The sequence below is a fragment of the Pinus tabuliformis genome, chromosome 2_2 (genome assembly GCF_031772625.1).
Source record: "Pinus tabuliformis cultivar Carrire ecotype Pingquan chromosome 2_2, CPIR1, whole genome shotgun sequence".
In the NCBI taxonomy this organism is placed as follows: domain Eukaryota; kingdom Viridiplantae; phylum Streptophyta; class Pinopsida; order Pinales; family Pinaceae; genus Pinus; species Pinus tabuliformis.
Genome location: NC_142300.1, coordinates 252,167,254 through 252,239,342, shown reverse-complemented (window position 1 = coordinate 252,239,342; position 72,089 = coordinate 252,167,254). Strand labels below are relative to the sequence as shown.

At 35.6% G+C, this 72,089-nt stretch overlaps 1 protein-coding gene and 1 pseudogene across 1 annotated transcript; both read left to right on the top strand.

Moving 5' to 3' along the window:
* Positions 1–13,163: 13,163 nt before the first annotated feature.
* Positions 13,164–14,347, top strand: LOC149192241 (uncharacterized; annotated as a pseudogene).
* A 37,833-nt stretch (positions 14,348–52,180) lies between these two features.
* Positions 52,181–53,273, top strand: LOC149192240 (uncharacterized). The gene is made up of 2 exons (XM_089406343.1): positions 52,181–52,602; positions 52,700–53,273. Exons 1-2 carry the CDS (start codon positions 52,424–52,426, stop codon positions 53,070–53,072), a joined length of 552 nt encoding a protein of 183 aa, XP_089262469.1. The 5' UTR covers positions 52,181–52,423; the 3' UTR covers positions 53,073–53,273.
* Positions 53,274–72,089: the final 18,816 nt, after the last annotated feature.

Below are 72,089 nucleotides of genomic sequence, written 5' to 3'. Positions count from 1 at the left end.
CCTTTTAGAATATAGTAAAATATTATTCTTATTTTATGTTTTCTTGGAAAAGAATTATTGATATTTGGAAAGGGAAATAAGCCCTAGGTAGCTAAGCGAAGAGAAAAATGGTCTATGTACTAGGTTCCTGCGCATTCATCGTAGGAGACCTATTGGCATGAGACCGACAATCCTTTTATGCAATTACACTTTTTCAAGGCGGAGCTGAGTTTGCTGACTTGGGAAGAACACTGACAGCTGATCATAATGCTAAGGAGATTATAATGTTGGTTTCAAAAACAGGATTGTGAAAATTGTTTGCACTAGTTCTTCTTTTGGTCATATTTACTACCAAATTTGTGTATTGCTGATTTTTTACATTTGTAATGACCTTGTGCAGAGATGGTTTGAAGAGCCCGATGTTAGAGTGTGAAGACTCTCTACAAACCACAAGGACTACATTTTCTTGGAGGGCACTCGATGTTCTTGGTGTTGCTGAGTCTCTTCGCTCGAAGCGTAAATGGATACAATGGTATGGCCATAACATCACTTAATTTGATCCTCTTTACTAATCTCCTAATATCATTTCAATACATCAAATTGCTTTGTTTTCATGGAATCCAAAGATACATCAGTAATGTTATTTTGTCTTGGAAATACTAAATTATTTTGTTTTGGTATCACCCAGTTTGAGTTGTTCTTTGCAACTAGCACTTGATCATTTAACAAGCATTTGAAATTCAAAGTGAAATAAAGATCTTTTAGTTTTTTTCCAGAAGAAGATTAGATGTTGATTGATTTCATTTTCCAACAAATGTGGTATTTAAGTTACTTTCTTCTTGCAAGTCGATTTTACCGTTATTAGTACACTGCTAGTAGATTTGTTTGACATGATCATTTTCTTCAATTTCAGGGTCGACTAGCTTAATGATAGTGTCCTTTTTCTTCAGCTCATGTTCATTCATCAGTTCTCAATTGATTCTCTCTGTGTTCAAAATGGATTCAAGTAGCTTAGGAATTACATCGATTTCCATGTTCATTCATCAGTTCTCAACTGATTCTCTCTGTGTTCAATGGATTCAAGTAGCTTGGAAATCACATCAATTTCCTTTTATATTGTATTAAAATGTACAGGAATGTCATAGTGGAATTGCTTTCCACAACAATACTTCTTTGTAACTATGGACTTTATCTCAACTCAACTGGATTTCATTTCTAACAAGAGATTTCCTTAATAAATTCCTCTTGACAAATTTTTCTGTTATAAAACTTTGCAAAAGCATACCCTTGGTATAGCTCACTACACAAGAAAATTCATTTTTAGAGCATAATTCTTATACTTGCAACTTTCATTTCTCTGTATAGACTTTCTAGAAAATAAATTGCGTGTAAAGAGTCTATATTCCACTCTTGGATTCATTTTGTTCGAGAGTTATGTGAAGGACTAACGAACCTAGTAGTCACAGGACGAAACAAACCCTGAGGCAGTAAAAATTTGTACATGGGTCCACATTTTCTCCCGTTATGGTCCTTACAGAGAGTGCATTGAAGGTAGGTATGTTGCAGTTGGTAGAATATGACGAATGTGCTCCCTTCATGTTCTCTAAGACGAGAACTTACAATTATTTGACAATTTCCTCATCCAAATGATTTTGAATGAGTAATTTCATCTAAATTTAACTGATTTTCAAACTGGGATTTAGTCTTCTTAATTTAACTGATTTTCAAACTGAGATTTAGTCAGTGTTATTGAGGAGTGAAATAGAAACTGATTTTCTCTTGCAGAGAATAACAAGGATTGGTGTGAGCTTATACTCTGCCTTATAGACCTTCAAATACAAATAAACTCTTGTATCCCTATTTCAATCACATAATTTAAATGAATATAATGTCATTTTATTAGAAAAATGCAATGAGTATGAAATAGATCATCAGAATGGCCACTATAGCCCAGGCTGGTGAGAACTTGAGTATTTTATATCTGACTAAACACATGCACGTGAAAAGAAACATCACCTGACACAGACATGAACAAGATAGAATCTAGATATTAGAATTTTGGGGAAAAACAATTGTGCCTTAACAGAGAGCTTCTTATCCTACACCACACATTTCACTCTTTCAAGGTGGAGTTACAAACTGAACATGCAATGACTGAGCTGCATGGTCACCAAAGTTGTAACACACCCAAAAAAACAATGCTTCATATCGGCTTCTCAATTATGTGTGTTTAGAATTAGTGATATAGTCTCTTCTGAACTTTTATTTCAAGTACAAATTTGATTAAATTTCAAAAGTGCAAGAAATCACAGAAAACCCTCCGGCAGTAAATTGATAGGATAAATCTTCAAAAAAACCTGGAAGCTGTCCTGTTCATATTGTCCTGGACTTTTTAGCCAAGTTAATATGTCTGTAAAGAATACTATTTTATCCTAAGAAAAGATTGACACTTTGTTTATCACCAGATGAAAATAAATTAGAAGCAAAACATCAGGTTGGTGACAAATCCAAAACAAGTTGCAAGACTGTAACCCAATCTACAAAACATCAAAAAACTGATTGTCCCAGAGTGGGATGCACTATGGGAAGCTGTGCTGTCCCATCTTTTACTAGTGTCAGCTTCATAGCACCTGCTTCCATTTCCAGCAGCTCTGTCTTTAAGAGAGCATCGACCTCTATCTTGATAGTGTTGTCATCAAGAGATTTGTAGCTGATTTCCATTTTTAATCTTTATGGCAGCTGTTTATAGTCCTGTAGGACTGAACGTATGGATGTTTCAAAGCTTCATTAGCTGTTATTCTTTTGTTTCCATCCACTTGTAACATTTGTTTCAGCAAATCCACACCTTCTAGACACCCAACATTTTTAACAAATCTTGTGAGGGATGGGAAAGGCTTTCCCGGATTTGGAAATATGATATCCAACTACTCCTTTACAGATTGCCCACGAAATAGCGGCTCACCGATGAACAATTCTGCCGACATGTTATTTGTTGCTTTTTTCTAGACTAGCTCTCACAAAGCATTTGAGTTGTTCCTGTTCCTGGTTGGTTTTTTTATAATTTTATAGACAAGTTCCATGTCGTGGAAATGTGAAAAAAGATAGTGATATTGCCACCATGTGGCTCTTATCATATATGGTTTTATACTTCTTCAAAAAATTCTCTAAGAGTTCACAATGCTAAAATTCACTAGGACTTTACAAAGTTTTATTATTTAGTGAAAGACTTGCCAAGTTCTTACAAGATTTTATAATTGAGTAAAATATTCGCCATGCCTGGTGAGAGATTCGCCAGAAAATTATATATACATATTATATTATTGATAAAATCGCCTTCCATTTTTCCTATATACCATGGAGACTCGCCCAATTATTATATTTATAAATTTGGGGGGGGGTTCTTAAAATTTTCCCTGATCTTCTCTTTAGGAGTTTCGCCTGCGTCAGATCTTGTCATGGTCGCTTTATGAGTGACTTTTTTCTTTCCAATCTCTAGATCAAACTCCTCAAGTGTTCCCTCACCACGTCATGACTTAGACCTAGTTAACATTCACTGTTAAAAATTCTACCAAACACAACCTGCTCCGATACCAAATTTTATGATCTAAAATCGATCATAAAATAAAACTGAAGTAGAATTGATTAATTGCCAACAGTGAATTGATTGTTAACCTTAAGTGTTGAATGTGGAAGATTGAAGGAAAGCAGTTGATTTAAGATTGAATCAATAACTTAAGAAACATAATTAATCTTAAATTTTCAGTGAAAATATAGATAGAAGACAACAAACATTGATTATGGAGTTCGTCCTTGATGGACTACATCTCTCGGTCCGCTTTTAAGAAGGGCATCCGCTTTATTAGGATTGATCGAAAGAGGTCTTTTACACAGAGTAAACACAAGACTGAATGTGCACACAGGCACTTCTAGTCTCTGTCAAAAGAAATATCTCTCTCTTAGCTTTTCAACGCATGTCTCAGTTAACAATTCTGCCTCCGGATGGCCAAGATACAATGAAATCAATAATTGCCTCTCTGGCTCAGCATCTTCTTACAAGACTTAAAAACACTCTAATGCCTTTTACATGAGAAAAATGATGTATTTATAATGTTGCAGGTTCATTCAAGGCTTCTCAAGCTAATCTTGGCATGAGTGGGTTGCATTAAAGGTTGAATATGCTTGGTCTTGTCATAGAAGGACACCTTAGGCAAGTGCTTACATAAAAAATAACTCAAACAACTTTATAAAACACAAAATAAGACTTATGATAACCCCCAACCCGCTGGCGGTTAACTAACGATGCAGAGAAGTGGTCGAACAGCATGTGAATGCCACAGGCCATCACCTCTGTGGTCACCCTCCTGTGGTTATGGCTAACGGTGCGACCTTTCCAACCATGTGATAATTGTCTTCCTCCTGGTAGTTCCACTGTGGTTAGTGCTTCAAGCTTGCAGCTTACAAACTGCAGTTAAGCTATTGTCACATGTGTAATCTCCATTCTCGTTATTACATTGGTTAAGCTATTGTCACTCTCATTGCTATAGTTACCCTTCACTCTACATTGACATGCTACTAGTTCCGCTGCAGTTTTGAGCCTATGGTTAGGACTATTTGTTGTATTAAATTTTAATGTATAGTCTGAAGTGGGTTTTACAATGGTTTATGTGTATAGGTTTAGCATTGTTAGGTTGTGTTATATTCTTTCCACAACTAGCACCCCTGTCCATGGGGTTTGAGGGGGGCGAGTAGCCCCCCTCTACGGGGTCTGGGGAAGTGGCTATGGGAAAAAATTTTGGACCCTATATTACGTGGGGCAGACCTACCTATGGTTTTATGCAAGGTTTTCACACATGGTTTTTGGCGCGATGGTTTTCGTTCCATGGTATTGGATGCTTCGGCATGTATATATATGTATTGTAACTTTGAAAGGAACATAATGAAAAATCAAACTTGTAGTCTCGACTTTGGGATCCAGGGGAAAATCTCTGTGTATATGTGTTTTATGTGTTACGCTCTGGAATTATTTATTTTCTGTGTTTTAGAATTCGTATGCAGGTAATTTCTATAGGAGGTTAAAACCTACATTTGGTATCGGATTTGGTTTGGCTTCAAGGGGACACATTTTTTGCTGAGGGTTTCGCTCGAGCCTGTGGTAGACCCTGTTCAGTGGGAGATTTGTAGGATCGATTCTAGTGGTGAAAGAAGATGCGAGCAGTGGAAAGAAAGAGATCGAGAAATTTAATGGTTAGAGTTTTGAGTTATGGAAACTCAATATGGAGGATCTATTGGTAGATAAAGATCATTGGATCATGGTAGATCCGGGTACTAAACCAATGGGAGTGTCCGATGAAGAATGGAAGAAGTTGGATCAGAAGGCAAAGAGCACAATATGATTATGTGTCTCAGATTTAGTATTGATGAATGTATCAGGGGAAGCTATAGTTAAGACTTTCTGGGCCAAGTTAGGAACTTTGTACCAATCTAACTCTCTGTTGAATAAATTGTTCCTATGGAAAAAGTTGTATAACTTGAGGATGAAAGATGGAGACTCGATGACAGAGCATCTGAACGCATTCAATACTGTGGTAAGTGAGTTATTATATGTTAATATTAAAATTTCATATGAAGATAAGTGCATCAACTTGTTGTGTTCTCTACCAGATTCGTGGGATAGCCTGGTTATTGCAATAGGTAGCAATGTAACTGCCTTGCAATTTGATGAAATAGTCTCATCCTTGCTGATGGAGGAGATGAGATGGAAAAATATGGAGAGCCAGAAAGGTGGTGCCTTGTTTGTACAAGGACGGTCTGACAACAGAAATAAAAATAAGTCATTGAGTGGGAGATCTAAATCTAAGGGGAGATCAAAATATCCAGGAAAACCTATAAAGGTGTGCTGGAAATGTGGAAAGGAAGGGCACTACAAAAGGGAATGTAAATCTAAAGATTCTTAACAAAGGAAAGGGATCTGATGATGCTCCTTCTTTAGATGAGAAAACCACCTCAGATGAAGGCAGGGATGTATACCTTACTTCTTCAAGTACACATGTATATCATGAGGCATGGTTGATGACTCAGATGCATCCTTTCACATCACTCCACATAGAGAGTGGTTCTGCGAGTATGAGAAATATGATGGTGGTGATGTCTTCTTAGGGGGTGATAAGAAGGCTAGAATCATTGGTTGCAGAAAAGTAAAGTTGAAGTTGCAAGGTGGAAGGATTAGAACATTTTCGAGTGTTCTCCATATTCCTGTATTTGCCGAGAATCTGATTTCTGTAAGCAAGCTCGATGATGCAAGTGTAAAAATAGTGTTCGAGAAATATACCTGGAAGATGGTTAAGGGAGCACTGGTATGTATGTAGGGAGTTCGGGTTAGAACTCTGTACAAGCTGCAACCTAGCATTGTTATTAATGGGTACAACAGTTTTGTGGTTCCTGAAAGTGGAGCAGAAAATCTAGTGGTCTCTGGAGGAAAGACCATGCTATGGCATCAAAGGCCTGGACATATTGGAGATAAGGGCCTTCAAACACTTCATGGTAAAGGTATGGTAGAGGTATGACTAATAGCTCTCTGAATCTTCATTTCTGTGAGAATTGTGTATATGGGAAGCAAAATCGAGTGAGTTTCCCTTCTAGTGGCAAGAGGGCAAAACATATATTAGTGCTTGTGCACAGTGATGTGTTTGGACCTGTGAAGGTTCCATCATTGGGTAAGTCTGTGTACTATGTATCATTTATAGATGACTTCTCAAGGAATACATGGATATATTTACTCAATAAGAAATATGAAGTCTTTGACAGGTTTAAAGAATTTAAGGCTCTGGTGGAAAACCAAACAGGGAAGAAGATAAAGGTGCCAAGGACAGATAATGGTGGAGAGTTGTGTAGCAACGAATTTGAAGAATTATGTAAGAAGTGTGGTATAGCACGACATAAGACTACTCCATACACACCTGAGAAAAATGGTGTTGCAGAAAGAATGAACAAGACGTTGAAGGAAAGGGCAAGGAGCATGCTCAGTGGTGTCAGCTTAGGACAGGAATTCTGGGTAGAGGCGGTGGAGACAGCATGTTACCTGGTCAACAAATCACCTTCATCAGCATTGGAAGATAAGACTCCACAAGAGGTATGGACTGGTAAGAAACCCTCTCTTTAGCATCTGAGGGTATTTGTATGTGATGCATATGTACATGTTCCAAAGGAGAAAAGAACAAAGTTGGATAGTAAATCTAAAAAGTGCATCTTTATTGGATATAAGGATGGTTTAAAGGGTTATAAGCCTTGCAACCTAGTAACAAGGAAGGTTGTGTACAACTAAGATGTGGTGTTTAGAGAGATTAGAAATGTTATTAAACATGTAGTCCCATCAATGGAACCTGAGAAGATAGAGTTTGAGCTAGAGGAGGAAGAATCAGACTCTAAAGCATAAGAGGAATCAGAAGATTAAGAGCCACAAACTCTAGTTGTGAGAAGATCAGTTTGAGAAAGAAGGCAGTCAGAAAGGTATAATCCATCTACTTTCTGTTCAAAATTTTCTTTATCTATTACTAATGATGATCCCAAAACTATGAAGGAAGCAGTCGATTCAGAGGATAGAAAACTATGGAAAGAGGTTGTGGTTGATGAAATGGCATCTTTGCACAAAGGTGAGGCTTGGGATCTAGTTTTCCGACTGGAAGGAAACCCATCAGCAACAAATGGGTGTTCAAGAATAAAACAAATACAAAAGGAAAGGTGGAGAAATATAAAGCTCAGTTGGTACCAAGAGGTTATTCCCAAGTGTCGGGAGTTGATTACAGTGATATTTTTCTCCTATTTCCAAGGTAGCTTTTATTAGATTACTTTTATATGTTGTTGTTTCTTTTGATTTTGAGGTAGAATAGATGGATGTGAAGACAACATTTCTCTATGGAGATCTGGAAGAGGAGATCTACATGAAGAAACCTGAAGGCTTTTCGGTGAAGGGTAAGAAAGAACTAGTATGCAAGTTGAAGAAGTCTCTGTCTAGGCTAAAACAGTCACCAAGGATGTGGTATCAGAAATTTGATACATTTATAAGGGGACTTGGCTTCACCAGAAGCAATGAAAACCACTGTGTGTATTTTAAATTAATTGTTGACCATGTTATTTATCTGGTCTTATATGTGGATGACATGTTGCTGGTTGGAAATGACAAAGAAATTATCTAGGATTTGAAGACCCAATTATCCTCCAAATTAGACATGAAAGATTTTGGTGTTGCAAACTATATTTTGGGCATGGAAATTAAAAGAGAATGGCAAAGAGGAAGCTCTGGTTAAACCAGAGGATGTACGTCAAGACACTATTGTAGAGGTTTAATATGCAGGACAGTAAACCGATGAAGGTTCCTATTCCTATAGGTGTAAAGTTATCTACTGAACAGTGTCCCAAGACATAAGAAGATGAAGAGGACATGTCCCATGTTCCATATGAAAGTGTAGTTAGTAGCTTGATGTATGCGATGGTCTGTACTAGACCAAACATTGCACATGCAATGGGAGTATTGAGTAGGTTTATGTCAAAACCAGGGAAAGAGCATTGGACAACAGTGAAGCGAGTTTTAATGTATTTGCATGGCACTAGTGATTATGGTTTGTGCTACCAAGGAAGACCAGGATTAGACAAATTTTTGGATATTCTTGGCTTTGTTAATGCTGATTGGGCTGGAGATATGGATCAGAGAAGATCTACAAGTGGGTATGTGTTTAACCTATTTGGAGGTGCACTCAGTTGGATGAGTAAGAAAAAATCTATATTGTCACTATCAATTACAGAGGTAGAATACATGGCAGCCACTCATGCAAGCAAGGAGGTATTTTGGTTGCAAATATTGTGTTCAAATATGGAGTTAGTACAGGGAGCTATAAGGATAGACTATGACATGCAAAGTGAAATTTTCTTGGCAAAGAACCCTACTTATCATTCAAAGACAAAGCATATTGATGTTCAGTATCACTTTGTGAGGGATATGATAGAAGACACAAAAGGTGTTGTTGGTAAAGGTGGACACTTTGAAGAATATTGTAGATGCATTGACAAAATCTGTTAGCTCTGCAAAGTTCTCTTGGTGTAGAGAAACAATGGGTGTTGCAGGGCTGGATAAATGATTAAGCTCTCCTGTGGCCCCCTGTGGAAAGAAAACAATAAGTGGGAGAATGTTGGGTTGTGTTATATTCTTTCCATGAGAATGTTGGGCTGAACCTACCTATGGTTTTGTGCATGGTTTTCGCACATGCTTTTTGGGCACGATGGTTTTCAGTCCATGGTATTGGATGCTTCAGCATGTATATATATGTATTGTAATAATGAAAGGAACATAATGAAAAATCAAACTAGTAGTCCCAATTTCGGGATCCAAAGGAAAATATCTGTATATATGTGTTTTATGTGTTATGCTCTCGCATTGATTATTTTATGTGTTTTAGAATTCGTATGCAAGTAATTTATGTACGAGGTTAAAACCTACAAGCATTAAGGTTTTGACACCATAGATTTAGTGCTTAGGACTTTAGCATAGATTTTAGTGCTAGGTTCATTACATTAGATTTAGCCCTTATATGCTAGGGTTTAGCACATAGGTGTTAACCTTATTAAATTAACCCATTACAACCAATTGTCATTTTGTGAAAAAACACCATATTGCTAATTTGGACAACATCTACCATGACGAAGTAACCAACACCAAAAGAACTGAAGAAAACACCAGACACTAAAGAAAACTGGTGAAGCTCATGAAGCTAAAGACAACCTAAACTCTCTCGATACATTGGACTGACAAGATCCTCCTACATCAGTTTACTTCCAATAGCATGGGAAACAAAACCATAATGAAAAAGGGACCCCATAACGGGCAGGAAAATAGAAATACGAATAGAAATCAACCCATATTTAAACTTCCAAACTAGACCACAACTAATGAACAATCAGGAAGAACTAAAGTGGAGATAGCAGAAAGACCACCAGTACAATGCTAGGAATGTGGAGGACCACATTACGTCAAAAATTGTCCCAATAGCAAGGGAACCGATTAGGTTGCACAGATTCAAGAAGAATCAACTATGGGAGAAGTGGAAAAAAACATTCCAAAAATCAATGTTTCCCTTGAAGACCATTAGGCAGAGTACCAGCCAACTAGGGTAGAATTTGAAGGTAAAATCTTCAACCAAACTATATCTATTTTAATCGATTCAGGAGCTACTTTCAGTTATATTAGCCCTAATATAATAGAACAATGTTGTTTGCAAGCTGTTAAATTTAAGAGTCCTTGGTTAGTATAGCTAGCCATGGGGAAAAGAGAAGGTTTTTGGCCAAGGTCAACAGCTGCCCCTTAAAGTTAGCAGGTCAGTCTCTTGTAGCAAACCTGAATGTATTGCCCCTAGGATCATATGATATCCTAATAGGCATAGACTGGTTGGAAAAGCATTGGTCCCTAATTAATTGTAAAACCAAAACTATTAGCTATATGGATGAAACATCTATTTCTTTAGAAAATATACCTATAATGCAGAATTTTTCGGATGTATTTCCTGAGGAAATTTCAGGACTTCCTCCAAAAAGAGATACAGATTTCACCATTGAGTTGATTCCAAGAGTTGCTCCAGTATCCTAAGCTCCTTGTCGCATGAGAATACTAGAGTTGACAGAATTAAAAATGCACTTCCAAGAACTGTTTGATAAAATGTATATATGCTTAAGCATATCACCTTCGGGAGCCCCAACGCTTTTTGTTAAGAAGAACGATCGAACCCTATGAATGTACATGGATTACCACTAGTTAAGTAAATTGAACATCAAAAATAAATACCCCATTACCTCATATAGACGAGTTGTTTGATTAGGTGCAGGGTGCAACCATGTTTTCAAAAATCGACCTTCATTCAGGTTACCTTCATATCAGAATTAAGGAAGAATATATAGATAAAAAAAACTTTAGGATTTGTTATGGATATTACGAGTTCGTTGTGTTGCCCTTCGGCCTAGCAAATGCCCTCGCAACCTTCATGCATCTCATGAATAATATATTCCATCAATATTGAATAAATTTGTGTTGATTTTTATCAATGGCATATTAATTTATTCTTGGAACATAGAATAACATAAAGAACATCTATGCATTGTTTTGCAAACTTTAAGAGAACATCAACTATATGCTAAGTACAACAAATGTGATTTCTTTAAAGAGAAAATCCAGTATCTAGAGCATGTCATTACAAGGGATGGGATTGTTGTGGACCTAGAAAAGATAAAAACTATAATGGAGTGGCTAGTACCAAAATACGTGGCGGATATAAGGTCATTCATGGGCCTAGCTGGATATTATAAGCGATTTGTCAAAGGATTTTCCAGGGTGGCATATCCCATTACCTCTTTGCAAAAGAAAGGAAACACTTTTAAGTGGACCACGATGTGTCAAAAGATTTTTTATGAGCTTAAGCATTTACTTACGATTGTGCCTATTTGAGCATTGCAGACCCAAATAAAGATGATATAGTTTGTACAGATGCCAGCAAGGAAGGTGTCGGTGGTGTGCTAATGCAGGAGGGCAGAGTGATTTCTTATGAGTCTAGGAAACTTAAAGAACATGACCAAAAGTATTCAGCTTATGACTTAGAGCTAGATGCAGTCATTCATGCATTAAAGATGTGGCGACATTAATTGATGGGTAAGAAATTTCTTTTAATGACTGATCATCACAGTTTAACTAACTATTTTAAGCAACCCACTCTTAATGCTAGGTAAGCTCGTTGGGTCAGCTTTCTAAGTGGATTTGATTTTGAAATCAAGAACTTAAAGGTAAGGAAACATGAGTCGTGGATACCTTAAGTCGGATGCTACACTGTATATACAAGATCTCTTTCAGTGAAGCATGAAATACCTTTAATGAGATGATTAAAGAGGCAGCCAAACTTTATCCAGAGTACAAATTTTTATTGCAGTAAGCTAAAATTTCAAACAACAATGAACAATAGATAGGATATGAGATAAATCACGAAGGTATGTTGATTTATAAAGGGAGAATATATGTACCTAACTAGAAAAATGTTAAAGACTCAATTCTCGATGAATATCATAAAATTCCGTATGGAGGCCACCCCAGATATCAGAAGCTAATTACCGCACTAAGGAAGGAATATTTGTGGATTGGTATGCAAGAAGAAGTGACTAAATATTTGGCTCGATGTCTGGAATTTCAGCAAGTGAAAGCAGAGCACCTCCACCCAGCCTGTTTACTCCACCCATTGCCTATTCCAAAATGGAATTGGGAAACCATTTCCATCAATTTTATTATAGGACTCCCTAGTCTAAAAAGCAGAGACTACAAAGGAAAATGCATAAGCGAACGCTTGTTGCAACATGGGTAAAAACCCCAATTGTGTAATAAATTGAATGCATAATGAACTTGAGTAAATATCAAAATCCCAAATTAAGACTTACAGTTTAATGCCCTCAAAATTACTATAAAATGACGCGACAATTTAAAATGTAAACCCTCTAAAAAAGACTGGGTAAGCTAAAGACCTGTGAGGAGTAGAAATTCATCATGCTTCTGGATACATATAAACTGATGATAAATAAACATAGAAGACATAGAGAATTTGGCACAATAGAGTTCTCCTGAACCGAGAATATCGGAATACAAACGGTCACCCTTCCATGCCTGTCGAAGTTAACTAACAAAATACTTTCAAGGGAAATACTAGCAACCATTCTCATGATGTTACCAAAAACTTATAATTGAACAAAAACGATGGCTTCATAAGTAGAGCCAAATATTACAAGTTCTCTGGCATCTATACATCAGCTTTAGGAAGCAATTAGACCGCAAAAAATCAATTCCATGTATAGCTCAAAGAATCAAAACTGGCATAGCCGAGACATTGAAACACTTAAAACTTGAGTTCTTCATCCAAGAAATACCAAAGAGATATTTCACTTTACTTGGAGTTTTCTTAGAGAACTACATTTGCAAACCCGTGGACTGTTTTAGGGAGGTATTGTCACAACCCAGAATGTCCATTCTCTGGAAGATGGAAGCCCTTCACGAAGCCTAGCCAAAACCATAAACACTATTAGTTAAGGAACAATGAAGATAGGACAATAGGAAATGAAAATAAAAATTCCATAAGAGGGGATATATACATCCCATTCCCTGTGATGATATGTCAGAGCCGAAGCACTGGAGCTGTCTCAGAAAACTAGTCACCAAACAGGAAGCGGCGGCACGACTACGACAGAGCAAGGTATGCAACATCAACAGCGAGAAGAAGTAGAGATGAACCAGATTGAAACCTTGAAGCTGGAAGTCGGAGTCGGGCAGTTCTATCAAACAAAGTGAAAAATGCCAAATTCGCCCAAGGTCGCACCAGACAAAGGAGATAAGGTGATCACCCTCAGTCGTTCGATGGAGTTGGGCTTGATCAGACCGTCAATGGGGCAACCATACCAAGATGGTGTTGGATAGCGGGTGAGCAACTGAGAGTGTCCAATAATCCACTCCCGCCAACACTTAGGGTGGGAATCCAAGGAATTATACATTAGGACTTGAAGTCATTAAATTCGAATCAATTGTAGTATGTATACCATGATGGAAATAAATCCATCTGTGTTTTATTACTTGTATTATGTACTAGTTTTCAAACAATGAATCTCATGAACCATATAGTAACATGTCAATAATGCTTTAAGGCTAAATTAAGTTTAAAATTGTCTATGTTGTCATTAGGCTATGGTAATTACATTTCTTTTAGAGTTGTGACAGGAAGTAAGTAAAACCCTAAATTACAACTCCAGAGAGAATACTAAGAAAGGGAAAGGAAGAGAACACTTCATGTGTGGTGACGTTGGATTTCAGGAAAGTTTGTTCAGATGCTACCTATGCCACTACAGATTCCAGCGCATGTGAGACTCTGTTCTTGCGTCTATTGTTCCATGTTCTTTTGGGTATCAAATTAGTTATTTCGGTTCTAATATGTGAAATCCGAAGCCAATGTTGCAGATATTTCAGCATGTTGTATTACGATCAATTGGCACTAAACGGCGTAAATGTATATGATTGGTGCCTAGACTTGGAGAAAAAACAGAAAATTCAGAGCCACAAAAGGAAAGTTCAATTATGTGAACCAGAAAGTAGGAAGATCAAGGTGGTAGCTACGATTGAGAAGCCCAAGAAGATTAATGTTATGCCTACCCTTAAAGTCCCTGTCAAATTCGAAGGGAGCAAGAAGAACCAGGCATCGAGTCTCCTAGTTGCTAAAGCTTGCATGTTACTGATCCTCCTCAGAGTAGCCCTACCAAAAGTAGACTCGGTCATCGGTAAAATCTTCTCTCTGACGTGCTATTCTGATTTTTCTTTGGGGTATGTAAGGGATAGAGTACATAGTTGATAGATGGTTCTGTCAAGTTTACATTTTCTGTAAACAAAACCTTTTTTTAGGCATACATATGTAAATAACTCAAATTCACCAATGAAAGTAATTCCGTTGCAATATATGATTATAAAATTTTCATTTCCATTTATTTCCGTCTAACAAAATTCATTCGAAGACAAACTGTCAGTCATTTTTTTCACAGAAAGAGTTCATCTACTCTATATCGTGCATATTTTAAAGTAGCGTAAAATCCGAGGGTGATGAAAACCATGGCGAAGAAATCACTCTACTGGGTGCTCCCACGTTCTTTTTTATTAGAATGAATCGCATTACACATGTGTTCAAGTTTTCGTTATTTGAAGAGTGGGCGGAGATTCAACCAATATAAATAGTTTGGAAGTCCCAATTACCCTACTAAAACGTATGCTGGGAGGTATAAAATCCCTCCAAGAGCCATTGATAATAATTTGGGCTGCATATTGGGAGAACAAGAAGGATATATATAAAAAAATGCTAGAGTTTGCGTTTTCTGTAGCTATCATGATGCCACTTTAGAAATTGTAATCGTTTGGTTTCAGTCATATTAAATAAGAGGAAACAAAGACGATAACTCTATGGTCACAAAATATGGGAATTGCATCAGGGTTCTTCTGATATGTTTGCGACGGGCTATTTCAGTGTGAAACATGAAAGAATGTTAATTCCCTATCTCTAGCGTGATGGTAAGCGTTATTCGTCTCATGCATCATTGGTTTCTTATCCATATCATAATGTCTCTCGATGTGTAATTTTAATTAATCTTTTCTTTCTCACTCATATCATTAAGAACAAGTAAAACTATCTTTAATTTTTGCTATGAATATGAACAGGTAAAACAATTTGTGTAATTTTAACTAATTTTTATCATGAATAAGTAAAACCATTTATCAGGGCAGTGATGTGATAAATTATATATATAGATATATATATATATCTTAAATATTGTTATTGATATTCACCATAAAATAATCAATATAAAAGTTAAATCTATATATTTAAAAAAATATGTAACATGGTTTTTAATTATGGTGATTTATTCTTATTTTATTTAAGATATTTTTAATTTGTAAACAGATTTTTTATAATATTATGGGTGAATATCATGGCTTAACAATATCATATGTCTAAAAAAATCATAAATCAACATGATTTTTAATTATGGTGATTTATTCTTATTTTATTTAAGATATTTTTTTATTTGTAAACAGATTTTTTATAATATTATGTGCAAATATCATGGCATAACAATATCATATGTCTAAAAAACCATAAATCATTTCATGTTACACTTTTTCATATAACTTTTTTTTAATTAATGAATTTAATTAAAAAAATATAGCTACTTTGAAAATAAATATCAATCATAATTTGTGGATACTACTAAAAATATTTTAGAATTTTCTATTTAAATTAAATCTCTATTATTCATTTAATAATTATTAATATTAAATTAAAATTTTGAAAGTCCTACATACCTATATATCTATTAATACATTTAAAATAATATATATATATATATATATATATAAACTACTATTATCAAAATTATATATCTATTAATACATTTAAAATAATATATATATATATATATATATAAACTACTATTATCAAAATTATATTTAATAGTAATAGTGTGGTTTATAATAATATGTAAATTTTAATATAACATAATTTTGATATTAATAAAGGGAGTGATTTTGTATAATGGTTGATTGGTTAGCAAGTAAACATTTTTGTTATTCTAGTTTTATTTTCCACATATATATATATATACATATATATATGGTTGGAATTACGATTTTAGAGTACAATTTTATTTTAATAATTTAAATTAAATTCAAAGTATGTAGGTTTTAGGTGTTTGTGTGTGATAATATTTAATTGTTAGGGTTATTGGTCATGGTTAAGTTCTTTATGGAGAGTTTGTTTCCTAATATTTATGAGATTATTAAGTCTACTTAGATTTGATCGATTATCTCCAACTAGATAGTTCCTAGATTACTGTGTGGTTGTAAATATGGTTATTGGTCATGATTAAGTTCTTTATACAGAGTTTGTTTCCTAATATTTAAGAGATTATTAAGAATACTTAGATTTGACTGATGCTCTACAACTAGATAGTTCCTATATTAGTGTGTGGTTGAGTGAACTGTATGTTCAAGATAGTTTGTCTATATTCAAAGAAATCTTCTTGTATTTATATGTATTGTTACAATTTATTACTATAAAATGTTCAATCCATTTTGGGTGTAATAAGTGTCTACGCTCACATATATTCACATGGTATAACATGACATCAAAGAAGGTTTGGACATGACTTGCTCAAGGGAGGCCAAGAACATGTCGAGAGTAGATTGATTTGTTGTGAATCCTATCAATTTTAGCTTGAATTTGTGTGTATCCCAATTTGTCTATGTGATATTTTTCCATAAGATCTATAGTGTGAAGAGAGAATATACTATTTTTTAGGGAGGGTCATTGTATCATTATGAAGAAAAGCCATTATTTTGAAGTAGCTAAAAAGAGATAGTTGTGCTATATAAATGACCAAGTTGGTCTATGTTGTGAAAGAAATAATGCATAGGAGAGTTGAGTGATTTCCTCTATATGAGTCATTTTCTATAGAACATTCATCGATTTATTGACCTAAAAAAATGTAGGAGTTGTGAAAAACCATGCACTATGAGGAGGACCCATTATAGATGGTTATCAACACCCTTGAGAGAAGTCAGATACCGCATAAAGAGAGAGGACCTACTATGTAGATCTATTGGAATTCCATTTGTAGAAAAATTAATTACCTATAGCAAGGATTAGATGGAGTAACTTCCAGATGGTAAGTTGGCCCAAGGTAGAGAGTAGGTCTAATATTGTTACCTTTACAAGTTTGTAGGATGCTAGGGGAGATATCAATATTTTCATGTTGTTGTATTACTTGTCATGTCTCCGTGTACAAGATAATATGATCCAGACATGAAGAAATATTTTCAAGGGTTTGTGTCACAAGAGGCTACAACTTGTGAACATTGATTAGGGGCCATAATGATCTAGGTGGATGTTGGTGGCCACCCACCTATCCCACTTGGACACCCACAACTTTCCCTTTCAATTTTTTTAGTTTCCATAATTGTAGCACAATTTACTATTTTTAGCAGTTTTTCGGATCCTGAAATTCCAGAGCCGTTTTGAGGCCCTAAATGACGTTTTTTGGGAAATATGGGAGCAACATGGGTTCATGGACTGATGTTGCTCTTCCAAAATTTGTGGTGCTCAGATAGATCTTTATAATGAGCTATTGTACACGCATCAAATGAAGAACGGGCGCCAAAGTTACGACCTCGGGAAGTTGATGTACCAACTTACCCAAAACGGGGCCCACAATTTGGTGTTTCATCTTCTAGGGTTAGGTTTTGGGATGTTAAGGCTTTTCCGTTGTTTCTCAACAATAAATAGGCTTTCGAGCCTCATTGTAACACAGTTCAGAGGCATGTAGCTACCACATCTCTTCTCAGAGATAAGCTACCATCACCCTAGCTGGTTTATTTCCATTTTTGTTTGTAAGCATATTTTAGTATTTTACATTAATGAAATGAAGTATTATTTCCACTGCATCTCTGTGTTTATGGTTATCTCTGTAATTTGTTGTGTTCCTGTTTAAATCTGTATCGGTGGTATCAGAGCAGTATGATTTTTCTGTGTTTTTCTTTGCATGTCCCCAACGAGGTCAGGATATAAGGAGTTAGGGCTTGAACTGGTCGAACCTTTGCAAGACCAGCCTCGCAAACCCCGACAACCTCCCATGACAGATGAGAAGAAAGATGATGGGGCAAGAGATCCTATCAAAATCTTGCTCGAAGAAGCCCTCGAGTGACAAAGGAACACAATGATGGACAACTTTGCGCAGATCCTTCAACAGCTACCCAGAGGCGACACATCGGCTTCTAACAGCTACTCTAGAAATGTCACGCCCTTTAAGGTACAAGTCAATTTTGAAATCCCTATCTTGGAGGGTAGAATAGATGCAGATGCGGTAAATAAATGGTTAAATTTGCTAGAAGGGTATTTTTCTATTCATTAATTTTCGAGTTGGGAAAATATTGTTTTCGCTCTTCTCAAAGCAGCCCCACATGTCAAGGACTGGTTGGAAACCTTCTGCGAGTAGAAGAATGAAAGTACAGGCTCACTATCTTTAGCCGCACTCACTTGGGATTCATTTCGGGATGCCATCAAGGAGCAGTACTACCTTGTCAAAAGCTATGAGGATAAATACATAAAGTGGACCATGCTGCAGCAGAGACGGGACCAAGATGTGCTAGAATTCACAAACATTTTTCATACCCTTCGCACACAGTTGGGTATCAAATATTCTGAGCTGCATTTGGTACTCAAATACCGCGGCTACCTAAACAAGTACATCCAGGAAGAGATGGAGTTCTTGAACATCTCCTCGGTCGGCACAGTGTACCAATACGCTGTCAAAATCGAGCAAAAGTTGAAAGAGAAGAAGCAATACTTTGGATCTGCAAATCCAAATACCAAAGGACAAAGCCAAGGCAGGGTGACCCAAGACAACCCGTCAAAGCCACAAGAAAACAACAACACCATGAAGTCGAAGAAGGACACAAGAAAGTGGTGTGAGTTCCACAAGAGTCCCACTCATAGCACAAGTGAGATTCGGACCAACCAGTCATTGGTGGTTGAGTTGAAGGCTTCAGAATCAGATGCATGTTCCAACCCTCAGTCATAAACCAATAAGGGGAATGGCAAAGGGAGGTAGATAATTGATGCGGAGCCTATTGTCATTGTTGCCACCACCAAGATCTAGAAGATAGAGCTCGAAGACCCAGAGGAGGGGCAGCGTCTTTTCCACTCACAAATGTGGGTGAAGGGTTCACCACTACAATTCATTGTTGACAGTGGGAGCTAGAAGAACCTTATTTCAGCAGAGGTCATGAAGTTGTTGGGCCTACCGACTACACCACACCCACAGCCATACAGTATCGGGTGGCTTCACCAAGGATGAGATCTTCGATTTCGCCAGCATTGTCGCCTTCCTTATAGCATCAAACCCTTCACAGACAAGGTATTGTGTGATGTTACACCTCTGAACGTTTGTGATGTATTATTAGGCTAGCCATACTTATGGAGGCAACATGCTATGTATGAGTCAAGGCCTCATGTTGTCATTATTTCTTTGGGTAATTCATTATACAGGATACCGGAGGTAGCCCCACCTACTGCCACTTCTATGATCACTACCAAGAAAGGCAACAAGCTCATCTCACAGACTAGGAAATTTATTTTCTGTTTGTTTCGCTTCCAAAGTAAGGGGAAGGTCGTTGCCACATCCATGACACCTGCGAAGGATTCCTCCATGCAGCAGTAGTAGCAGCAGCAAAGAGATACGGTCATGACAGAACACAGAAACAACTTCTCCTGACACACATGGGTACCACACAAGCTTCAGGTGGACAACAAAGTCTGGTTGCATCTGGAGAAACAACGCCTTACAAGAGCCCATCAAAAGCTCTGACCACTCTGACATGGTCCTTACAGCATTACCAAGGCTATGGGAAACAATGATTTGGAGCACAACATTCCTCCATTCCTTCACTTGCACCGATTGTTCAATGTGGACCATCATCGACCATGCTTCCCACCATTACTGGACACATTAGAGATTGCAAAACAGCTCACCCAGGAACAAGTTCAGCAGATGGAGGAACTCAACGCAATGGGGACCATTGCTTCCTAAGGGGGGAGGAATGATCCAGGTGGATTTTGGTGGCCACCCACCTATCCCACTTGGAGCCCCACAACTATCCCTTTCATTTTTTTAGTTTCCGTAATTGTAGCACAATTTACTGTTTTTAGTAGTTTTTTGGGTCCTAAACTTCCAGAGTCGTTTTAAGGCCCTAAACGACGTTTCTTGGGAAATCTCGGAGCAACATGGGTACATGGACCGATGTTTCTCTTCCAAAAGTTGTAGTTCTTGGATAGATCTTAATAATGAGCTATTGTATGCATCAAACGAAGATCAGGTGCCAAAGTTACAACCCTGAGAAGTTGATGTACCAACTTACCCAAAACGGGGCCCACAATTTGGCGTTTCATCTTCTAGGGTTAGGTTTTGGGATGTTAATGGTTTTCCATTGTTTCTAAACAATAGATAGGCCTTCAAGCCTCATTGTAACATAGTTCCAAGGCATGTAGCTACAACATCTCTTCTCAGAGATAAGCTACCATCCCCTTGCTAGTTTATTTCCATTTATGTTTGTAAGCATATTTCAGTATTTTACGTTAATGAAATGAAGTATTATTTCCACTTCATCTCTGTGTTTATGGTTATCTCTGTAATTTTTTGCATTCCTTTTTAAATCCAGATCACATAAATGAATTTATGCTTGGAGGTAGATGGAATACAATGGTGGATTGGAATAAAATTAAGCGGGAGTTTGATCCTGATATGATAGGTAGGTTGTGGGGCACAATTGATTCAAAGTGTGAGAATAAGTGAAAGGTAGATCATGTCATATTTTTGGTGGATGAAATTCTATAGGGAAACACCTTTCAAAACTATGTCTTGTTACTTCACTGTAGCCTCCGCATCATGGACTGCATTCAATTATTCATCAATTATTGCTTGATAGTGTGCCTGATGTTTGGAAGGAATAGATCAAAGAGATGGTTTAGTTGAATGGGACCTACTACATAAAAGGATTTTGATGTAGTGGTAGCTACAATATGTGTGAGAATATGTAATACCTCCATTGCAAAGAATGTCGTAGAAAGATTCTAGGTGTTGGAAATTTATAGAGGTGTTTCTACATTTTTTATTTTGAAGGATGGTCATGAATCATCTATGTAAGAGCTATGAAAAATATTGTTATAAGAGTGAAACAAATCCCATGTTTTAGAATGAAAGATCCAAAAATCTTCTAAGAAATAGATAAGGAATATTAAAAATTGAAGAAAATACTTCATTGCTTGAGGAAAAATGTTGTACATTGACCTAATTGATAGGAGAAATGGAAGATTCTAGTGATAGCTAGAATATGATACTTACAACACAACAAATAAGGATGCTATGTAAGCTTACGAGTTATAAGGATTCTTTATTGAAACTCCAATACCCCCATATAAATGAAATATAGGTAGGAAATAAAGGAAAACGAAGGATTGGCCCCCACAATGAGGCCTACTTAGGTACTTATGTACAACCTCTCATAAGTGGAGAAAAGGAGAAAGACCCAAAGGAAAAAACTACCCCCCTAAAATAAAGTACAAATTAAAATAAAGAAAGAAAAAAATGAGTAGGTGGAGGAAGGAGGACTCAATATGACCTCCCAAGGACAACTTCCTTCACTCCAACGATTATTTGTAACTAAAGAGCCTTGGTGATGCCAAGGAATCTGTGAAACTATCTACCACTTGTTCTTCAGTAGGTACATACTGTATGTTAAGAGCGTCATCTTGAATAAGTTGGTGAGTGAAGTGTATATAGATCTCAATATGTTTGATCCTTTAATGCTACATAGGATTTCTAGAAATATGTATTGCACTTTGATCACAACACTAGAGAAGAGTCACTGAGTGCCAAACTCAAAAAATAATTGAGAAAGCCAAATTACTTCTTGATTTGTCAGAATTGCAGCTCGATGCATAATTTTTTTCGTAGATAATGAAATTTTTGATTTTTTTTTGCAAGACCAGGAAATATGAGCATAAATGAGACAAAAAAAATATGGAGGTGGAATTTTGATCATCCGTTGATAGATCCTACTCATAATATTTGAAACCCAAAATATTAGGAGAACCAATAGTATAATGAATGAAAAAATTGGAATATATCTCATAATATATCTCACTTCTTTCTAGTGACTCTGATGAGGCCCTTGAGAGAATATAGAAACTAGTTTTACTACATAAGAATTGTCAAGTCAGGCGTGTTTCAAATAAAGTAGACTACCAACTAGTTGACGATACAATGTAGGATCCACCTATGGTGAGGTGCAACTAGTGGTAAGAGTAACATCATATTGAAAAGGAGTAGGAACATGCTTGTAATTATCCATGCCAAATCGTTGAAGTAAATCAAGGTCATATTTTTGTTGGAAGATGGAGATAACCTTTTAAGGCTGGTGAACTTGCAAGCTAAGAAAGTATTGTAGTAAACCAAGATCCTTCACAGAAAATTGTCCCATTAATTCTTCCTTAATATTCTGAACCGATGAATAAATCCCTGTGACGATCAAATCACCCACATACAAATATAGAATCAATAAATCAAAGCCCTGTCTTTCAGTGTAAATTGTAGGGTTAGATTGACAATCGCTAAATCCATAAGCAACAAAACAATTATCCATATTCTCATACCAAGCTATAGGAGCTTGTTTGATACCATGCAAGGAACATCAAAGACTACAATCAAGTGAAGTATCCTACACAAAATCAAGTGGTTACTCAATGTAAATATCCTCATGTAGACCACCAACCAGAGAAAGAACAAGACATATAGAATACATCTTGGAAATAGGAGAAAAAGTATTAGCATAATCAATTCCTTCAACCTGTGAAAATACCTTGGCCATATGACATACCTTATGTTTGTCAATAAGGTCATCCACAATATATTTCTTTTTGTAAAACCACTAGCAACAGAGCAACTTACATCCCTTTAGAAGAGGAACAAGATATCAAGTATGATTTTCCATTAAAGAATAATACTCATCTATTATGGTAGCTTCCCACTCATGTATTGCAACAACATCGAAAAATTGTTGCAGATCTTCCAAAATGGAATTACCCACGAGGGAGATTTCTTTTGAATGTGACCGTTGTCTATCAGGCTACTTTCTCTTGTGAAGGCTCCTCCTCAAATATTTCTCTAGAACACATGGATCTTGATTTGACTGCACATATTTAGTAGATCATTTTTGTTTTTCTAGATATATAAAATCATCACAATGATTATAACCATCAACAAGAGTTAAATATGATAAAGGAGGAGAAGAGGATCCAAGATTTTTGTTCTAATCAAAATGAACATCCTTTTAGAAAAAAAAAATCCTTAGAGGTAGTATCAAAGAGCCAATAAACCTTCATGTCCTCACAACAACGAGGAAATATTAGTTGTTGACTCTTCTTTTCCATGGATTTTCGTTTTCCATCTATAATTAATTTCCAAGAAAAACTTCCAAATACCATGAAGGAAGAAACATTAGGCTTCTCATGTGTCCAAGCTTCCACTAGAATCATATGTTAAACCATCTTATGAGGCATCATGTTTGGAATATAATTAGAATAATTAATATCTTTGAACCAAAAGGTAGGTGCCAAGTTTTTCAATTGAATCATGATATCTTCCATCTCTTTGAGCATTTGATACTTCCTTTCAACAACACCATTTTTTTGAGGTGTGTACAGAATAGAGTGGTGATGAACAATGTCATTGAATGCCTTACTGGCATATTCGCCAATCCCCACCCCCCCCCATTATCAGTGTGTAGTTTCTTAATGGAGCTTGATGATTATTTATTAACAAAACATTTAAAGGCATTTATGGTTTCAAAGAATTTACTCTTATACTTGACGAAGTACACCCAAGAGTTCCATGAGAAAAAATCAATAAAGGTTAATGGATATATGGCCCCTGAAAGGGAGGAGTTGAAAAAGTCACTAAATCACTATGCACCAACTCAAGAGATGTTATTTCCCTTTATGAAATGAATCTTGGTGTTATTTCTAGGAGCTCAACCTACACACACCTCATCAATACAAGAAAATTTTGGAATACTTGAAACCAATACTTGATTGAACATATGCTACAAATATTTATAATTAGATGGTCAAATCTTTCATGCCAAATCCTACTCAAGGAATCAGCATGAGCTATAAAAGAAGAAGCTAAGGAAAACTAAAACTCAACAATATATATATATATATATATATATATATATATATATATATATATATATATATATATATATATATATATATATATAGAGGTATGATCAACCTGTCAATTAGCAAAACCAACTATTGAATCATGTAGTTCTCTAATAGCTATCTAATTTTGAGAAAACTCCACTATTTTCCCATCACCAAAATGATAAATCTTATAGAAGGATAATAATTTTGTAGAGATCTTAGGGGCTAGGGGCACATTGTTACTGTATCCATTTCTCTACTACATATTACACGACCCCAAAAACTCAAGTTGGGTAGAGTTTCCAACTCTAATTTGTCAAATGCCACTATGGGATGTAAAGGGAAGAAAATATTGACAAGGACTCATATTGATGTTATTGTAGGAAGTTTGAGTGGGTCAAAAAAGGTTATTGTTGTAGTAAATGCTTTGCCACATGTCTTGGTAGGTGTATTAACTCTAAATTATACTTCCTTGATTCCTCATGGCATAAAGACCATGCACCTTCATGTGCAACAAATTGTCATTTCTTAATGAACAAGATTTGTTGCATAATATCTACACATTTTTCATTATGTGCTTGGGTTAAGAATGAGATCTCTGTTCCTGATGTGATCGCTTTTGGCTACTTCTCTTTAAATACATTTGTTAACTTGGTGTTTAGACCAACTTTTCCAAGATGGGAAAATATTATAGGAACTTCATGAGAATATGTTTGCTGATCAACTTCATAGAGAGATCTACTATAAATGGTCAGGTATAACTCATTTTCAAGTGAAGAATGCAACAATTAATAATTGGCTCCAAACTATAATAGCTGAAAAATTAGGAAGGTTGATAATCTTGAGTCAACCATGGGAAAGAGTTTCTAATATATTGTAGATGGGTTTTAGGAAAACATTGACCTTCTTGATGGTCTAAAGGAGGAATTTGAGTCCCTGTCTATTTTAGAAAATTTGGTTTTGAAGAGGACACTTTACAAGTTGGAGGAGAAAATTAATTAACAAGTTATGAAGCTTTTCTATTCTTAGCCTATGATTTTTGGTTTAATACAATAACTCAATATGGGCCAGCTATATCATACCATTTAAGAGTGCAAAAACTTCCATAGATCATACTATATTATCTAAAATCCTTTTACGAAAGAGATCAAGAAAATTCAAGAATGAAGAAAATATTTCATTGCTTGAGGAAAAATGTTATACATCAACCTAATTTATGGGATCAATGGAAGCTTCTAGCAATAGTTAGAAGATAATACATGCAATTTAACATATAAGGGTGCTACATAAAATCACAAGTTCCAAGGAATCATATGTTAAGTATGAATCAAGATGATTTGTTATCAATGGCCTTAGAAATTTATAAACTATCATTTACAAAGTATAAATCAATTTGATTTGCTATCAATGTCTTCGAAACAAGTATGAATAATCATATGCAAGTTAATTTGCTATCAATGTCACAAGGAAATATACTTTAAGTGTGATATATAGTGAGAGAAAAAAACATTTGTGCCATGTGAAAATAAATTTTTGGTTTGTGCAAAAAATGGTTTAGTTATAAAACATCACATTGCAAAAAATTTCCTTTTGTTTGAGACATCATGTTAGTTCAACGTTCTTATTTTGTGACAAAGTAAAAATTTTGCTACAATTTTTTATCAAAAAAATTGTCTAGAACTTCCTTTCAACAATGTGTCAAACATAAGTAACATTTTTAATGTGACAACATAGCCTAGCATTCCATATTATATAATCCCGAAAACTTGATATCACAATGTGACAAATACTACTCAATTTCAAAATTTGATTAACATTTAAATTGTTGTAACAATGTGACAAACATATTCAACGTTATAATGTGTTGAAAGAAATTGATGCTAATGAGAAAAACATAACATGATGCCGCACTGTCACAAACATAACCTAATTTCACAATGTGTTCTACATAACCTAATGTTGTGATTTAAAAAAAATAATGCATTTTAGTACAATGAACATAAATTAACATTACAATGTAATGAACTTAAAATAAAATTGCAATGTGTCAAATTGATCTTGACATCACAATGTGATGAACATAACCTAAGGTCACATTTGAACATAACCATTCACTAACATCGCATTGTGATGCAATCAAGCATAACCTAATGTCATTATGTGACTTACATATCCTGATGTTGGAATCTAATGAGCATAACCTAAAATCAAAATTTCACAAGCATAGCCCAACATCACAATAAAATGAGCATAAATCAACATCACAATATGTCAACCATAACCCATCATCATAATGTGATGAACATATCATAACCTCACAATGTGAAAAACACAACTTAACATCATACTATGAAAAAAAAAACCGATACCACAATGCGATGAACAAAAACAATCTTTTCAAGTTGATAACCAAAGCTCAACATCTAAATGTGTCAAACAAAACCTAATTTCACAATCTGATGACGATAACTTGATGCTGAAATGTGATGAACATATATATGTGACAATATGTTAAACAAAACCTAATATTACAATTTTATAATTTGATGTCATAGTGTGATGAACATATCATGATATCAAATTTGAAATTAAACCTTTACCGACTTCACATTGGGATGTAATCCAAACATAGTAAATTATAGTCAACCATTTCTATCCACACTTTAACACATTCAACCATGGTTAAAAGAACCAAAATCTTCAACCATACTCCACCATTACCAACTTGGGAAACATGGTCACCATTCTCAAACATTATCAACCATAATCAACCATACTCAATGATGGTAACTATTGGTAAAATTTTTTAGCGATGGTTAACCATAGTTTATAATTGTAACCTTTTATGGGTAACCATAGGCAATGATAGGAAACCATGATCAAATGTGGTGATCCATAGCTAACATGCTCAGCCATTGGTAAGAACACTGAAATGTAATATATCCTTTTTCATCCCTCTTGATATAGATATTTGAATCTCCTTTACTTTTAGTAAAACCTTTTTGAGAGGAGAATGTATCAATATTCACATAACAAGAATTTTGTGCTTGTTTTAGTCCATATGACACTTTCTTTAATCTACAAACAAAATGTTCTTATCCCTACGTTACAAAACCTTTTGACTAAACAAGAAAAACTTCCTCCTTTAATTCACCATTCAAAAATACTGACTTGACATCTAACTGATTTAACTTCCAATTATGCTTAGTTTCCAATACAATATTCATTCTAATAGTGTTCATTTTAGATATAAGTGAAAAGGTTTATTCATAATATATCCCTTTCTTTTGTGAATATCCATTTGCTACTAGTTTAGCTTTATATTTATTAATAGTTCTAGTGATGATAAATGTAGTTTTGAACAACCATTTGAAGCATATGGAAACATTATCCTTGCGAAATTCTATCAATTTCCATGTATCAGTTTTAATAATAGAATCATATTCCTATTTCATGGCATCTATATATTCCTTATGATCTTTGGACTGTTCATAATTTTAAGGCTTAACATCATTCATAACTTGAGTCATTAATGCATAATATTTATATTTGATTGGTGTACTAATTTTCCTTGTTGAAATTCAGAAAGGCTGATTTCTTTTTGGTGTTGTGTCGCTTCCTCTCAGTGTGCTACTAGATTCAACACTACCCTGCTCTTCCTCAACCTATTGTTCTTCAACTTCTTCTGCTCTGTTGTATTCTAGTAGTTTCAAAACATTGTGCTCTACCTCTTTTGCAATATTGTCCATACATTCATGAAATATGACATCTATTCTTGTAAAACCTTTTGTGATTGATTGGATAAAACATTTTATAATATGTATAATCATAACAATAACCAATAAAGATGAAATTGATTACCTTAGCATCAATCTTTCTCCTATCTTATTTAGGAACATGAGAAGATCTTGATCTTCCAAATATTTTCAAATGAATTGCTATCGTTTATAGGACTCTCATTTTCAAATATACAATATTGTTAATTGCTTCAACAAAAAAACCATTATTCGAATTTTTATCTTTTACTCAAGCATATTCAACCAGTGTTCTATTTTTCCTTTTTGCTACACCATTATGTTGAGGAGTATGTAGAATTATAAAATGTTATTGAATTCCATGAATTTTGCTATAGTTGATGAATTCCCCTAATGTGTATTCTAATCCTTGATCTGACGTGAGGATCTTGATGTATTTTCTTGTTTAATTTTCAAGAATATTTTTAAATTCTTTGAAGTATTCAAAAACACCACTTTTTATTTTGATAAAGTAGACCCATGTATTTCTATTCTTATCATCAATACAAATAACAAAATATGAAGCTCTAGCCAATTCATTAGTTTACATGGGAACATATATATCAACAAGAAGTGGCTCAAGGATTTCCCTTTTTGTCTTTTATGTTATTACACGAAACTGTTCCCTATGTTATATTCTTAATGCACACCCTTGAAATTTAGTAAATTTATTCTTAAATTTTGGAAGACCTTTGACCATACCTTTCTTTTGAATTAAAACAATATCATTGTGATTAAAATGGTCATACCTTTAATTTCATAGTGCCTCCATTGACATGGTAGTAGATGTCATTTCTTTATGATCTTTCCTATTAACATCAGGATTTTGCAGTACAACTTGCACTCCTCTTGCTACAATGTTGTAGTTATCCTCTATACCCTTTACAATACAACGTGAATTAAAAAATTCAACTTTGAGATTTTGATCTGCAATGTTGAACATAAAGATTACATTATTATTGATTCTCGAAACATATATCACCTTTTATATTTGTTTCGCATGTCCATTTAGAAAAGGTACACATACATCAACTCATAAAGTTATACATACATCACCACAACCTTTGATTTCATGAGATAGATAGATGTGAGTATAATTTTTATTTTCATGATAGGTATCAAACCATTCCATTTTCATGTCATATGAATTGAAGCGCCAAAGTTAATAAAACATGCATTAATATCATAGTTTCTATTGATAAAGGAATATTTGAAATGAATAATTTGATATTTTTTAGGTTATCACTAACTGATGCTTCTTTATCAACACAACTTCCTAAATGTATTTTATGCTTGGGCTCATCAAATTTCTTTTTTTCTCAATCTTTAGCAATGTGTCCAAGCTTACTACAATAGAAGCATCCATCCTTCCTCTTCGTATAGGTATTTATCCCTAGTGGTGGTGTGCCTTTCTAGCGTTTTGAGAGTAAATTACCACTTGTATTCTTCTCCCATGACTTTCCTTTATATGGCTACTTCCTTTTGGTTACCAACACCAAATCCGAACTTTGAGATGTGCCATCGATATTCTTCCATATTTCCTTTTCTCATATGAAACTACCTATTAATTCATCAAAGATAGGATCCTTTTCCCTAACTTTGAACTCAATCATGAACATATGATAATCATCTAGCATCCCATTTAATGTAATTGTTACTATATTATTATTGGAAATATTTTCACCAATAGCACCAAGCTTATCATAAGCTTATTTTATTATAGAAATAAAATCACTAGTGTTTTCATTTACATACATCTTAATTAGGTTTAGCATATTTTTTTAAAATAATACTCGATTGTCATTAGCTTGTTTCATACATCCTTTTAAGTGTTTCCCAGTTGTCTTGAGATGCATCGCAATCACTGATGTGTGAAATAATGTTTTCCTTTATGGATGTTCATAAGAGAACCTTGGCCTTGGTCTCTCTACACTTCGAGTTTCAACTTTTGATACTATTGACCAAATGTTGTAGCCTTCCCTTAACAATTGCAGCTTAAATTTCAAATTTATGTAATTCTCTCCATGTAGCTTAGTGGATTCATTTAGATATGAATTCGCTAATATATTTGAAATTTTTAAATACAAAAAAAAGAATATCCCAGCCTAAAAAAAATAGATGAGTACATAATCTCCACAATACTTAAAAAAAATACAAAAAATCAGGTCATTTCTTAAGTGATGCAACAAAAATAACTTTATATGGTTCCTCATATTTGCATTGTCCCTATTAACTTTTATGGTTACTATATTATTCCCTCAATGTGAAAAATGATGACGACGAATTCCTTATTCCATAGATGAAACTAGAACCCATCTTTATATCATCCCTTTCTTTTATTTCATGCCTCCTATATTCCTCACAAACTCCAACCGCACTAAAAAAACCTTTTGGTCACTCCTTTTAGTCTCGCTCTGCAATGGCTTGTACATAAAATTTCTCTGTTAAGGTAAAGCACTTTTCATAAACCATAACCCCAATAAAAAAATGAACATAATCCAACGTACAATATAGCATGGATTAAATTAAAGCTTTGTAGGGTTGATCAGGCTATTTATATTGAGTTCTCTCCACACTAAAGAAATAGACAATCGTCGAAGTATGCCAACCGATGGATGGGCCCAACTACTTGATTATAGCCCATTGAATAGCCCACCTGCATTGACTAGCTCACACAAGTCTGGATTGATATTGGTCAAGGGGTTGAACCATGGCGCTCCCATTACAATTTCTCCCACACAATTGACTTTCCTAAACCCAGTCGAACCTTTGTTCCAGCTAAGACTTGCTACAAAAATTTTCAATTTTATAGGTACATCGACAAATATTAGGTGATTATTTCTTATGTACATTGACCAATATTTCAATTTCATTAAAATATTTTCTTATGGACACCTCTTCTTCAACCTACCATTCCTTGTGTCCTACTATTTGTAATGAATTAACTTGTGATCAAGACATTCCATGCTCTTTGAATTTGCAATTCGATGAATTGAGTTTTGAATCGACACCAAACAACGAGATCATTCAAGATGAAGAAGAGAACAATAAAATCATTGAGAATCCATCTTATTCCTTGCAATCTCCTATTTTGCATGAGGAAAACACTTCAAATAAGGTTTCTCATTTGATTTCTTCAATTTTTACATCTCTAGATTTGCAATTTGAAGAATATTATGGCTTGAGTAATCTATTTGTTGAGGTAATAAAATTTGATCAAACTAGTGATGTAGATGGTTTCCATACAGATAATAGTGATCTTGTTGATTTAATTGATAATAGTTGTCCAAATGCAATTGCAATCTAATTCAATTTTCAAAATGTAGTTTCCAACTTTTCAATGTTCTCAAACTTGTCAAGTAGTAGAGGCACTTCGAATTTTGTTGATGGTTATGTCAGGTTCTCGCAATACTTATGAGATCCGTGAGCTATGGAAAACCTAGATTTCCTTGCAAATCTCTTTCCTCCATATTATTTCACTCGATGCAAACTCATTATTGATGGATTTTGTGTTTGTTCTAGACAAATTTTCTAATACTCAAGATTGGGTTTATGACTAGATAAAGGATTCCACTTTAGTTAATTCATGTTTATGTAAACCTATTACATTGAATTCACGATTGGAATGTATGTCTTTCTTGGATGAATGAATTTCTGAAGCCTATCATTCTCAATGTTCTTTTTTGAAAAATCAACTCCTAATATTCATTGTGAATTTTATGAAACTAATAAATTTTGTTCTAGCCCAATCAATCCTTTTGAGCAACATTTAGTTCTTGAATAATTCAACGAATCAAAACCCCCATGTTGATATGGATACTAGATTTGATTTGACATTTCCTTCTAACCTTTGTTGAACATGTTGTTTTAATCAATTTCCCATATTTACAAGGCCAACAATTACTTTTAGTTCCCCTGGATTTTATATTACTGCTCTAGTATCGAATTGGATACAAAGGGAATCGATCAAGAATCAAGAATGTTGTATGTCAAGCCACCAACTTGATTATAACACTATGTCTAATGCCTTCCATTCCAATAATCATTTTCTCACTAATATATCAGATTATTAATTGATCTTGTTGAACCCATTAATTTTTGTTATTTATCATTTCACTATTCTGATACTTGTCAAAGAGTTAAGGAACTTCAACCCTTGTTGATGGTTATACTAGGTTCTCACTATCCTGAAAATGTTTTTGAACGATATCAGACTATCTTTTCCTTAAAAGATTCTCCATGTGATTCGACTGTGATAATTGGAATTTAATTCTCCCAAGAGTTTTAGTGATTTCAAAAGGATTATTTTTTATTTCATGATCAAATCGATGATTGGCAAGAAACATCCTCCTTAGCAAACTCTATCGCTAATAATAAGTTTTTATATTTCATGTTGTTTTCTAAGAATGAAAACACAAACAGAGGTACATTCACAAGAATTTTTTGAAGTTTGTATGATTGTTGTTTTAATATAAATGGTAAGGTTGCATGTTGGATAAGGTTATTTCTAATGGCACATCTTTCTTCCTTCAGAAAAGACCTCCAATCTTTCATGCAAGTTATTCAAGTTTTTATTCTCTACTTTGAACATTGTTTTATATCGGTTTTAATCACTTATATATTTTTGTTTCCAGGTTGGGAAAACTTACGATGGCTACACTGGAAGTTTCATTACACTTATCCCTAATCTTCTAGCTAGTAAGGTTAATAGTGGGTCTAGTTGCATTTTAGTTTTCCTCTTACACTCATCGTACACTTTCTCTCCTTTATTATTTTCTTTGTTTTATTACTTTTGTCTTGCATGTTGCTTTTATATAAGTTCTTCATTTGCTTTGTTCTCTTGATCCGATTTTGTGGTTTCGTCTTGTCTTTTATTTAATGGTTTTTTTAGTAACACTCTACATGAAAGGTGTTCCTTTCAGATCGAAATACAATGTGGAAATGATTAAAAATTTAAATTGTGATGAAGAACAATACTTGGATAAATTTTTGACCTCTTCTCTATTTAGGTTTATATATTTTTAAAGTTAAGGATGTCTGGATAGAAAATACAATTCATTCTAAATGGAAATCCTTTGGCCAAACTCTAAATTTTATGTCTTTATTAGGATATTCATTGTTGACTCAATCTTCTATTGGATAGTGTTTCGACCTATAACCTCAACCAAGTAGAGAAGGGAAAGGAGAAAACTTTAAACAAGCATATCAATTTCAAATATCTTTCAATTCCCTTAAACAATGAACAACCTCTCTTGCTCGTAAAATAAGTCAGGATCCATCTTCCACTCTTGTACTTTTAATGTTTAATAAATTCTTGAAGCATGTCATTAGAAAATAAAATAAAAGGGTGGAGAAGAAAAAGGCTTCCTGCTTAGAGAGGCGAAGAAAGAAACTTCGTCATGGTACAAAACAAACCTGCTATCAGTGAAGAAATGCTTATGATTCCCTAATGTGACTCCACTGGGGTACTAAACAGGCTAGCTAGTAGTGGAGCAACACCAGAGAATGTCCTTAACTCTGAATATCAAAATCTCTATATACTTATTATCCTTCTCCCCTATTGAAACAATTGAGTTGTGAACTGTCTTATGTTGATGTGTTTCAAGCTAAGGAAGGAATATAAGAGGCTATATTGTCATCCCAAATAAGTGGAAAAGCCAAGAAAATCTACATGGAAAATCAATACTTCCAAAAAGACTGAGATCTTGCACTTATAGATAAGGCCTAAACAATGAAGTTGGATCTCTACCACTGTGTATCCAAGTGTTGTCGCTACAACGAACACTTGAAAATTTTTTACCTACACTTGAATTTTGGACCCTACTGAGGATATCATGATTTTTCATTCAAAGCCACTTGCTCACGCATGCTCAATCATTAATGAATTCACAAATTCACTTCTTCCTATGCAAGCTTATCTAACCATTGTGCAGTTCCTGAAAGTGAGGCTTACATAATATCCAGAATTAGTTCTTGCATAATATTTAGTTACAGTGCTTACACAATCACTTTTTACATTGACTACACAATCCATGAGGACATTGCACTACACAACCTACGTCAAAATTTAGTGTGCACTCTCCATTAACAATCTCACTCACACTTTGATTACAATTGTATTACTATTCTCGTGAATCTTCTCAAGTGTTGCTTTTGCGCACCTTTGTATGCATAAGTGTTGATTTCACTCTTGCAACTGTCGTTTTCTATTGATTTAACTTTAAAAACTGTCATTTTCACTTTATATTCACTCTATCATGTGTTATTTTCACTTTCTTAAGCCCTTGCAAGTGTTGTTTTCACGTTTCTTAGTGTCACAAGTGTCGTTCTAACTATTTTCACTATTCCATGTGTTGCACTTTGGAAGAATACCATAGGAAACTGTAGCACACTCTTATGCATTAGTTGATCTTATATATCATAATAATATGCGCTAGACATAATCCTACAACTTAGCAAACTTTCTAGTCACAGTTGACACTTGTGTCGCAACTAGTGTTCTCAGTGTCACAATGTTATGTTTTAATTGTCGCACCTAGAAATAAGTGTCACTTTATTGTTGTGTCAAGGTATGCATGATGATTTCAAGTCCTATGCATCCTATTAGATTTTTATTGATGGTTATCATGTTTGTGATCCTATTTTGGAACTTGTTTGTATTTTCTCTCCTCTCTTGTTCCACTGGTCCCACACTTAGCCATTTTCTAGCTTCCCCCTATTCTCACTCCTTTCCTAGTTAGTGGATGAGTGCATGTTGCATTCCTAGTCAATAGCGGTGCATCCATTACCCTCTGTAAATCCACATTGTGCCATCTTGAGGGCCTCCTCCTTCACAAGTGATTTCAAAATCTTGAAACACGGTCTCTTAGTATCTTCTTACTTACCTTTGAAAACTGAACAAAGGACTTTCCTTGCCTTGCCTCTGATTGTGTAGTACGCCTTCACAGTGGGTAGTGGAGCCACTCCTTGACCTATGCAATGGGAAATTTTGCACAAACTGAGCCTTTGCCCTTAAGAAATGCACATTGTAGAATACAAGTGAGAAAGAATGCCACCCTTAACTCTTACACTTTCTCACTATGCCAGGATTAATATTTGTATGTCTCCTTAGCATATGGCATAGTTCTAATGGATAGTGAAACCTCTCATAGATCACTGTTGAAGAAAATTGTTCTCTTCTTAATACTGCCTCTCAGTCACAATGCATGGCACAATTTTAATCAGCAAGCAATCAACCCTCGTTCACTAAACTTCCCTACTGTAAATAACACTTGCTCATGGCCCTCCCTCCTAGCTCTTGGCATAGTTCTAGTCATTAGTGTAGCCTCTTGCACATTTTCAAAATAAAATTTTGTTATTCCTTCTCTTTATCTCCCTTGGGTAGCTGGAAACCCTAGCTGCCTGGTCATTGTCATTTTGACTTCACACACATGATCCTCTCTTTTTCTTTCCCTACCACAATGCACATCCATATTGCACAATCACTCATACCTAGATTCCTATACCAGGGAAGTACACCTGAGAAGATATCTCCCTCTTAACGTCTACACATCCCCACCATAATCAACGTCTTCCATGACCAAAGCAGAGGTAGAATAGAAGTGTTTTGGACTGATCTTGCCTTGTCATGAGTGAAATCCATCTGCAATTGTTCCATCTCAACATGGCAAGCTGATCCTCACTGAAGATGTCAAGGAGAGAAACAAAGAGGAACTTCTAGAGATGAAGCATAAGGAAGAACCTTCATGAAGACATGAAGAGATCTTGGACCATGATAGAGTGATGGCATCTCATGTTTCCTTGGAAGGTTTAGCTCTAATCCAAACCCTTTAGAGGGTGAAGATGGGTAAAATGAGAAGATACATCATGAAGAAGTTAAAGTCATAGAAATAAAGAGAAGAGCTTGGCATTGCCACATCATCATGAAGTTCCATGTCATCATTGTTAAGTCTTGCCTTCTACAAGTGTCATCACAATGTCATATGTGTCAATGTGTCATGCCACATCATTTATGGATGTAATGATGTAAATTCTAAAATGAGAAAATGTAAATGTGTGGATGTCCAATAGTCACTTGTGGAATATGAAAAGTCATTTTTGGACCGAAGAGTCAATAGAAGTTTAAAGGTCACATAGGAGTCCAAGGGTCATGAGGGAAGCTAAGGAGTCATGGGGATATGAAAGGGAATTCCTCTTGTTATAATTACACCCTCATAACTCAAGAAAATGGATTTTGGGAGCTTAGACTTTGGAGAACGAGCCTTGGATTCTCTATCTTGGCATACATCAGGAGAATATAGTTCCTTGGAGAAACAAAAAGTGACTTAATGTTCCACTATTAGAGCTAGTGTCTCTTCATTGTAACTATGTACTTAGATCTTTCACTTAATAAGCAGAATTTCATTAAGAGAACACACTTTCATGCATGTATATTTAATGTTGTAAGACTATTATTTAGATGTTTGTGATATATGTTATGTTCATATGTACTAGAGAATTAAACTACTTCATCACCTTTTGTGCTTAACTTGTTGAATGTGTTGTATTTGCTTTATTGATCATTATGCCTGTGTGAGCTTAACTATATAATAAATGAATATTTCCTTGCTCTCATGTGCCTCTCTTAGGATAGTACAATCACTTTCCTTCCAGACACCCAATCTTTACTCCCCTCTCGTGAAAGATTCCTTTTACGCATTGTAATTTGTGTTTCACAGTGTCAACTTACTTGTTGATTTCAATGGTTATGTGCATACTATCTTATGTTATTCATTGAAGGAAAGACAAATGTTCAGTTATGGTGTCCAGGACAATACTCCAGATAGGGCTCCTACTCCAAACTATATGAGGTCTAATTGGGACTTCATACTAGGGAGACCTCCTTAGTTGATTGATTTCTATCACCGTCAACAACTAGGTAGACATCCCCTCTATCATATTCATTATACTTGTGGAACAACTCCCAATGGGTATCACATGATAGTAATATGCTTATTTAATCAACCTTACCTTGTGATTTAACTTTGTACTTTACAATTCTATATACACATTTCTTGCTCCATCTAAAGAATTTCTCCATTTGGTTAGATACTCATTGGATCCCTTACATTGCTCATGAATATTTGAATTTTGATATCTGTTATATTGCCCTACTTTACCACATTCCTATCATCTTCTTATTAACTTAGTTGGAGACTTACATCTTCCTTTTGATCTAGATCTTCCTTTGGAAAATTTAAGTTTAGCTTTGTCTACCAATCAACCTCTTATTGATAAATCATATTTAGTCCATATTTTCATTTTCCTTCCTTTCATTTGCTTTGATAATAGGGATTTCTCCACATCATCAAGAGTTAGTGGGGTAGTATTACTAATGATAGCCACAACTAGGCTATCCCATGACTCTAGAAAAGAACTCAACAAAAAACACATTTTTCTTCTTTCCCAATAGAGATATGCACAGTAAATAATTGATTGATCATAATATTAAATGTATGAAGATTTTTTGTGACCAAATCACCCTTTCTCATTCTCAAAATATAAAGTTTCTTTTGAAAAAATATCTTCTTTACCAATGATTTTGATTTTTATAGGTTTCCCAACTTATCCCGCAATCTCTTATTAGTTCCTAAGTTCCCCCAAGACATTCATGAAAGCCAAATCTGCAAAAAAATTTCGATTATACTCTTTGTTTTTCTTTCAGGTTTATCCAAATCCTTTGTGGATATGGAATTTAATTATGCATACAATGGGTATCTACACTTTATTTTTGAGTAAACCTATAAGGAGACAACTTGAAAATATAGTTTTTTTCCTTTCAGAACTCATAATTTATTTATTTATTATCTTAACTATTTATTTATTATTTTTCTTAATATGCGGATTTTAGACCTTAACATTCCTTCCAATCATCATGCTATATTTATAGGCACAAAAAACCATAATTTGAAACATCTTGATTCAATACAAGGAACAACCTCTCTTTCTCCTAAAATAAGTCAAGATACCTCTTCCACCCCTATACTTTTAATGTTTAATAAATTCTTGAAGCATGTCATTAGAAAATAAAATAAAAGGGTGGAGAAGAAAAAGGCTTCCTGCTTAGAGAGGTAAAGAAAGAAACTTCATCAGGGTACAAAACAAGCCTACTATTAGTGAGCGAATGCTTATAATTCCCTAATGTGACTCTACCGGGGTACTAAACAGGCTCGCTAGCAGTGGAGCAACACCATAGAATGTGCTTAACTCTGAATATTAAAATCTCGATATACTTATTATCCTTCTCCCCTATCGAAACAATTGAGTTATGAATTGTCTTATGTTGATGTGTTTGAAGCTAGGGAAGGAAAATAAGAGGCTATATGTTCATCCAAGATAAGTGGAAAGGCCAAGAAAATCGACATGGAAAATCAATACTTCCTAAAACACTGAGATCATGCACTTATATATAAGGCCTAAACAATGAAGTTGGATCTCTACCACTATGTGTCCAGTTGTTGTCGCTACAACAAACACTCAGAAAAACTTTACATACACTTGAATTTTGGAGCCTACTAAGGATATCGCGATTTTTCATTCAGAGCCACTTGCTCACGCATGCTCAATCCTTAATGAATTCAAAAATCACTTCTTCCTATGCAAGCTTATCTAAGCATTGCGCAGTTCTTGAAAGTGAGGCTTACACAATATCCAGAATTAGTTATTGCGTAATGTTTAGTTATAGTGGTTGCACAATCACTTTTTACAGTGACTACATAGTCCATGAGGACATTGCACTACACAACCTATGACAAAATTTAGTGTGCACTCTCCATTAACAGTCTCACTCACACTTTGGTTACAATTGTATTACTATTCAAGTGAGTTTTCTCAAGTGTCCCTTTTGTGCACCTTTGTCTGCATAAGTGTTGATTTCACTTTTGCAACTGTCATTTTTTTATTGATTTAAATTTAAAAATTGTCATTTTCACTTTATATTCACTCTATCATGTGTTACATTCACTTTCTTAAGCTTTTCCAAGTGTTGTTTTCACGTTTCTTAGTGTCGCAAGTGTCGTTCTGACTATTTTCACTATTCCATGTGTTGCACTTTGGCAGACTACCATAGGAAATGGTAGCACACTCTTTTGCACTAGACATAATCCTATAGCTCAGGTAACTTTCTAGTCGCAATCGACACCTGTGTTGCAACTAGTGTTCTAAGTGTCACAATGTTATGTTTTATTTGTCACACCTAGAAATAAGTCTCACTTTATTGTTGTGTCAAGGTCTGCCTGATGATTTCAGGTCCTGTGCATCCTCTTAGATTTTTATTGATGGTAATCATGTGTGTGATCCTATTTTGGAACTTGTTTGTATGCTCTCATCTCTCTTGTTCCACTGGTCCCACACTTAGCCATTTTCTAGCTCCCCCTATTCTCGCACCTTTCCTAGTTAGTGGATGAGTGCATGTTACATTCCTAGTCAATAACGGTGCATCCATTACCCTCTGTAAATCGACATTGTGCCATCTTGAGGGCCTCCTCCTTCATAAGTGATTTCACAATCTTGAAACAAGGTCTCTTAGTATCTTCTTACTTACCTTTGAAAACTAAACCAAGGAATTTCCTTGCGTTGCCTCCGATTGTGCAGTACACATTCACAGTGGGTAGTCGAGCCACTCCTTGACCTATGCAATGGGAAATTGTGCACAACCTGAGCCTTCCCCTTAAGCAATGCGCTTTGCATAGTACAAGTGAGAAAACATGCCGCCCTTACCTCTTACACTTTCTCACTATGCCAGGATTAATCTTTTTATGTCTCCTTAGCATATGGCACAGTTCTAATGGAGAGTGAAACCTCTCCTAGATCACTGCCGAAGAAAGTTGTTCTCTTTCTTAATACTTCCTCTCAGTCACAATGCATGGCACAATTTTAATCAGCAAACAATCAACCCTCCTTCACTAAACATCCCTACTATAAATAACACTTGCTCATGGCCCTCCCTCATAGCTCTTGGCATTGTTCCAGTCATTAGTGTAGCCTCTTGCACATTTTCAAAATAATTTTTTTTTATTCCTTATATTTATCTCCCTTGGGTAGTTGGAAACCCTAGGTGCCTAGTCGTTGTCATTTTTACTTCACACACATGATCCTGTCTTTTCTTTCCCTACCACAATGCACATTTATATTGTACAAGCACTCATATTTAGATTCCTATACCTGGGAAGTACACCTGAGAAGATAAATCCCTCTCAACATCTACACATGCCAACCATAATAAATGTCTTCCATGACCAAAGTAGAGGTAGAATAGAAGTGTTTTGGACTGATCTTACCTTGTCATGAGTGAAATCCATCTGCACTTGTTGCATCTCAGCATGGCAAGCTAATGCTCATGGAAGATGTCAAGGAGAGAAGCAAAGAGTAACTTCTGAAGATGAAGCATAAGGAAGAACATTCATGAAGACATGAAGAGATCTTGGACCATGACAAAGTGATGGCATCTCATTTTTCCTTGGAAGGTTTAGCTCTAATCCAAACCCTTTACATGGTGAAGATGGGAAAAAAGAGAAGATCCATCATGAAGAAGTTAAAGTCATAGAAATAAAGAGAAGAGCTTGGCATTGCTACATCATCATGTAGTTCCATGTCATCATTTCTGATTCATCCCTTGTACAAGTGTCATCACAATTTCATATGTGTCAATGCGTCATGCCACATCATTTGTGGATGTAATGATGTAAATTTGAAAATGAAAAAATGTAAATGTGTGGAAGTCCATAGTCACTTGTGGAATATGAAAAGTCAATTTTGGACAAAAGAGTCAATAGAAGTTTAAAGGTCACATAGGAGTCTAGGAGTCATGAGGGAAGCTCAAGAGTCATGGGGATATGAAAGGGAATTCCTCTTGTTATAAATACACCCTCATAACTCAAGTCAAGGGATTTTGGAAGGTTAGACTTTGGAGAGCGAGCCTTGGATTCTCTCTCTTGGCATAGATTAGGAGAATATCACTCCTTGGAGAAGCAAGAAGTGACTTAATGTTCAACTATTAGAGCTAGTGTCACCTCATTGTAACTATGTACTTAGATCTTTCACTTAATAAGAAGAATCTCATTAAGAGAACACACTTTCATGCATGTATATTTAATGTTGTAAGACTATTATTTAGATGTTTGTGTTATATGTTATGTTCATATGTACTAGAGAATTGAACTACTTCATTAGCTTTTCTGCCTATCTTGTTGAATGTGTGTTGTATTTGCTTTACTAATCATTATGCCTGTGTGAACTACTTCACTATATAATAAATGAACCTTTCCTTGCTCTCATGTGCCTCTCTTAGGATAGTACAATTACTTTCCTTCCAGACACCCAATCTTTACTCCCCTCTCATGAAAGCTTCCTTTTACGCACTATACGATACTCCGGATAGGGCTCCTACTCCAAAATGTGTGAGGTCTAATTGGGACTTCATGATCCAGGTATGGGCATGACGAAGGAGCCTTCCAAGACCTTTTACTTTCGTGACATGTTAAATTGCATTTTTAAAAGAACATAAAAGAATACATCTGCATGTTGTAAAGAAGAGGAACATGACAATCATCAGCAACATAAAAACATAAGCCGTTGATAATGGAGTTCGTTCAAGAGGGTCTACGTCTCCAGGCCCTGGTGTCAAGCTGGTGTAGGCCACTGCATTAAGTGTTGTCAATAGTGATGATGTACATAGAGGTGATGTCGTTATCATACAGGGAAAATGCCCTCATCCATGAGTGGTGCAAAAATATGTTCCACTACAGGAACTCTTAGCCAAAAGACTCCTATCAGTATGACACAAACTCATGCATGATGAGCATCCTGCCAACATGGCATAAAAGGGATCTCAAAACACAACATGACGAATCATGACAACAAGTAAATCACACATATGATTCCACATTACATCAAGTAGGAATCATGAAAACGAGTAAGAAGCAAGATCCAACATCAAGCATCAAACAAGGATTTGTGCAGCACAATGCATGGCAAAAGAAGTACATGAACACACTGCATATACCTCACATCTAGGGCCATCTAAAGAAGTGTATGTCAAACTGCTGAAGCTGTTCGTTCCATCGATCTCACGACATCAATCACATGGAAATGGCTACTCACACATGAATGCTAACACCTACACTCCACTTAGAAAAGTGGACAAAAAATGAAATGAGAAAATGGAAAATCTGAATGCACAATCAGATTTGTGACGTCGTGCAAAATCGATTGTCCAATTTTTGAATTCTGAGAAATTGAGAATCTGGGGCTGAAGGAAGCTTTTAGATTCCCCCTAGATTGCTCAAATATTTTACTCCATGGGTGGACTGGAATTCTACAACTCAAAAGGTGAATCTCACCTCACCATTGTGATCCCTATGGTAAACCATGAAAAATGACAGTAAACTTGACTATGTTCTGACAAAAATAATTTTTACCTCCCTAGAGAATCTTTGGGCATCAAAGAATATTTGCCTCCTCTATCTTGAAATCTATGCCCACTCCTGGTTCCTCCTCCATCTGCCCTGGGTGCACTGAAAAATGAAGGCTTATATAAAATTTTAGGTAGATTTGTCAACAAAAGGGTCGTTGGTGCGTTAGTAAGTTTAGCATTTGGTTGGAGAGAGGTTAGGGGATCAAATCCCAACCCTTTTGAATTAGGCAGGCATGTATTTTGTTATGGTGTGTTAATGAAGGTTCGTTGGGTGAATTAACTTTGGTTCGACCCCATGTGCGTCGGGTGGGTTTGACCCCCGCCAATCCCTAACTAACTATTTTATGGCACGTTGTAAGGGGTTTCGAGGTGTGGGCCGAGTCCACTAGAGATGGCCCGCCCACCCCATAACAATATGTACTAATTTGGGTTGGGCAATGACGATTGGAGGCCCGAGCCGGTAACAATATATTTTTATGGTGTAAGGTTGTGGGAGGGCTAGCGGGGGTGATGGCCCATCGACCCAAAAATTTTGATTTTTATTATGTGGGGATTTTTTGGGGCTGGTTGGGGTGGTGGCCCACCACCATAATAATTTTTTTATTAATTTTTATTTAAAAATAAGGTATATTTTTTCAATTATTTAGCATATAAGGGATATTGGGCAAATTAACGAGGCCACAATTTCGACCGATTTTTGGAGCTAGGTTTCATGCCTTGGGTCAATCAAATTGTAGGACAGTTAAACCTTGCCCACAACCCAACTTTGACCAAAACTTTGATTGGCTCGTTCTCCCTCATACGAGCTCGGATTAATGAACCGTTCACAGCTCTGCGATCAGGACGACGAGATCTACGCTCTGGTCTTGGGTCGAAGTCATTCTGAACACTTTGATTTTAGAGCGTTCATAAGCCCTCTTTGTCCTGTGTATCTATAGAGTCACTTAGATCAATCCTCCCCAGTGAGGAGCTTTTGGTCCTTCCAAAACATGAAAAATGATTTGCAACATCTCTGTACCTTGTCTGCATCACAAGCATCCTGAAAGGTCTTGCTTCCCTCTCCTTCACCTTTGTCCTTCTGAGCCTTAAGCGATGAGCCGACACCTGCAACCTTATAACCTGTAGTACAATGTTATGCAAATTACATGCTTGAATTTCATGACCAACTAATGATCCACGCATTCTAGACTTGCCACGAGTTTATAAAACATACTCGGTGGTCAAGTTTACATCAAGATGAATGCAATACCCCAGCTATGAAAACAAGGCCAACATATCGTTGTTGCTTCAAAAAGTGACGGAAAACTCATCATCACTGCAAAAAATGATTTACAAAGATTAGGCCAAACACTATTTGCTTTAACAGTGATGGAAACATAACATCACTTTCATAGTTTGTCATGCAACACAAAATAAGACTAGACATCATTGTTGTTGAACAAGTGATAGAAAACACGTCATCACTTTTACATTTTAAAATGCAACAAATGATTTACAAAATAATGACCATGAAACACTAACATATCTAGGAACCATTTTTCACTTATCAAGGTGAATGGGTCACCTCCTTGTGACGATTTTGCTTGTCGAATAACTACTTCACCTGTTTCATGCACCGACACTTTGTCTCTAAGCCATTGCTCTGGATGGAGCCTCCAACAAGTGGCTCTTTAATGGCTATTTTTGTTGCAATGACTGCAATGCATCTTCTTCCTCAAGATTTGCTTAACCTGCTGTTAAGAGGGTCTTTCATGCCTCATCCTTTTGTGTGCTTCCATTCTTTTCCAACACTTAGAAAATGTATGGTTATGTAATCGACAAAAGGTGCATGTTTTTCGATGCCATGTTCTTCGTTCGTCATTAACAACATCATCATAATTGAAATGAACATTTGAATGCCGCGAGTGGTTATACCTTTCCTTGCTATTTCTGATGTCATTATGGCAATGAGGGCTGCCTCAACTCTTTCCTTGCCATGCAAACTTCCATGGGATGATGGGGATGGGTTCCCATCATTCTCTTTCCTCGATGATTTTGATGATGTCTTGGAATAATATGACATATTTGTGCATTCTCCTTTGGTGTATCTCGAGCCTGTAAATTGAGGTCTTTGCACAACCTCCGATGGTTGAGTTATGTCTTGGTTATTAACACCAAGTTCTTTTTCCTCCTCGCGCCTCATCGTTATAAGGAGCCCCATGTCTGTCCCTGTAATTCGGATCTCCAAATCTCCAACAGAAATCATACTATGTGAAGATGAAACCGAAAGGAAATCAACATCTTTTACCTCCTCTGTCGATTTGGAAATAGCTGATGAGGGTTGCCCATCATCTGTTGTTGGTGGTTTGCTAACTATCGTGACGCATTCCCCAAATTCCCTTCTGAAATACCCAAGTCCTATTCAACAAGGTAATTCCTCTACTTTGATGGGGTTTACAATGCCTTGGCCATTAACGCCTAAGTCTTTTCCTTCATACCCCATTCCCTTCAACATTTTGGAGCTAATTCCTGTGCTATGATTTTCAAAAACAACGAAATCATCATCAGGAAACATACATGAATTCGAAGAGCTAATTTTTACCTCACATGGGTCACACCGCAGCTTTTCCAAGGCCTCATCCTTTGCTTGCAGTTGTCGTAGAAAAATTTATTTTTTCTCTTTCTCTTCAGGTAGAAGCATCTTCAATTCAGTGTTATCTGTTTGAAGACTTTGGTTGTTGTGCTTCAGTTCTTCTAGGGCCTCTTCTGTGGCTTGCAACTGAAGTTGCAATCACTCCTTTTCCTTTGTTTCTTTTTGTAGAGTTTCATACATTATTTCCACCCTTTTGGAAATTTTGAGCATGGTCACGTACATCACTTTTTATCCTCTATCACTGCACGTCCCATTCTTCACACTTGCAATTCACATCCATGCAAAGATTGCTCTAATACCACTCGATCCAAGTCCGGATGTGGCGAAGGACCCTTCCAAGACCTTTTACTTTCGTGATGTTTTAAATTGCATTTTTAAAAGAACATAAATGAATACATTTGCATGTTGTAAAGAAGAGGAACATGACAATCATCAACAACATAAAAAAATAAGCCGTTGATAATTGAGTTCGTCCAAGAGGGACTACGTCTCTAGGCCCCGGTGTCAAGATGGTGTAGGCCGCTGCATTAAGTTTTGTCAATAGTGATGACGTACATAGAGGTGATGTCATTATCATATAAGGAAAATTCCCTCGTGCAGGAGTGGCACCAAAAGATGTTCCACTACAGGAACTCTCAGTCAAAAGACTCGTATCAGTATGATACAAACTCATGCATGATGAGCATCCCGCCAACATGGAATAAAAGGGATCTCAAAACAAACATGCATGGTGACACATGAGTATCCCATCAACATACAACAAAGGGATCTCAAAACACAACATGACGAATCATGATAGCAAATACATCACACATATGATTCTGCATTACATCAAGCAGGAATCATGAAAACGAGTAAGAAACAAGATCCCACATCAAGCATCAAATAGGGACCGGTGCAACATAATGCATAGCAAAAGAAGTACATGAACACACTACATAGACCTCACATCTAGGGGTCATCTGAACAAGCAGATATCAAACTACTGAAGTTGTTCGTGGCATCGATCTCACGACATCAATCGCATGGAAATGGTTGCTCACACATGAATGCTAACACTTGCACTCCACTTAGAAAATTGGATGAAAAATGAAATGAGAAAATGGAAAATATGAACGCACCATCAGATTTGTGACGTTGAATAGTGCAAAATCGACTGTCCAATTTTTGAATTCTGAGAAATTGAGAATCTAGGGTTCGAGGAATCTTTTAGATTCCCCCTAGATTCCTCAAATATTCTACTCCATGGGGGGGACTGGAAATCTGCAACTCAAAAGGTGAATCTGAACTCGCCATTGCGATCCCTGTGGAAAACAATAAAAAACGACTGTAAACTTGACTATGTTCTGACAAAAATAATTTTTACCTCCCCTAAGAATCTTTGGGCATCAAATAATATTCTACCTCCTCTATCTCGAAATCCATGCCCGCTCCTCGTTCCTCCTTCATCTGCCCCAGGTGCACTGAAAAATGAAGGCTTATATAAATTTTTGGGCAGATTTGTCAACAAAAGGGTTGTTGGCGCTTTGGAAGGTTTAGCACTTGGTTGGAGAGAGGTCGAGGGATCATATCCTAACCCTCTCAAATTAGGCATGCAGGTATTTTGTTATGCCGTGTTAATGAAGGTTCGTTGGGCACATTAAATTTGGTTCGTTTTTTTGTTTTATTGGTTGGTTTATGGTGGTGGTACCGTTTATGGGGTCGCCTGCTCGGGAGCCGGCCAGTGTGCGCCGAGCGGGTTCGACCCCTGTCGGTCCCCAACTCACTATTTTATGGCACGCTGTAAGGGGTTTCGGGGTGTGGGCTGGGTCCATCAAAGGTGGCCCACCCACCCCATAACAATGTGAATTAATTTGGGTTGGGTGATGATGGTTGGAGGCTCGAAACCATAACAATATATTTTTATGGTGTAAGGTTGCAGGAGGGCCGGCAGGGGTGATGTCTCGTCGGCCAAAAAAATTTGATTTTTTTATTTGGGTATTTTTTTAGGGTGGCAAGGCTGGTGGCCTGCCACCATAATAATTTTTTTATTAATTTTTATTTAAAAATAAGATATACTTTGAAATTATTTATCACATAAGGGATATTGGGAAAATTAACGAGGTCACAATTTCAACCGATTTCGGGAGCTAGGCTTCATGCCTTGAGGTCGGTCAAATTGTAGGGCACTTAAACCTAGCCCACACCCCAACTTTGACCAAAACTTTGACTGGCTCGTTCTCCCTCATATGAGCTCAGATTGACGAATCGTTCACACCTCCGCGATTAGGACGACGAGATCTATGCTCTAGTCCTCGTTCGAAGTCATTCTGAACACTTTTATTTTCAAACATTTATAAGCCCTCTTTGTCCTGTATGTCTCTCGAGCCACCTCGATCACTTCATACTAGGGAGACCCCCTTAGTTGATTGATTTCCAACACTGTGAACAACTAGGTTGACATCCCCTCTATCATATTCATTATACTTGTGGATCAACTCCCAATGGGTATCACATGATAGTCATATGCTTCGTTAATCAACCTTGCCTCGTGACTTAACTTTGTACTTTATTATTTTATATACACATTTCTTGCTCCATCTAAAGAATTTCTCCCTTTGGTTGAATACTCATTGGATCCCTTACATTACGCAAGAATATTTGAATTTTCATATATTTTATTTTCCCCTACTTTACCACATTCCTATCATCTTCTTATTAACCTAGTTGGAGACTTACATCTTCCTTTTTATCTAGATCTTCCTTTGGAAAAATTAAGTTTACCTTTGTGTACCAATCAACCTCATATTGATAAGTCATATTTAGTCCATCCTTTCATTTTCCTTCCTTTCATCTGCTTTGATAATAGGGATTTCTCCACATCATCAAGAGTTAGTGTGGTAGTATTACTAATGATAGACAGAACTAGGCTATCCCATGACTCTAGCAAAGAACTCAACAACAAAATACATTTTCCTTCTTTCCCAATAGAGATATGCACAATAAATAATTGATTGACCATAATATTAAATGTATGAATATTTTTTGTGACCAAATCACCCTTTCTCATTCTCAAAATATAAAGTTTCTTTTGAAAAAATAACTTATTTACTAATAATTTTGATTGTTATAAGTTTCCCAACTTATCCCACTATCTCTTAGTAGTGCCTAAGTTCCCCCAAGACATTCATGAAAACCAAATCTGCAAAACAAAGTTGGATTGTACTGTTTGTTTTTCATTCAAGTTTATCCAAATCCTTTGTGGAAATGGAATTTAATTATGCATACAATAGGTATCTACACTTCACTTTTGAGTAGACCTATAAGGAGACAACCTGAAAATATAGTTGTTTTTTTCCTTTCGGAGCACATAATTTATTTTTTTATTATTTTAACTATTATTTTATTATTTTTCATAATATGTCGATTTTAGACCTTAACATTTCTTCCAATGATCATGCTTTATTTATAGGCACAAAAAACCATAATTCGAAACATCTTGATTCAATACAAGTGGCCAAAACTTATGTCTGAGATCATGGGAATCTTAGGATTTCTAACGATTTTTTGATGAGCATCGATTATAGTCAATTTCGTTTCGACCACAAATCAATTACTTGTCTAACTCAACCAAGAAAATTTTTAGGGGTGAAATATATGATAAAATGGATGATACACAATTTTTTTTTACCAATTTTAACAATAAATTATATTTTTTTTATTGAATATTCAGCTAGATTCTATATGTATATATTTTCAAATGTGAATAGTCACTTATAATACTATATTTATGCATAATATTTGAATCCTTTCAAAATACCTTAATGTCGAATATGCACATACACTTGAATGTGATCCTTTATACTAGTCCATTCAATTTTCAACTTTTGTCAGTTCTTCAATTTCCCTTCGACTTTGATTGAGGTAATTGATCTTTTAACTTGACTATCAACTCATTGTCCCTATTCAATTGTCCCAACAAGGCTTGTTGAGGTTCATTCCTAGTGGTATTTCCTGACCAAACCATTGACTAAATGAACTCTAATCGACTTTCATTACATTCAAATAGTACAACATTTTAACAACTACTTCTAGAATTCTTTCTCAAGGTCTACCTCCACACAGATTCGTCACAAGCAACCATTAGAGGATTTGGTTTTGATTTATCAATGTTTTTTCCTATAGTATCTCCAATTCTATTTAAGACGTCATCCCCTTAGAAATGAAGAGGCAAATGAGGAAGGTGAATCCAAACAAGGATGGATAAACTAGCATCAACTATGAGATCAAAATTATGACTCCATTGATTGAGATACATGCCTATTATGTCGTAAAGCATAAGTCACTCCAAAATATTAAGTTTTTGTCCTCTTTATGTTCAAGAATAAAAGCATAACATCCTCTTCCACACAACAAGTGATTCGCTACACCTTTGATTAGGGGTATCTAGTTTATATTTACCTATGGTTCAATCTAATGAGGAGAGAGCTAGACGCTAGTAAATTGGCCAACCAATCTATGCTCAATGAAATTCAATGCCTTGCATTTGGCATAAACATGGAGTAGAAAGATTTTAAAATTTGATCCAATTTTTTTACAAAATGAGCCCAAGAGTGTTTAGAACTGAGTTTACTTGTAAAATCCAAAAGTCCCTTGAATGTAACAATAACCTCTACAATGTCGAGAGTGGGTCTACGATGACAAAATGCCAATTGATTACGCAAAAGAATATATCAATACATGAGTATGGTTTAGGTTAAAAGGTTTGAATACCGAAATATATATATTTTTAAGTTCATTTCACATCTTCCATTATTTTTATAATAGAAAAAGTATTGACTTTTTGATCAAATATAGTTAATGTTTACATTAAATTTGTTTTTAATTTTGGATATATTTTTATTAAATTGAACTTTCTCAAACCCAACAATACAATATCAATTCGAGGTAGCACACTAAGTAAACTTTATAACTTCACTATAGATTTTATGAAAATTTCAACACAATTTTATGAATAAAACTCTTTATTTCTTCCTAAGTAAATCATAGTCAAAGTGATCCAAATTTATCTTACTTACAAATATTTAAATAAAACTTATTACCTTATAAAATACTAAAAATACAAAATCCATTATCCATGAAATAATATTCCTTTTCTTATTTTATGATTAACATTTAATACATCAAATTCAAATTGCCTTTTAATATAGTTGGCTGAGACATACTAAAATATTAGTTTATATCATTAATTTACAATTTGAATATTTAAATTATTTCAAAAACCGTAAAGTTCATTTAAAATTATAATTTACAATTTATTAAAACCATAATTTTACATAAAACTTAAAATTCATTTATAACTTTAAAATTATAACTTGCAATTTATTTAAACCATAATTTTACATAAAACTATAAATGTAATCAGATTTTGATTGGATTAAGCGACAAAGACTCCTAATTTCTTTTCCGCACTTGTCTCTTGGTGTGTATAAATGAGGAGAAATTTTAAAAGGTATGCAGAGTCTTCTCTGAAGCACTCAAATAGCCTCATTTCTACACTTTGAAAATCACACAAGTTTTAATAATTCCAAAAAAAGGATTAATCAGGAAAGACTCCTAATCTCCTATTGCACTTGTCTTTTGTGTGTTTTTTTTGTCGATAAATGAATAGAGAGAATGTACCAGGTACGTAGGAGTTTTCTCGGAAGCACTCAAATATCCTCATTTCTGCCCTATAAAAATCACATAAATTTCAATAATTTTAAAAAGGAAAGTCTTATTGTTTATTGTTTAGATATTTTAAAATCAACTAAATTCAGAGTAGTTTAATTAGGTTACAATTTTGTTTGGAAATTAGTAAAAATTAGAGTAAGATTTTGATTAAAATCTACTAAAAAATTATGGTATAATTATTAAGTTTCCAGATTTTGAGTGTTTTAAAATTTTCTATGGTATTAAATATATTTCTATTATTAAAAAACCATTTAAATATCTCTATAAATTAAATTAAATTAAAAAATAACCAAATTAAAAAGAAAATTGATTTTCCCACTAAAATTGTGAACTTGATAAACAACCCCTCTTTCTTTAATTTTAAATTTGAAGAAAAACCAAAAACAAAATTCATATGGGAAAATCAATCTCTGAATTCTGCCCTAATTTCTTCTAAATTCGAGAGTAGGAAAAAGGGGCTGTATGAATGGCCAAATTCCAATTCTCTCTTTTCCAATGGTGTACATGCATTAGCATACCTCTCAAATGCACATCACTGGGAATGGCAAAAGCCGAGAGACGGTGATTGGTTGTCGTAATCGTTATTCAGAAGAAACCGTGTGCGTCAACGTCGATCATTTTCGCCCTTTCAAGGCAACCTCCGGCAGGTTGCGCCTTTATATCCACGCCTGATTTCGAAAACAACATTAATAACCCTGGGAGACATGGTTGGAACATGCAATTTTGTTTTTCCTTTCCTTGAAGAAGCCGGAGCGAAACTACTCAAACATCAGCCCTTGCGCCACTTCTTAAAGAGAACTACAAATTAATGTCACCGCTTTTGACGTCACGTTTCATCTTGGCACAATTTCATGACTTCCGTGACGTATGTAGCATTGCAAGCAAGCTGGAATGATAAAGCATTTGGAATCCCCGAGTGAAGCGTGGCAGCGTCAAAGTTGATTCACATCTATTTTCCAATTAATTTAATCCGATTCCCAATTAAAACGTTCACATGTCAAAAGTGGACGAATCCAATGTTTCCTCAGCTTTCGTATTATATCATTTACTGACTGTGTCTTGTTGGCAATCGGCTTGTAGTGCATTGTACGAATCTCAACTTGATTCGATTGAGTTAATGAGAGGTCCCACCCGGCATTGTGCAGCAACAGGAAGAAGTTACATGGACGGTTTCTCCATTGAACTTATCCAGAACGGTATATAATTAACACTCACCTGTAGGTGACTGCTCACCACGAATCTATATTGGTCCAAGGAAGGACCGGTGGCGTTGTTTGATTTGATTCGAAGCTGTATTTTGTATTCAACTGCATATAGTCTTCTGAATTTTCAGAGGCCCGGTGTGTTTTGGGAGTGTCAATCCACCCACGAACTGTACAAGGATATCCGAACCTTTGATTTGATATTGAATATGCAGAGAGCCTCAGCAAACATATTATGACTGAAAGGATCAGGATTCTGGTAGAAAATTAGGCAAAAGCTGCACGCGTCCATGGAAAAAAATCGCTCGGAATTGAGTGGTATGGATCAGGGACCAAGTAAAGCCCTAAGTTACAGCTCCAGAGAGAATACTAAGAAAGGGAAAGGAAGAGAATGCTGCATGTGTGGCGACGTTGGATTTCAGGAAAGTTTGTTCAGATGCCACGGATGCCAACACCGATTTCAGCATATGTGAGACTCTGTTCTTGCTTTTATTGTTCTGTATGTTTTTGGGCATCAAATTAGTTATTTCGGTTCTGATATGTGCATTGTGGAGGAAATCTTGCAGATATTGCAGCATGTTGTATTGCAATCAATTGGCACTAAACGGCCTAAATGTATGTGATTGGTGCCTCGACTTGGAAGAAAAACAGAAATTTCAGAGCCACAAAAGGAAAGTTCGATTGCGCGAACCGGAAAGTCGGAAGATCAAGGTGGTAGCTACCATTGAGAAGCCCAAGAAGATTAATGCGATGCCTATCCTTAAAGTCCCTGTCAAATTCGAAGGAAGCAAGCGGAACCAGGCGTCGAGTCTCATACAGGGCTGCAACTTGTCTGCCAAAAGTTGCGAAAGCTTGCCTGTTACTGATCCTCCTCAGAGTAACCCTACCAAAAGTGGACTGGGTCGTCGATACAAGCTTCTCTCCGACGTGCTATGCTGATTTCTCTTTGGGGCGCGTAAGGGATAGAGTACATAGTTCATAGATGGTTCTGTCAAGCTTCCATTTTCTGTAAACAGCACCTTTTTTTCAGGCATACATATGTAAATAACTCAATTTCACCAACGAAAGTAATGCCGTTGCAATATATGATTATAAAATTTTCATTCCCATTTGTTTCCGTCTAACAAAATCCATTCAAAGACAAACTGTCAGTCCTATTTTTGCGCAGAAAGAGTTAATCTACTCTGCATCGTGAAAGGGTTATGAAAACTATGGAGAAGCATTACACTGCATCGTGAAAGGGTTATGAAAACTATGGAGAAGCATTACACGTTATTTTTTATTGGAATGAGTTGCATTACACAGGTGTTCAAGTTTTGGTTGTTTGAAGAATAGGCCGAGATTAAACAGGTATAAGATGAATCTGAGGTGCAAATCTCTTTTTTTAGTGCAAAACATCAGGAAACATTTGCATGTCGAGAGATTTGATCCCTCTCTAGACCTAATAGATCTGGGTTAAAATGGATCTAGGCTAGTTTCAGTTTTGTGCGGAAAAAGAAAAATAATGAACATATGTTATCAATAATATGCTAAATATGTGTCAGATTAATCTAGTCATTTTAATTTTAAATTTTCTCAGTTACCTCAGTTTGTTGATCCCTCTCGAGGCTGGATAGATTCAGATTAAAATGGATCTAGGCTAGTTTCAGTGGTGTGTGGCTAGAGAAAATTAACGAACATATGATTAATTTTATCAATAATATGCTAAATATGTGTCAAATTAATCCGGTCATTTATTTTAATTTTAAATTTTCTGAGTTACCTCAATTTGTTGAGATGATAAATATTTTTAATAACTTTAATTATGAAAAATGATGAAATCAAAGTTTTAAATGTAAAATGACCATTTAATAGTGTTGAATGATAGAAAATGTGAATAATAAAAATATAGTCAATTATAAATAATCTCCATTGTCATTAATCTCAAACTATTTTCTTCTACTATTCTTATTGTCACCCTTGTTACTTTTGTCATTTTTTCAGAACAATTGTCATCTTTTGATATCGATTATATGAAAATGACAGGTTAAATCATGAACCATTTAAATCTTTAGCTCGAGCTATTGTAGTAAACATCATATGATGCCTTTCTTTCTCTCCAATACTAATAGGTTGAATTGCTATAACAAAAAAATCAATGTACATTGTCAAAAAAAATTTGTCCTTACACTGAAATCAATGCACAATGATAATCCAATCACTTTAAAATTAATGTACCATCATACATCCAATTACATCAAATCAAAAATCAACATCTACACTGAAATCAATTAATCTAATGCAAGCAATCAAATAAGATTAGAAAACAATATTTACACTATAACAAAAAAATCAATGTACATTGTCAAGAATTTTTTGTGCTTACACTGAAATCAATGCATAATGATAATCAAATCACTTTAAAATTAATGTACCATCATACATCCCATTACATCAAATCAGATATCAACATCTACGTTGAAATCAATGCATCTAATGCAAGCAATAAAATAAGATTAGAAAACAATATTTACACTCAAATCAATGCATCTAGTGCAAGTAAGCAAATAAGATTATAAACCAACGTCTACACTGAAATAAATACATCTAGTGCAAGCAATCAAATAGGATTAGAAATCATCATCTACACTAAAATCAATGTATCTAGTGCAAGCAATCAAATAGGATTAGAAATCACCATCTACACTAAAATCAATGCATTTAGTGCAAACAATCAAATAGAATTATAAATCATCTACATTTAAACCATTGCATCCAGTGCAAGCAATCAAATATTATTTGAAATAAACATCTACATTGAAATAAATGCATCAAGTGCAAGAAATCAATTAGGATTAGAAATCACCATCTACACTAAAATCAATGTTGAATTTAGTGCAAGCAATTAAATAGGGTTAGAAATCATCTACATTGAAATCAATGCATCTAATGTAAGCAACCAAATATCATTAGAAATCAACATCTACACTAAAATCAATGCATCTAGTGCAAGAAAGAAAATAGGATTAGAAATCACCATCTGCACTGAAATCAATGCATCTAGTGCTAGAAATATTCTTCCATCTCTCCCCCCTTCATATATATCTATATCTCCCTCCATCTATCCTTTATCTCTCTATCTCAACCCTCCAAACACACGTGCTCTCTCACTCCATATATACCAATCTCTCTATCCCTTCCTCCCTCTATCTATCTTTCTCTTCTTCTCTCTCTTAACTTTCCATTTATATCTCTATCTCCCTTTTTCTCTCTATATCACCCCCAAAACATACACTCTCTCTCTCTCCAATATATCTATCTCTCCCTCCCTCCTCCTCTCCCCCTCTCTCTCTTCCCATTCTCTCCCTCTCCCTCGCTTCTGCCTCTCTCCCCTCTTGATGTCCTATATCCCTCTCTCTATCTACCTTATCACTCCCTATCCCTCTCTCAACAAATTTCTCTCTCTATTTCTTTCTTCTTACCTCCCTCTCTCTCAGCCTCCAATTCCATATCTCTTTCCCTCTCTCTCTCCACTCTCTCACAGCCTCTCTGTCTTCCTTCCCCTCTCTCCCTCTTTCTCTTCACCATCCAACTCTATTATTATATCCCTCCCTCTCTCCTCTCTCATTCTCTCCCCCATTCTCTCCATCTCTCCTCCTTTGTCTCTTTATCTCACCCCCAAACATACACACTCTCGCTTCATCTCTCCCTTGTAACTCCCCCTATCTCTTCACTTCTCACTCTCTATGTATTTCTTCTTCCCTCCCTATCTCCCTCTCCAACTCCATATTCTTCCCCCTCTATCTCTCCTCCTCTCTCCCTCCCTCTCTCCTCGTCTCTCTCAAGTCCACTCTCTAGTACTTTATCTCTTCCCTTTCTATCCTACCTCCCTCTCTCTACCCCCATCTCTCTCTCTCTCTCTCTTACCTCCAATCCACTCTATTCCCCCATCACTCTCATCCTCTCTCTCAAGTCTTGTCTCTCGTTCTCCCTCTCTCTCCATTTCTCTCCTACCTCCCTCTCTCCTCCCCCATCATTCACTCTCTATGATGTCCCTCATATGTGTAAATATTTATTTACTACATATTTTTATAAACTGGAAGTTGATTAAGATTATAAATAATTAGTTAATTTTGGTTTAAATATCCGAAAAAGTGGAATGCGAGAATAAGGGTAGTAATTAATTAATTTAAAATGAATTGTGTGAAGTATGACAGTTTTCATTGTCAAGAAACAATTGGGCTAGGAAATTACCCAACCCTAACTACTTCCATGAGAACTTTATTCCAAGATCAAGAGGATGGGAGGCATCTGAGATCAATGAGGAATAGAGGTAAGGAATGAGGAAAAAAATTGTTGCGATGTAAGGACAGACATTGTGGAGTGGCTAAGTCTGGTGAAGACCAGATAGTCATTACTACTCAAGACCAGGTTCTTGAAGAGAAACCCTGTGTAGGGTGGCTCGGGGGAAGACAGGGAGTGAAAGCGCACTAGTCTCAAGGTTGGGAGGAAAATTAATAGATAAAGTTACTTCCAGTTCAGCAAGCCGGGTGAGTATAATATAGAGCTTGAACCTTATCAATGAGTTTGTTTATTGTTGAATGGTATAAATGCACGCTTTGTTTACTACTTAATAAGTTAAATTATAGTATGAGTAAAAATGTGTATAATGCTAGTGGTTAAGATAGGTAAACATATTAGTTTTAAATAAGTTAAATTCTAACCAAAAGAAGAAACAAAGGTTCAGAATGGTTGAAGTGTTAAACCCCAAAGCTCAAGGAAAGTAAAGAATTAAATGTGAAGTTTTGTCGACAGATATATAGGTGTATTCCATCATTAAGTATAGCTAGAATAACTAGATAGCTAGCTACTGGAAAGATAGCTAAGTATAACAATCCAAGCATGCATAGTACTTTTCCATAAGACAGGGAGAAATACCAAATTAGAAAAGAAAAGGAATAGAACTCCTTTCGGCATCACTGGTAATGAACCAGGCCAAGGGACTATAAACCTAAAATTGAGATATGCAATTACGAGAAAACCATATTAACTAACAACTAGTTAAGAAAATGATTTATTTGAATGCATATTATCCCGAGCTATGAAGTCAACACCTTGCGAGAACTGACTGTTGAAACAAATCATCAAAACAAATGTACTTACCTGCATAAACAAATATACAATAGATTCATAAGACTTTTGCATACAAGTTCATACATAACAACCAATAAACGAGAATAGAACTTGAAACCATTACTGTAAAATTTAGAAAATAAATAACCAAAACGAAGAATTTTCCATCAAAACTCAGGTTTGTGATTAAAAGTTACAAGTGTTTATAATTTCCTTGAACCGATGAGATAAACCAATAGGCCGTAGCCCCTTCCAAGACAAAGAGCAGGTTTAAACCTTACAATCAGTAAAAAATGGGAAAAATACATGTCGCTCAACATGAATGAACTCCATTAGAATATCAAAGCAGTCAATAAGATCTACGACTCATAGCTAGAAATTCCCATCAAATACATTCTTAAAACAAAAATAAAAAGATATTATTGTTTATGTTCAAAACGTTCTTCATCAAGGCCGTTACACTTTCAACCCACAATTTAGAACCCCTCTGCATACCCAGACAGCTTGGGCACCAAGGTCTAAACTCCTGATAGGAAGAGCTGAGCCAAGTTCCCCTCCAGCTATTGAGCCTAATGAACGTGCAAGACATCAACAGAGAAAAACCTTAAAATGTAGCTAAGGAAATTTCGAAAAGAAGATAGACATCATTATCTGAGAACAATGTGTAAGGGCAATGATTACTTGGTTCGATGGAGAAACCTTCTGAATACAGCAACCTGAAGCAAGAGAAAACAAAAGCACAGACCTAAGAAACGAACAACAAACCCTTGATTACCATAATAATTGGTGTACATGGTATAAAACCCATCAAAACAATGATAGTAAACATAGAAAATCGCCTAAAGGAGGAAGTGCCATGCCCATTGTAGATAGCAATCCAGGAAAACGGAAAGTGAAACAAAGGATGAGTTACCCCTTCTTTCCAGGGTTTATTCCCACCTAAAGCTACATCTGTCGTCTGATTTGAGGAGCTAAGAATCACCGTCAATCGCGCTCCAGGATCAAAGCCAAGTGGAGTACAACTGGAGGCCAAGAGAGAACACTCCAGAGATGGTCCAATAACCGAGGGAGATCAGCTACCTAACAGATAAAAAATGGCGTTAATGCATGTACTTCTTGATTAACGTTATTAAAACTTCAATAAAAACCACAATACGACTGATTGGAAATAGATTTATTCAGATTCGATGCAATTCAATTAATGTACCGTAAGGTTTGATTATAGTAATGTTTTCATAACTCATAACCTTTGTAATTTCCAAATCATTAAAAGTTGTACCGAATAAGGAAAGAGGATATAAATTTTATATGATATCTCATATGGTAAAATACATAGAAATAATAATTACATCCACATTAGATCGTAATGTATGGTAAATCTAGTATTTACTGTGGTTACAAATGTAAAAGGTTTTTTTTTTTTTTTTATGAGGTTCATGACATATGGTATCAGAGAACTCAGGTTACCAAAACTGAGGCCTCTAGAAAATTAGTATTGACAGTAATTGTGTAATGTGCACAGCTAGAGCCAAAAAAGCTAGTATGAGAAGAATGGGAACCATACCACATCAGATGGTCACAGGAACAGTAGTAGCAACCTTTTACGAGACTAATCCTAAAGTATGGGTGCAATTGGGAGAAGAGATGTGAAATACTAATTCCACCATTTTGGAAACTGTGTAGGAGTTAAAAGCAGAAATGGATCGACTTCAAGCAGACAATGAAAGATTAATGCAGGAACAAGAAAAAACCATGAAAAGTTTATCAGACAAACAAAATCAGAGACAAACCATCCCTAGTCCTGAGCAAGGGAATATGACTGGAGAATAGGAATTTCATACCGAACGAGCAGAAACTGAAGGTGGTGAAGAGAACCAGGAAGAAGAGTCGAGTAACGTATCAGAACACAACAAGCACAACAAACAAAGAATAGAACTTCATGGAGAATTCTGAAAGATAAAGCCTCCACTCTTTGATGGCAAACAGGAGGATGTAGCAGAAGCTTGGCTTATTAACATGAAAAAGTATTTCGAGTTGTACAAATAAGATTATAATTTAAAATCCTGGTCAAGAATCTTTTAATTGTAGGGAAAAGCCACCCTGTCGTCAGAGGAAATAGAGACAGTTCGTGGTGTAAACGAAAAAAGCATAGCCCAGGATAAATTCCAAAAATACTTCAAGGAGAAATACCTAATGGAAAGATTTTATGATGAGAAGGCCAAGGAGTTTCATGACCTATGTTTAGGACAACTGTCTTGGATGAGTTCATAACCAAGTTCACCTGTTTGCTGCATTGTGTCCCATACATACGAGAAGAAAAGGCCAAGGTGCAGTGGTTTGTTAGCAACTTGCCATTATTCATGAAAGAACGCCTTGAGTTTGATAACCCAAAGACTATGGATGAAGTCACTTGGAAGGCTAGAGTATGGTACCAGCAAAATAAAAACGGGGAGGGAGGCAAGAAATGGAATGACAAAAAAACGGGTAAATTTTCCTATAATAACATTAATTTAAACAATTTTATGGAAAATAAACCTCCGAGAGGTCAGATAAATAGAAGTATGAAAAAAAATTCAAACAAGTTCAAATTTCCCAGTGAAACCAAGGCTAACAAACAATTAGTAAGGACTGAAGTTGAAATGGCAGCGAGACCCCCAGTAGAATGTCGGGGATCTGGAGGGCCTCATTATGTTAAAAAATATCCCCAAGGTAGATGAAATGATCAAGTGGCACAGGTTCATGATGCATCGACAGTCGAGGAAGTAGCAAGAAGTATGCCAATAATCAATGTCGCTCTTGAGGATCATCAGGCGAAGTACCAATCGATGATGATGGAGTCTGGATGTAAAATCTTTAACCAAACCATGTCTATTTTAATTGATCCAGGAGCTACCTTAAGTTATATTAGCCCCAAAATTGTAGAAGAGTGCAATCTGCAAGCTGTTAAGTTTAAGAGCCCTACATTAGTGCAATTAACTACAGGGGCCAAGAGGAGAGTGCTAGCCAAGGTCAGCAATTGTCCCCTGTAGATAGTTGATCATGCCATTATGGAAAACTTGAATGTGTTACATATGATATTTTAATAATTATGGATTGGTTAGAAAAAAACTGGTCTCTTATGAATTGTAAAATTAAAACCATTAACTGCATGGACGAGAATGGTAAGAGACAAGAGATCCAGGGGATAATAAGACCTATAAAGTTGAGTCCCATGACAACTTCCCAACTAGCCAAATGTATTTGAAAAGGGTGTCAAATTTATGCAATACAAGTAGGATACTCATATTCAAAGGAAAAATTTGCCTCCTTAGAAGACATCTCAATAGTACAAAATTTTCTGAATGTATTTCCTGAAGAAATCCCAAGACTACCTCCTAAAAGAGATATAGATTTCACTATTGAACTAATGCCAGGGTTGCACCAGTATCTAGGGCCCCTTATCGAATGGGCATACCAGAATTAATAGAATTAAAAATGCAGTTGCAAGAACTATTAGACAAAAAGTATATCCGGCCAAGTGTGTCGCCTTGGGGAGCCCCAATACTTTTTGTTAAAAAGAAGGATGGAACCATGCAGATGTGTATGGGCTACCGAAAATTAAATAAGTTAACCATCAAAAACAAGTATCCCCTACGTCGTATAGATGAATTATTTGACCAAGCGAAAGGGACAACTGTGTTTTCCAATATCGACCTCTACTCAGGATATCATCAAATTAGGATCAAGGAGAAAGACATAGCGAAATTCACTTTCAGAACTCGGTATGGACACTACAAGTTCGTTGTGCTTCCTTTTGGGTTAACCAATACACTTGCAACCTTCATGTGCCTTATGAATAGTATATTCCATCAATATTTGGACAAGTTTGTGTTAATTTTCATCGATGACATCTTGATTTACTCTCGGACAGTAGAGGAGCACAAAGAGCACCTCCGAATTGTTTTACAAGTTTTAAGGGAACATTAGCTATATGCCAAGTATAGTAAATGTGACTTCTTTAAAGAACATATTCAATATCTTGGTCATGTAATTACCAAAGATGGAATAGTTATGGACCCGGAGAAAATAAAGACCATTATGGAATGGTCTCTACCAAATGATGTGGCTGATATAAGGTCGTTTATGGGCTTACCCAAGTATTATAGGCAATTGATTGAAGGCTTTACCAGATTAACCTATCCTATTACCTCACTGCAAAAGAAATGTAAGCTTTTTTAAATGAAGTATAGAATACCAAAATAGTTTCAACCAACTTAAACATTTACTGACCACTGTGCCTATATTAAGTATTCTTGATCCAAATAAAGATTATGTGGTTCATACGGATGCCAACTAGGAAGGTGTGGAAGGTGTACTAATGCAATATGGCAGGGTTTTTGCGTACGAATCGAGAAAACTTAAGGAGCATGAGCAGAGGTACTCAACCTACGATTTCGAATTGACAACAATTATTCATGCTTTAAAAATGTGGTGACACTACCTAATGGGTAGGAAATTCTTGTTGATGACCTACCATAATAGCTTGACTAATTATTTCAAACAACCGACTTTGAACGCTCGACAAGCTCATTGGGTTGATTTCCTAAACGGATTCAACTTTGAAATTAAGCATTTAAAAGGAAAAGAGCATTGTGTCACAGCTGCACTAAGTAGAAAAATTGATTGTTTATATGAAATATATTTCAATGAGATACAAAACACCTTTAAAGAACAAATCAAGGAGGAAACAATGAAAGTTTCAGAGTATCAAACCTTGTGGCAGCAAACTAAAATTCTGAACAGTAATGAACAACATCGTGGATATGAAATAAATCAAGAAGGTTTGTTGGTTTATAAAACAAGGATGTATGTAACCAATATAAAGAGTATTAAAGATTTGATTTTAGAAGAATATCATAAGGTTCCTTATGTCAGCCATCGAGGCTATCAGAAATTGAGAAAACCCTTAGGAAAGCATATTTCTAGCCTGGCATGATGAGGGAGGTGGCTAAATATTTGGCGCACTGTTTGTAGTGCCAACAAGTGAAAACATAACACCATCACCCAGCTAATTTACTTTACCCATTGCCGATTCCGGAATGGAAATGGGAGGTTATTTCCATTGGTTTCATAACAAGGTTGCCCAAGTCAAAAAGGCAGAATGATTCCATAACAGTGGTGGCGGATAAGTTGAGAAAGTTTGCTCACTTTATACTTGTACAATCTACTTATAACGCAGTACAAATTGCTAATATATTTATGCAAACTATTTTCAGGTTGCACAGTATACCAAAATTTATAATATCGGATCATGATGTAAAGTTTACATCAGCTTTTTCGAAAGCCTTGTTTGAAGGATTAGGTACTCAACTACATTTTAGCACCACCTACCACCTTCAAACATATAGGAAAAATGAGCGAGTAAACCAAATAGTGGAGGACATGCTTCGAGCTTATGTGATGCAGTAACCATCTAAGTGGGAAGAGTACTTGCATTTGGTAGAATTTGTGTATAACAATAACTATCACACTTCTACACAAATGAGTCCATTTGAAGTGATGTATGGACGTAAATGTAGGACTCCCTCAAATTCGGGTGCCTAGAATATAAGTTAATGCTAGGACTTGATATGCTGGCAGATATGGAAGAAATGGTTAAATAGGTGGGAACTAATCTAAAAGCCACCCAAAACTGAAAAAAGAATTTCGTTGACTGAAAAAAAAATTGTTTTCAGGAATTCAAGGTGGGGAATCATGTCTATGTAAAAGTGCAAGTTAAGAAAAGTACACTGCAATGGAGTGGGTTCACCAAATTGACACCCCGAATTTGCAGCCCCTTTTAGATTTTAGCACTAATTGGACCAGTGGTCTATCAACTTGTCTTACCTAGTCATATTCATGTGCACAATGTTTTTCATGTTTATATATATATATATATATATATATATATATATATATATATATATATATATATATATATATATATATGATCCCAAACACATAATAAATTGGTAGGATATTCAGGCAAGTCGGTAAAGTTAAAAGTTCAACAATCTATCCTACATATATATGTATGTACCTAAAAGTTTTATAACTGATTTACATTTGATTTCCTGAATTTAATAAAAGTTTACATTGTCATTCAGGTTGAACCGAAAGGTGAATTCCTGGTCGAATCAATGGGTATACTCGATTGGAGAGAAGTAATGTTGCAGAGACGAGTTATCACCGAAATTAAAGTGTAGTGGCAACATTTCGGGCCTGAAGAGGCTACCTGGGAAGATGAACGGATCATTAAAGAAACATTTCCAAAGTTATTTCAATAGAAGAACATCAGGACAATGTTCAATCATAGGAGGGGGAGATGTGATGTCCCTCATATGTGTAAATATTTATTTACTACATATTTTTACAAAATAGAAACTGATTAAGTTTATAAATAATTAGTTAATTTCGGTTTATGGAATCCCAGAATAAGGGCAATAATTACTTAATTTAAAATGAATTGTGTGAAGTATGACAGTTTTGATTCTCAAGAAACAGTTGGGATGGGCAGTACCCAACCCTAACTACTTCCATAAAAAGTTTATTCCAATATCAAGAGGATGGGATGTATCTGAGATCAGTGAGGAATACAAGTAAAGAATGAGGAAAAACATTTTTGTGCTGTAAGGACAGACAGTGTGGAGTGGCTAAGTCTGGTGAAGACTAGATAATCATTACTACTCAAGACCAAGTTCTTGAAGAGAAACCCTGTGTAGGGTGGCTCGGGGGGAGACAGAGAGCGAAGGCACGCTAGTCTCAAGGTTGGGAGGTAAATTAATAGATAAAGATATTTCCAGTTTAGCGAGCCAGATGAGTATAATCTAGAACTCGAATCTTAGTTAATGAGTTTATTTATTGCTAAATGGTATAAATGCATGCTTCATTTACTGCTTAATAAGTTAAATTATAGTATCAATAAAAATGTGTATAATGCTAGTGGTTAAGATAGGTAAACATCTTAGTTGTCAATAAGTTAAACTCTAACAAAAGAAGAAACAATGGTTCAGAATGGTTGAAGTGCTAAACCCCAAAACTTCAAGGAAAGTAAATCATTAAATGTGAAGTTCCATCGGCAGAGATACAAGGGTATTCCATCATTAAGTATAGCTAGAATAACTATATAGCTAGCTACTGAAAGGATAGCTAAATATAACAACACAAGCATGCGTAGTAGTTTTCCGTAAAATAGGGAAAAACACCAAATTAGAAAATAAAAGGAATAGAACCCTTTCAGCATTACTGGTAAAAAACCAGGCTGAGGAACTGCAAACCTAAATTTGAGATAAGAAAGTACGAGAAAACCATATTAACTAACAACTCGTTAAGAAAATGATTTATTTGAATGCATTTTATCTGAGGTTATGGAGTCAACACCCCGCGAGAAATGACTGTTGAAACAAATAATGAAAAAGAATGTGCTTACCCACATAAACAAATATACAGTAGATTCAAAAGACTTTCACACACAATTTCATACATAAAAACAAATAAACGAGAATAGAACTTGAAAACATTACTGTATAATTCAGAAAATAAATAAACTGAATTGAACACTTCTCCATTAAAACTTGGGTGTGTTACTAAAATTTGCAAGGGTTTGTAATTTCCCTGAATTGATGAGATAAACTGATAGGTTGTAGCCTCTTCCAAGACAGAGAGCAGGTTTAAACCTTACAGACAGTAAAAAAAAGGAAAAATACATGTCGCTTAATAGGAATGAACTCCATTAGAATATCAAAGCAGTCGCTAAGATCTACGTCTCATGGCTGGAAATTCCCATCAAATACATTCTTAAAATAAAAATAAAAAGATATTATTGTTTATGTTCAAAACTTTCTTCATCAAGGCCATTACACTTTCAACCCACAATTTAGAACCCCTGTGCATACCCGGAAAACATGGGCACGAAGGACCGAAATCCTGACAGGAAGAGCTGAGCCAAGTAACCCTCTAGTTATTGAGCCTGATGAGCCTACAATACATCAATAGAGGAAAACCTTAAAACATATCTAAAGAAATTTGTAAACGAAGAAAGTCATCATTATCCGAGAACAATGTGTAAGGGAAACAATTACCTGGTTCAATGGAGAAACCTTTCAAATACCGCAACCTAAAGCAGGAGAAAACATAATCGCGGACTTGAGAAATGAACAGAAAACCCTTGATTACCATAAAAATTGGTTTATAGGGTATAAAACCCATCAAAACGATGATAGTTAACACGGAAACTCACCTGAAGGAGGAAGTGCCATGCCCATTGCAGAGAGCAAGCTAGGAAAACAGAAAGCGTAGAAAAGGATGAGTTACCCCTTCTTCTAGGGTTTAGTCCCACCTAAAGTTGCATCAGCCATCCAATTTCAGGAGCTAAGCATCACCGTTAATCACGCTCCAGGATAGAAACCAAGCTGAGTACAATTGGAGGCCATGAGAGAACACTCCAGAGAGGGTCCAATAACCTAGGGCGGTCAACCACCCATTAGATAACAAATGGTGTTAATGGCATTACTTATTGATTAACATTATTAAAACTTCAATAAAAACTACAATACGACTGATTGGAAATAGATTTATTTGGATTCGATGCAATTCAATTAATGTACTATAAGGTTTGATTATAGTAATGTTTACATAATTCATAACCTTTGCAATTTCCAAACCATTAAAAGATGTACCGAATAAGAAAAGTGGATATAAAATTTATATGATATGTCATAAGGTAAAAGACATAGAAATAATAATTAAATCTACCTTAGATCATATTGTGTTGTAAATCAAGTATTTACTATGGTTACAAAAGTAAAATAATTTTTTTTTTATGAGGTTCGTGACACACTCTCTCTCTCTCCAACTATGTTACTATATCCCTCCCCCTCTCCTTGTCTCTCCTTATTTCCCCCCTTATCTCTATCTCTCCTTCTTTGTCTCTTTTCTCAATCCTAAACATACTCTCTCTCTCTGTCTCCACTTCTCACTCTTTATCTCTTTCTTCTTCCATTCCTCTCTCCCCTTCCAAATCCATCTCTCTATCCCTCCCTCTCTACTCACATATCCTCTCTCTCATCCTTACTCTCTCTCCCTTTCTATCTTACCTTCCTCTCTCTTCCCCCATCTCTCTCTCTTTCTCTCTCCCTATCTTTCTCCTCCCTCCAATCCTCTCACTATCTCACTACCTCTCTCCTTCTCTCTCTCCCCCCTCCAACTTTGTGTCTCCCTCTTCTTCTCTACCTCTCTCATGCATCTCCACCTCTCTCTCTTCATTCCTCCTCTCCCCTCTCATTCAATTTATCTACATCTCTCCCGTGGCAGTCCCCCTATGTCTCCACCTCTATCACTCTATCTCTTTGTTCTTCCCTCCCATATATTTCTAGAGTTAATAAATACCATGATATATTAATATATATTATAATATAATACATTTTATATTGTATTAATCTAAAGTTATTAAATTTAATAATATTAATATTATAATATATTAATATGAATATTATATTTAATAATAATAATAATAATTGTTAAGCACACATGGGCAGCAGAGGAATATGAAAGATAAAACATGCAAGTACGATTTTTATTATCAAATGATTTACATTTATTGTACATGTTGTGACCGTTGGTTTTCACATCCCAAGGTCTCTTGGACTCCTTTTGTCCATTCAGCTTCCACACTAACCCATTGAGGATTATGTGTCCAACATTCCCCCCCTTAATCTAAAGGGTTATGTATGAGTCCAAGAAGAGAGCTGCAATACAAAATGTGCAAAAATGCATGGCAGCACTAGGCTGAATTTGCTCTCTAAAATGTTGGTATAAAGGGCGGTGGTTTAAGGATGACCACCAACACTGGAATGCTTAGTGCAGTTCCCAGAACTCTTCCAAAACTGGCAAGAAGCTGAAGTCTTCTGCTAGAGGAAGTGCTCCTATTGTTTTGAAGAGGGAAACCTTCAACCATGAAAGAGAGGTCGCACCCTGTATAAAAGGGAGAACTTCAACCTGGAAAGGGAAGTCTCAACCTGTGATGGTTTAAGGATGACCAACAATGCTGGAATTCTTAATGCAATTCCTGGAACTCTTCCAAAACTGGCGAGAAGATGAAGTCTTCTGCTAGAGGAAGTTTTCTCAATTTTGTTCCTAGAATTCTTCCAAAACTGGCAAGAAGCTCGAGTCTTCTACTAGGGGAGGTGTCCCAAATTACCAACTGAAAGCATATTCACAGGCATCTTTGTCTCTGGCTACAACTCTGAAACTGGTGTGGCAGGCTGTGGCTCAAGCTCGCTTGATGTGACTTTGAAGCTCGTAGATGACCATCATTTCCCCCCTGTCAGATACAAGGTGAGATGATGGATAAAACTCAATTGCAAGACTGTTCAATACTCTCTAACAAGTTCTGACATGTGTTTGGAATATCTTCTTGGCTGTTCATGCCCATTGCCAAGAAGCGATCCTTCCAAGATGAATCTTTATTCTTGCAGGACATTTGTTTTTTAAGCATCTATGTGAAGAATGACTAGTTTTATGACAGTGCTTACATGGACGAAGATCAACAATGATCTTTCAAATGGCCAACTTAGTCACAGTGTTGGCATTTATAATCTGCTGTTGTTGTTGTTGCTACTGTTGTGGAAGAGGGGCAGAGTCTGGAACAGCTGGAGGTGAACTGTCATGAGGAGCAGGTGAATTGTCATCAATGAATCCAACACTCTAAAACTGAATGGGCTTTGTGTAGTCTGGAATATGAAAGGACAAGTCCTTGTCATATCCAAGACCAATTTTATTCTTGTTGTGGACAAGCTATTCCCAAGGTCTGATGATGGGCTTGGGAAGTGTAGATTGAGTTTCTGGATCTGCATGTACAATTGCTGCTTCATTGGGCACTGGATCTAAATGAACTTTAACAATATTGTCTTGTTGTTTATGGGAGTATGTTTCATTCTTCTGAACAGAAATAGGTTCATAGTGATGACTCCTCTGTTTTAATTCTTCTTACTGTAGCTGAGATTCAAGCTGCAAAAATTCAATGGTTTCTTATGCAAGTTCTAAAGATTTTTGAATATCTTTGAGAGTGTTTTTTTTACTTCAACGGTACTTCCATCAGTAGAGAAGATTATAGTGCTTAATAACTCTAATAATCCATGATTTTTCTCCATTATTCAAACAATCAAATCAATAAATGACCAAAAATGTACTTGTAGAAACAATAATGGTTTTAGAAAATTAATTTTCCAACTTCTCAACAAGAATTAATTTGCACTATGTCTGCTCATGTTCTCACTTCACAATGTCTTGTGCCTCAATTTCTACACAGCAAGCCCGATATTGCTGCCTTAACATAATTTTCATCTTGACAGGTTTGCAGCCCACAAGCTCTCCTTTTCCAGCAATGACAAGACCCCAACAGAAATGGGATTAGCTTCTATATTTTATCAACCATACACCATATAAATTCTTCTCTCCTTTTCCACCCAATGTCCTTTCACTAAGCTCATTGATCCTTTCAACACCTCACTCCCTGATTCACTAGTCCTTGAGCTGGAAGGATTTCTAGCCTCCAACACTATTCATACTAAGAGGTAAAAATATTCTTGTTGCCACTATCGCTCACTCACAATGGTCTATTCACCTATTAATACTCAGATTTTCATTATATTATTCAAGATTCATACCTACTGTTGCAATGAATATCAATAATGTTTCAAATAATAATACCTTACAATTGCCAAGCTTGTGGCCTTCCTTAACACATAAGCCTTCACATAATAGGTAGGAGTCACTAAACATTGAGTATTTGAGAGGTTGGATTTGGACACAAACTTAGGACCTCATATAACTCAAATATATATAACCACGCCTCCTACTTTCGTACCAAACTAGAAATCCGACTTGTAGAGCTCCAAAATTTGTGTAGCCTCCATCAGAAAATTTCATCAACCGTATAGCTTGAATTAAGGAAGCTCTTGTTTCCAAGCTCAAGCTGCCAAATCCAAATAATAAATCCTTTTTGTTTCTCCTCGTTAATGGCATATGGAAGCAATCATAATTAAAAACACACCATAATGTGAGGACCCTTTACCGTGACACTGTTAGGTGGAAACTCACAACGTGATATGGAGGCAGTGTTACTTAAAGTCACATGAGACAACGTTACTTGAATGGACAATGGTGGTATATGGACAGCGTATGGTTAATGCATATGGAGGTATGAGTTCGAGGACATCATTAAAAATAGCGCAGTGTTATACAATGGAAACCACTTTGTATAAAATAGAAAACAATGGTATATCAATGAATGGAGAGAGCGTAAAAGTATGACTAATATCAATGACTAGAGACAACGTTAAACTAGGACTAATACCAATAATTGAGACAACATATGGTTAATGCTCTCTGATTGATGAAGTGATGCCAGATTTATCCATGGCTTCATGGCGAGTGTGGGAAATGTTTTTATCAGAAAAGTCCCCTCGAGCTGGAACTTTGGCGGATAGATCTGCTGCAAGATGTTGCAAATAGGAAAATCTGTTATGTTGATATTGAACTCGATGACCTCAGCTTCATCTTCTGGACTTTTGAGCAAGTCTTCAAACTCAACTTCTGGACTGCGTATATATGTGAACAGGTTCTAGACTGCGTATATGGAACAGCATTCATATACCTTAATCAAAGCAGTGTTCAACTCTTCCACTGCACCACTCTATTGTGAAGTCAGATGCAACAATAGAGTGGTTGGAATGGATGCGCACCAGTGGCAAGACAACGTTGTTGCATCAACTTATTGCTCACACAAAGACGTCAGAAATATGAGGATATGTTTTGAATCTTGAACCTGCAGTGATGACTCTGCCTTTTGCTGCCAATATCGACATTCAAGACACTGTCAAGTACAAGGAAGTAATGAAAGAGTTTACCTCACATGAAGCATCGTGAAGATGCCATTTCCGTTCACATTCCCAGCTTGACCATTTCCTTCTCACGCCATTAAATTATCTCATCAGTTTCTCGTCATCATGGGAATCGCTGGAGAGGCCTTCAAGGTCGTTCACAATTTGACAACCGTTTCACCTTCCAAACGTAAATCCAATGTCAGATTACAGGTCCAACGTGTATACAATGTTCAGAAAAACGCAGAGAACGCTGCTACCAGGTCAGGGAGGTCAGTGCTGCAATATGAGTAGAAAATAGGAGTTACAAGAGAATCTAAAATGTCTATGAGGCCAGCAGCATGAAGAGGGCAGCGTATGGAGGCCAGCCACGTATATGGAAGCCCAACAGTCTAAATTCACAGTCTTGTCAGAGAATAATGGTAAATCGCAACGCTATTATACCAGTGACACCAGTACGTAGACTTTGATAGGTCGCAGGTAGGAATACATTGCCTAGTTGCAGATCTAATGCTCTCAGCTAATAAAATAAATGGTCAAGTAATGAAGACTAGGCCAGCACTATTCAAGGCAGCTTAGACCAATTGCGCAGGGAATAACAACATGTCAATTTTATTTTATTTTTCTTTTTCTACCTAAGGCATAAACTGTGAGGAAGAAAACTACACAGACCACACATCATGGCTCTGATACCATGTTAAACACACATGGGCAACAAAGGAATATGAAAGATAAAACATGCAAGTACAATTTTTATTAACAAATGATTTACATTTATAGTACATGTTGTGACCATTGGGTTTCACATCCCAAGGTCTCTTGGACTCCTTTTGCCCATTCGGCTTCCACACTAACCCATTGAGGATTATGTGTCCAACAATAATAATAATAGGGTTAATAATGGTTTTTTTGCATGGTATTAATAATAATTTGGCCCATAGGCTTCACCTAAATAAAACCTCTTTTTTGAGCATTAGTAATTATAAAGAGGCCTATGGAGTAAATAGAAAATCGGGTTTTATTTATTTACCATATGTGTGGTTTATTTTTGTTTTTATTTATTTATCATATCCCTTTTATTTACAATGGTATTTACCTCATAGGATTGGTATATAATTAGATGTTGATTTATTATCCTATTCGATATATTTTTATTTATTTACCATACCTCTTTAAACTTCTTTTATATTTATTTATTTACCATACCTCTTTTATAAATATGTTATTTGGCCCATGGTATTAATTTTTATTTGTCCCATAGTATTTGGCCCATAGTATTTACCTAAACAAAACCCCTTTTCTGAGTTTTCGTAAATATAAAGAGGTTTATGGAGTAAATATAAAAAGAGGTTTTATTTATTTACCAACTTCTAGGTAACTATAAAAAAAGGATTGTTTATTTAACATACCTCTCATTTATTTATATTTTTATTTATTTACCATACCTCTTTTTCGAGTGAGTGTTCGTATACCTCTTTATATTATAAATTTATATTATATTTATACATAATAACAATTAAATTAAAAATTTTAAATGCTAAACATTATGTTTACATTTATGTTTTACATGTTTATGTTTACATTTTTATGTTACTATCTTGTTTACATTTTTAATCTATCTCCATACTGGGTTGTAGAGCCCCTTGAGATGCATAGAACATACTATATATATATATATATATATATATATATATATAGAGAGAGAGAGAGAGAGAGAGAGAGAGAGAGAGAGAGAGGTGTAATTAGGTTGGAATTAGTATTTTAGAGTATCATTTTATTGTAATAATTTAAATTAATTTCAAATTATGTAAGTTTTAGTTGTTTGTATGTGACTATAATTAATTGTTAAGATTATTATTCATTATTAGGCTATGTCTGGAGAGTTTGTTTCCTAATATTTATGAGATTGTTAAGACTACTTAGATTTGAGAGATTATTTCCAACT

Excerpts from the sequence above, each read along its gene's own strand:
- LOC149192240 (XM_089406343.1), top strand. The coding sequence starts at position 52,424 with ATGGAAAAAAATCGCTCGGAATTGAGTGGTATGGATCAGGGACCAAGT. Across the intron at positions 52,603-52,699 it reads CAACACCGATTTCAGCATAT|ATATTGCAGCATGTTGTATT; the intron begins GTGAGACTCTGT and ends GAAATCTTGCAG.